Source organism: Triturus cristatus, chromosome 9, assembly GCF_964204655.1.
Source record: "Triturus cristatus chromosome 9, aTriCri1.1, whole genome shotgun sequence".
NCBI classification, from domain to species: domain Eukaryota; kingdom Metazoa; phylum Chordata; class Amphibia; order Caudata; family Salamandridae; genus Triturus; species Triturus cristatus.
This window is the reverse complement of record NC_140592.1, coordinates 999315262-999387350: the sequence shown is the minus strand read 5'-3', so window position 1 is coordinate 999387350 and position 72089 is coordinate 999315262. Positions and strand designations below refer to the sequence as shown.

Below are 72089 nucleotides of genomic sequence, written 5' to 3'. Positions count from 1 at the left end.
CAATACCACCACAAATATCACCACCACCAATACCACCACCACCACCAATATCACCACCGCCAATATAACCATCAAGACCTCCACCACCAATATCACAACCACCAATAACAATACCACCACCACCAATATAAATACTACCACCACCACCAATACCAGCAGTAGTGCCACCACTGCCAGTGCCACCACCAATACTACCACCACCCATACCACCACCACCAATACCTCAACCATCAATACCATAACTTCCACCCCCAATACCACCACCAATACCACCACTACCAACACCACCACCAATACCACCACCACCAATACCACCATCTCCAATACCAATACCCCCACCACCACTAATACCACCAATACCAACAACACCAATACCACCCCAATACCACTACCACCATCACCACCAATACCACCACCAATACCACCACCACCAATACCAATACTTCCATCACCAATACCACTACCAATACCACCACTACCAATACCACCACCATCAACACCACCAATACCACCGCCAATATCACTACCACCACCACCAATACCACCATCACCAATACCACCCCACCATCAATACCTCCACCACCATCACCACCAATACCACAACCTCCAATACCACCCCAACACAACCACCACCAATACAAATACCACCACCACCAATTCCACCACCAACCCCAATAACACCAACATCACCAATACCACCAACAATACGGCCACCAATACCACTACCACTCATTCCACCACCAATACCACCACTAATACCACCACTAATGACACCACCACTAATCTAATACCACCACCAATACCACCACCAATATCACCACCACCAATATCACCACCAATACCACCACCACCACCACAAATACCTCCACGACCACCAATACCACCACCACCACCAATACCCCATCACCAATACCACAACCACCAATACTACCACCAATACCACCACCATCAATACCACCACCTCCACCACCACCAATACCACCTCCACCAACACCAACACCGATGCTACCACCACTAATTCCACCATCACAGCCACCAATACCACCACCATCAATGCCACCAATAATACTACCACCAACACCAATACCATCACCACCACCAGTACCACCACCACCAATGCCACCACCACCACCAACACCAATACCACCACCTCCAATACTAATACCACCACCACCAATATTACCACCACCAATACCACCACCAATGCCAATAACACCACCAATACCACCACCACCAATAATCCCACCACCACCACCAATACCACAACCAATACCACCACCAATACCACAAACAATACCACAAACAATACCACCAATACCACCACCACCAACACCACCACTAATACCACCACCACCAATACCAATACCAATACCACCACCAATGCGAATACCACCACCAATATCACCACCACCACCACCACCAATAATTCAACCACCACCAATACCATAACCAATACCACCACCACCAATACCACCACCAATACCACCACCAATAATACCACCAACAATACCACCAACACTAATACCACCACCACCACTACCACCAATACCACCAATACCATCAACAATATCACCACCACCAATACCACCACCAATACCACCACCACCAATATCACCACCACCACCACCAATACCAATATCACCACTGCCAATACAACCACCAAATACCTCCACCACCAATACCACAACCACCAAAATCAATACCACCAATACCACCAGTAATGCCACCACTGCCAAAGCCACCACCAATACTATCACCACCCATACCACCACCACCAATACTACCATCACCAATACCACCACCAATGCCACCAATACCACCATCGCCACCAATACCACCACTAATACCAACACCAATACCACCACCACCACCAATACCACCACCACGACCAAAATCACCACCACCAATACCACCACCAATACCACCGATACCACCACCACCAATAACACCAATACCATCACCAATACCACCAACAGTACCACCACAAACAATACCACCAATACCACCAATAATACCACCACCAGCAGCAATACCACCACCACCAATACTAATACCACCACCACTAATACCAGTACCACCACCACTAATACCAATACTACCGCCAATACAAATACCACCGCCACCAATACCAGGACCACCACCACTACCACCACTACCAATCCCACCACCAATACCACTACCACCAAACCCTCCCCAAAACCAATACCACCTCCACCAATGCCACCACCACCAATACCACCACCACAATACCAGCACCACCACCACCAATACCAATACCACCACCAATACCAATACCACCACCATCAATACCAATATCATCACCAACACCAGTACCACCACCAATACCAATACCACCACCAATACTAATACCACCACCACCAATACCACCACCACCAATACCAATTCCACCACCAATACCACCACCACCACCACCAATACCACCACCACCACCACCACAAATACCACCAATACCAGCACTGCCACAAATACCACCAATACCAGCACCACCAATACCACCACCACCAATTCCACCACCACCAATACCACCACCAACACCAATGCCACCACCACCAACACCAATGCTTCCACCGCCACAAATACCAGCAATACCAGCACTGCCACAAATACCACCAATACCAATACCACCACGACCAATACCAATTTCACCACCAATACCACCACCGCCACAAATACCACCAATACCAGCACTGCCACAAATACCACCAATACCAGCACCACCAATACCACCACCACCAATACCAGGACCACCACCAATACCACCACTACCAATACCACTACCAATAACACTAATACCACCACCACCAATCCCTCCCCAAAACCAATACCACCTCCACCAATGCCACCACCACCAATACCACCACCACAATACCAGCACCAACACCACCAATACCAATACCACCACCAATACCAATACCACCACCATCAATACCAATACCATCACCAACACCAGTACCACCACCAATACCAATACCACCACCAATACTAATACCACCACCACCAATACCAATACCACCACCACCAATACCAATTCCACCACCAATACCACCACCACCACCAATACCACCACCGCCACAAATACCAACAATACCAGCACTGCCACAAATACCACCAATACCAGCACCACCAATACCACCACCACCAATTCCTCCACCACCAATACCACCACCAACACCAATGCCACCACCACCAACACCAATGCTTCCACCACCACCACAAAAACCACCACCACCAACAATACCCCCAATACCAGCACGACCAACACCAACACCACCACCAATACCACCACCACTAATACCAATACCACCACCACCAATACCAATACCACTACCTCAGCACCTCTCGCTTACTAGTAATAGCAGGGGCATTGTACGAGGCTGGAGCTGCAGCAAGACAATCCCTCCCTTCCTCCAAGCCTGCCATAAAGCACAGTCCGCCCTGCACCAGAAGGTGAAGCCAGGGCCCTACTATAGCTGGTCTGTTTTTCATTAGGCCAAGGATAGCAATGATATTATGCAATACCACACTATACACTAAAATCTTGGAGAGGGCAGGAAATAGCCCCCCTCCCGCTCTCCCCCCTAAGCTGCGACAGTGTAATCACAGAGCGAAAGGTGTTGGAGCGCTTTATTAGTGTTTATAGCTCGGACCATATGTAACTCTCACTTCATACTTTGTGTCTGTGAAATTTACAACACTTAAAAATCTTCCTCACTACACTATTTATCACTACTTTGAAGACGTCGCAGGCCGGTCTCTTCCTCTGATATTTACAATCTAACAAGTGGTCGAGAAGGCCCTTTATTGCAATGTAATAGGTCTCGCATTCCCAAGAGTTTAAGCTATTAGTATTGTAAATACCAACGTCTTTTCTTTATGTTTTAAAACCAAAACATAAATAAAAGGCATTGTCCTTCACAATGCCAATAGTTCAAAATCGCATTAATGCGAGAACTATTGCATTGCAAATGCTTGTTTATGGTTCGGTGAAGGACAGTTGAAGGGGCTGAGCACCTTTTGGTTGCTCACCCACAGTACCCCCGCATTATCCTGCTAAATGTTGTAACACATGAAAAGGCTGCACAGCCTCTGGTAGCTCATCCCCATGCAAGCTTTCAGCATGTCTTGATGGGGTCTCTGACGTGCATTAGTGTCGCCTCCAATCATCACAGTCTCACAACACCTACATCCTGTATAGGACTGTGCAATAATGACTCAGAGCTTAAACGCTCACAAATATTCCTAGTGATGATCCCTTCTGCAATCTGGCAAACTCAGACTCTCCCAACATGGCGGCAAACATTAGAGTGAGACCTCAGTGAAAGGGATGTGGACACACAAATGGAAAACTGTGACCAGCTATGAGCATTACGATCTCGTTATTTGGTGGACGCTATTCCTCAGACCTTTTAAATGGCTTAGAAAAAGGCATTCCTTAATAAAAGATAATTGACAAGAATAAGAGGTCAATTCCTTGGGTTAGGAGATTGCCGATCCCGCTGCCACCAACGGGTGCCCACTCTCCTCCTCACAAGACAACACCCAGTTCCTCCTTTTGAGAGAATTAAAGACTTGTGGGACTTTTTGCAAAGTGCAAACTGAAAACACCATCTCGTATTAGTGATTCGAAAAGGCCTACTTTATAGAGGGGCGTGCAGGCACTTAAAGACAATGGGGCAGATTTACAAGAAAGTGACGCATCTGTACAGATGCGTCACTTTCCCTCGCCACCCTTAGAAACCCTTGCGCCACCATAGATGCGCCGTATTTACAATACGGCGCATTATGGCGCAAGGATTGACAGATGCGTCAGAAATTCTGACGCATCTGTTGGCGGAAAAGTCACGCATTGCTGGAGTTGTGTCGCAAGCACGGCGCAACTCCAGCAATGCGTGTTGAGGCCTATTCCCACTACACTACGTCACGACTTATGTCTGCTTGAAGCAGGCGTAAGGTTTTGACGCAGTGGCGTCCTAAAAGTGGCGCAGTGAAGTCTTGTAGATTTCACAGAGGCACTTTTACGAGACCTTCCTGCGTGGGAACGCCCACCCTGCATACATTATACCTGACGCATGTATAAAGTGAGGCACGGCTTTACAACGTGACGCATCTCCCTAGATGCGTCACTTTGTAAATAGGCCGCATTGTTTGCGCTGCTGTTGCGTCACAAAAATGACGCAACTGCAGCGCAAAAGTCATGCAAGGGGCTTGTAAATCTGCCCCCTTGTATTGATTGATTTGGGGTGCAACGGATACCACGTCGGCATCATTTCTCCCATATGATTTTATGGATATTGCATGAAACAAACACAAGCTTTCTCTGCAAACTGTCTGAAATAGACTTTCACACATCACCTATGTTAAAAATAAATTAAAGGAAAAAGGTATTTAAAACAATCTGGTTAAGAAATAATCAAGGTCATTAGGGCAAGATTCTTTGCAGAACAGAGCTGGCTCTATCCCCCCCCCCCCCCACCCCCTCCTAAAAGGCTGGGGCTCTGGCCCATAGCCCACTTTGCCCATGCCTTAAAACGTCTCTGTCATCGGATGCTCAACCCTATCTAGTGCGGCACCTTTGTTGATTATTGTTTTGGGCCAAAACTACCATGCTTTATATGGCAGACCTCGATCAAGAAAAATAAGAAATGGTCCCCAATGAATTAGGAGAAAACTTTCTGCTGGTCAGGGACATTTCTTTTCATGTTTCTGAGAAATAGACGCATTGGAAAGTGTGTCATAATTACATGGCTGCCCACTTAGCAATTATTCTTATTTTTATTTTTATTTTGCCAAAAGTGAGTTTGCTTTGTCGAAAGGAGCACTTACAGCAAAACTACTCCACCAACCTTGTGATACACTGGAGGCTGCAGCCAGCGTTTGATGAAAGAGGCACAGGAAGCCTTTAAATTCACATATATTTAAATAGGTCAGCAATTGTTTAATGATATGAGTTAGTATTATGAAATTCTCTTTCATTTGTTCCTCATTTTGTAAAGCGTGTAGTTAACATATACAGGTATTACAAAAATGAACCTTTAGGAAAGGAAGATTGAAATTTAATTGTACCACTGGTTATTACGTAGTAAGCCAAATGCAATAAGATTCTGCAATTGATCTAAAAGGAATAAATCTTGTCAAACATTAATTATGATTTTATAAATTTGTTCTGCCCCGTGGTAATTGATTAAACACTGAGGGGTGTATATATAAAAGGAGGCTAACGCTGCGTTTTGACAGTTTCCTAATGCAGGGATGCGCCATATTCACGAGAATTAGCTGTAGCCCTGCGTTTCACCCTGCTTTGGCGCTAATTACAGCTGCCCAGTGCCAACATAGACACCCTTGCACTATAGTGCGAGGGTGCCTGCGTTAGGGGGAATGATTGTTTATGTGCAGGAAGGGACACCTTCCTGCACATAAACAATCATTTATGGAGTTTTGCTGTTTCTACGTATGCTGCACAATGCAACACACATAAAACAGCAAAAACGAGGAGAAATAAAGCATTTCTCCTCATTGTTCCATGTTATGACCAGGTTTTCCCTGGTCTTAGTTTTGCGCTGCCCCATATTTATATCACCCTTGTGAATATGGGACAGAGTCAAAATCAATGGGTGTTGCAGTAGAACGCCCAGCACAACACCCATTACTTACCCATTTCACAAGCATAGTGTGAACGGGGGCCCTATTCACCAAGCAGCGCTAAGCCATGTTAAGTAGCTTAACGCCACCTTGAGAATAAGATAAAGCCCCTATTGCCACAGAGGCGTCAGAAAATGTACCGTACCTGTGGCGATAGGAGCTTGTAAATATGCCTTTCAGTTGCTAGCTATTAGTGCCTGAATAACAATTGTTGGTTTTATTTCAATGGGGTCTGTAGTAAAAGTTACTGCCTGCCCTAGACCTGCAGTAACGACCGTCCGCTGTTACTCCACAGATTTGGTAAATTCACCCCAGAACTTTGGCTTCTGAAAGCAGCCTAATCTTTATGTGACATTGAGAGGAAATTAGGCAAAATCAGACCCTGAATTACGCGTTTCCTGTAATTTGTAATCCCACTTGTAATTCTCGGTAAATCCACACCTGTGAAGTGGCTACAACCTGCTGCATTCGGGGCGCATTTGCTGGGGCAAAATCTGGGACCCAAAGTTATTCACTAAATTGTTTCCCACAGGATAATGATTTAATTCGAATCTTAATCCAAAGTGGAGGCGACCACAGGGTACAGAGGTTGAGCAAGTTAAGAGAGCAGTATTACGCCTTACCTGCGTTTAAGCAGATGTTGATGCTGAAGCATGTGTAGCCGTATCAGGTGAAATATGGGTCTAATATGAGTCGAGTTGCTATAAAAACAAGCAACATACAATAAGCGGCTGTTACAATAAGGAACACAACACATTACATAAATATAGAAGAGAGTCCTCACTCTTGGGCCCTGACTGTCCAAGTGAGCTGGTGGAGAATAGGTAAGCATCTTTCCTTTCTTCAGCTCACCATGGTGAGATATTTCAAGCACGGTGTTTTTAAAGTTACATGTGCTACATTGTTCACGGTGTGCAGCACTGGACAGTGGTGGCTGGTGACATTTGAAAGTGGTAGGATGTAAAGCTTTGTGTGAGTGCCTGGTAGCGAGCGAGCCCGACTGTCATAAGGTGGGTTCAGGGGTTCTCCCCCTGAGAACATGCTGAAAAAATAGTGGGAAAATTGTGTATTTTCAAGCATATTTGAGAAAGCAAGAAGGTAAATAAAGCAATTGTTAAAGTATTTGCATCCAGATACATCATCCAGCAATTGACAAACATCTTAAAACAGACAGGACTTTAGCTTTGTCAATGATTGTTAGCTGTTTGGAATGAAGGAGTAACAATGATTTTATTGAAAATATGATTCAAATCTGAAGTTGTGAGACTGTGAATTAAACATTACTGAGGTCCGTGGAAGCGGTAGTGATCTTCAAAGTGTCTCAATCGTGACTGTCATGCTCATTCCACGTTAGATACATACACCCTTTTCTCTCCATATCTCACCCATATGCATATCTTATCTTCAGCAGCCTCTTTTCACTAACTCCCAAATCCACTTCCTCCTGAATTAAGCCGGATGGAGTGTGTGAGCCAGTATAAGTGGAAGTGAAAGGAACTGCTCCTGAGTGACTATTGGGTGAATGTGTTAAGTTTGAGGATTTTTTAAAGTGTGTGATTGTGTGCAAGTGGGCATGAGTGAAGGGGAGACAAGGTGTGAGGACATTTGAGTTTGTGAGGATGTTTGAGCATTAGCAAATATACACCTTGAGAGCACGTACTAAAGACTAAAAACTGATAGTCTTATTAACACTCATTTTAAGTGGTAGCGATCATCCTCGTCGTAGCACACTGAAGTCGGACAGTGTTAACACAGCCCCAAATCACCACTAACTAAAAGTACGCATTGCCATTCACTTTTAAATCATTTGAAGGGCTAAGCCTAGCTATCCACTTTCTACCACAGACTCTTTATCATATAAAACTTCCTTGGAGGGGTCTGTAAAAAACTAGAGCGTTAACCGTGCAACAGCAGGGAAAGCTTAAGAGCTTGCCACAGAGCTGTTGAAAGAGCACTCCTGTACTCAGTGGGTTTTTCTCAGCTCAAGCCCTCGTAATGGGACCTTCTCTCCAATCTATGGGGCAGATTTACAAGCCCCTTGCACTGCCAGTACTTTACTTTTTGTGATGCACTGGCAGCGCATTTCTCTGCCTCATATTAACAAGGACAGGAAAAGCCACCCTGCGTGTCTTTTCCTGTCCTTGTAAATACGGCCCCTTAACATGCAGCACTTTGCATGAAAGAACCATTCCATGGGTGTTGCGGTGGGTGTTCCCACGAAACTCCCATCGAACCAGACACATTTTCAGATTTATGAGGATTCGTAAACCTAGAAATACGTGGGAATGTTATGGCACCCTAGGGGTGGCGTAGTGAAGCGCAATGAGGAGATATATTTAATTTCTCCTCGTTTTTTTCCTCTTTCAATGCTTGCTGCATTCTACAGCATGCACTGAAAGAGCAAAATGCCTGTAGTGATTGTTTTTGTGCAGGAAGGTGCCTCTACCTGCACAAAAACAATCTCCCCAAGACGCAACATCCTTGCACCGTGTGCTGGCGCATGGCAGCTGTTTGTGCACCAGAGCAGGGGAGAGCACAGGAATGTGACATATCATTGTAAATATGTTGCATTCCTGTGCCTCGACAGTGATGCAGCGTGGCGCAGCCAAAGGGCTTGCGGTGCCACGCTGCGTCACTTTCTTGTAAATCTGACCCTATGTTTGTATCTCTTGGACCGCCATTATTACAGCGTAAATGACATGCGTTATTCCAGCGTTCGAGATGAAGCCTGACTTAGGATGTGTCGATTAATATAAACTGCATTTGCCTAATGACGAAAAATAAGGCATTCCTGTTGTCTGCTTGTTCTCGAGAAGAATGCATGGTGATGGTGGTTTCTTCAAGACCGCGTATGCTGGCGCATTCTCCTTAAGACATGTTTCATATGGCATGTTGTGTACTACACACGATCCGGCTATCCTATTGTTCATTGTCTGTGTAGTTCCTATGTAATATTTACACTGCGTTATGATCCCTCACTTGTTGACACCATGTACTGCTTTTTTATGTACTTGTGATTTGGCCATTAGTTTCAGTGGCGTAACACAGCCAGGTCCCCGCAGCCCTTGCAGTGCAGAGGGGTTGGGGAGGGGCAAGCTGCAGGGGCCCCTTGGCACAGTACTCTGGCCTGAGAGCTCCTGATTAAATCCGAGGCGGCGAGGGAGGGGCCACCATGTACCTTGCAGAGAGGGGCCCTCAACGTTTGTTACGCCACTGATTAGTTGCTGTCGGTTTTACTACAGGACCAAAAATTGTGTTGGCATCTGCTTCACTGCCGGAAACTCCTTTAGGGTCTGGTAAACCGCAACTGGTTTTCATGAATGAAAAGTTATGGCAGCCCATCTGAAATGTTCTCCTGAGTGCATTCCCTGTGGGTTCTGCGGCTTTTAAAAAGCACCTGAATAAGCTTTCTGAACGTGGCCAAGGTTACGTATGTGGCTTGTTTGGCGTGCTTGGACCTGCCGGAGCTTCAACTTGAGGCGCAGCAGAGACGTTGTGGCAGCGTATTTTTTTCTTTCGTACAAACAACTACAAATACCACAAAACATGTAATTTTTGATTGTTGATATGTATCTAACATACGTATCGCCTATCAAAATGTATGTTTTCATGATTTGTGATTGTGGAGGTCTTACACTATCACAGTCTCATACGACCTGCAACAGCAGCATCATCACTATCTTAGGTTAAAATAAAAATCCTTCGAAGTCACGTTTTTGGCCTCAGCCAAGTCATGAGTCATGATACATTTCTGCTGCAACGAGAAGGGCGCAGAGTAGAGTACATACAAATAAATGTGAAAATGAATTAAATAATAAAACCAACCGTGCACACGTCATGACATAAATAAATATATTTAATACGGTCCCTCTCTTACCTCCAGTACAGCTGACAGTACATTGGGCATCACAGTGCTCAAAAGCGCCACCTCTAACCGCAGCTCATTATTGCAGAAGGTAAAACCTAGCACCGTGCTCGGGGCTCCCCTCAGACTTCTCTCGGCAGTTTTGGCAGCTGGCACATGCCCACAAACACATGCTTCACGGTGAGTGAGTTGTATTCACCAGGCCACCGTCTCAAAGACTTCAAAGAAATTCTACTGCAACACACGCAACACAAGAGTGGCCGACTTGTCGTCCACTCGTGACTTTGACTCCACCAAGCGAGGCGTGCATGGAAGTTGCGACCAGCTCAGCTTAGCCTACAGTCCCACCCCCAGAACTCCTGACCAAATGCAGACACTGCTCCCTTGCTGTTAAACAGCATGAGAGAGCACCACAGTAATGGGCTCAGTCAGGTGCCACCACCGCTCCTGAGGGGACTTGGAGGCTGTACATGTATTCCCCGGGCTCTTACATTACACAGGTAGGGGAGGGTTCAAGTGCACATGTTGAGCTGGGCAGAGCAAGGCACCCTCCAAACTGACATGCGCACTTCATCCCAAGTACGCAGCTGAACCTGTCACAAGCTCCTCCTCCCCCACCCACGTCCACCGGTCAGACTGAATAATATTAACAAACTCTGCCGGGCCATGCTGGGCGCACTGCGGCTGATCAAACGTGCGGTAATAAACATTGATCATGAGGCCTGCTCCCAGCAGCAACACAATAGTCAGGGGAGCAATGCCCCCACGGCCCAATAAATAGGGTGACCAGACGTCCCGGTTTTCCCCGGACGGTCCCCGTTTTTTGTGAAATGTCCCCGTGTCCCGACACTTTACTCCAATGGAGTCAAATGTCCCCGTTTTAGAAAAGTGTCCGGGTTGAACAAAGAAATGTCCCGGTTTTTTACTGTCCCAGCTGCGCGCATGCTCTGTTTGCACAGCGCATGACGTCACTGAGGTGAGCGCTGTAGCAGGAAGGGAAATCCTTTGAAGAGAGACATTTTCTCTCGGGATTTCCCTTCTCTTTGTCTACACAGCGCCACCTACGTCATCATGCAGCTGGTTAGAACCACCTGTGACCGGCATGACCCTGATTTTACAGCCTGCAGCAAGATTCTACTGTGACCCTGCTCTGCCTTAAAGCGAGCGAGGGTCGGACAGTCTCAAACTACAGCAGAATCCAGCAGCAGCTTCGTGACGCCTTCGTGACGCCTCCCCAGCCCTACCAGCACCGTCGGGACCCTGCCTTGCATCAGAGCTGCATCATCCAGGAATCCTTGCCCTCCCAGCCTGCAACGTAAGTATTTTAACCCTGAGAGTTTTATATCTTTTATGTTCTAAACTAATACTATGCTAATGTGTGTAAATGTTTCCACATAAACGTGAGCCCCATTGACAATATCGTTTTTAACGTTGCATTTCTGATTCGGATACACCGCATATATTTTTGTACACTATGTAAGTATAAACCCTCGAGCCAGAAGCAAAGCAAACAGCAAAAAATTACGGAAAAGAAATTCTTTATATAGCGCTTTTGTCGTTTGTAGGCGCTGCAACAAATAGTTTTGGTACTTTGTAATGTTGCTCATTTTTTTTTTTGTACCCATGACTATTGATATATGTGAGAAGAAAGGGTGTACTTGCTGAAATACAACTTTTAATATAAGGTATTTACAGAATTGAATTGCTTGCGTTATAGAGTTGCCAGTTCTTTCAACTCATGTTGACTATTTCTTTTTTCACATGGGTGTGTGGTTTGTTACTTTGGGTTATTATGATTTCTTCGTTCATCTCTCATTGTTTAATTGAAACACTGGATTTAATTTTTTGTTTTACGATCTTTGCATTTTCTGTGGGACTCTTATCTTTTCGATAGCGCTGAACGTAGGGGGGGTGCTTTATGGGAAGGAGTATTCTACAAACAGCAGTATCTGATTTTGACGGTGTGTGTGTGTGTGTGTGTGTGTGTGTGTGTGTGTGTGTGTGTGTGTGTGTGTGTGTGTGTGTGTGTGTGTGTGTGTATCAAACTCACCAGCGATGCACTCATTCACTTCCTCGTGGCAAAAACAAGAGCACAAACTCCTCTTCGATTGTTAACTGAACAATAAAGAAAATTGCACAATCACAATATATATACTTATCTAATAAGAAAACAAACTTGGAATTTGGTCTCCAACTAAAGCAAATGTTGAGGCAAAGTCTGTTTAAATGGAATTAATGGTTACTGCCGATAAAAGACCTCTGATTTGTCATCTGTAATGCTTCATCTCGGTCTTGGAGGGAGCTGTCGTAGTCCCTTTTCTATGTTTATCACAGCTGTCAAATAGTCCTACTTTTATGTCGATGGTAACTGCAAACCTTAGTCCTACTTCTATGTCTATGACCTGTCCCTGTTTTTTGTTTTGAGAATCTGGTCACCCTACCAATAAAGGAACCGCCACCGACACTGGATGAAGCTTGGGTGGAGTTTAGCCGCCAAATAATGCCGTGTGACCAGCACTTATTTGTCCTCATCAGATTTTGACCCTCAGCAAGAGAAAAAAAATTGCAAAACGGAAAAAGGAGAAAGAAAAAGAGGTAAAATCAGTGACAAATGGAGAAAGCAGATACGAAACAGAACCTGCAAAAGTGAGATAAAGGGACCGGAAGTGCTTAGTGGTGGATAAAAGAGGCATAAAGTGGAATCAAGACTGGTCGAGTTCGTGTTCACCGCCCTGACATTTGCTAGCAAAGGCCGCATGTGTCGCTTCCTAACAAAACTTTGGGCCCTGAAGAATCATATAATCAGATATAACGTATAGAGTAATCGGTTTACAGCTATATGTATGTTAGACATAGTCACTGTATTGTACCACTCGTGTACTAGGCTAACGAGCCCATTTTTGATGGGACCTGCCCTATTCCACAGTTCCGTTTAAATTATCAATGTCCTCATAAAATATCTTTCTGTCACTATTTGTTATTATTGTTAGCTAATTAATGGCCTATGCCTTCGTTTAGCCAGGTTATGTTATTTTCTACTCATCGTTTTTACAGTGTATATATTACACACAATAGCTGTCAGAGTGCTATTACACCTTATTTACAATTAGCACATTACAAGGATAACGTAATGATTAAGATATAAAGTAACATTTATGGAACATTTGCCTTAAATATTAGATTTCGTGAGTCACTGAAGCTTATTTTATTTTTAGTAATAATCATCTGTTTTGACCATTTTGGGCGAGTTGTAAATAATCAATGTAGATTCAGTCTTGTGTTCTTATAATTCTCATTTGTGCTTTTTGATTTTCAAAGTTTCACACCCTGATCCAGCTGTTGTTACCATTACCATGAAGGAATTGATACTTTTGTAATTTCACAACTGTTTCTTACTTTAATCCTTGGACTTGCTTTACACAACTATTCAGGATTGTGCTAACCATCTTTTTGAGTTGTGAAATATGTTGAGAGTTAAGGAAATGTTGTAATTACACTTCCACTATCATGGCTGCAAACAATCAGGAGAAGGAGGAAAATGCTCAGTGGGACTTCTCTGGCCTGAATAATCACATGCAAAGGCTGGGCGGCTGGTTAAGAATGGCAAAAAGATAAGGGTTCATGACCGCACTTTTTTTGGTGTACACGCAAAACAAAGTTCCAACCATAGGAAAGATTGGAAATGCCTTGAACAGTGGGAAAGGTTGGGATGTTGGGGTCTCCCACAACTTAGGGTGGGGACACAGAAGATGACCTGGGAAGAAACTGTTTGGTGGTGTTCCCATCGTCCTAGGCTGAGATATGGGCAGGAGTGCATTTTAAAAAAGGCCCCTGTTGGACCTGATACGCTTGTGGTAGTGTTTCCCTACATATTTTGCTTTTTCCTCATGGGTTTGGCTAATTCTCTTTTTGTGGCCTTAGGGCTCTGGACACTTTCCCACTGTAAATGCAGTGTGAAAGTGTGAGTGCCTTTCCTACACGTTAGGAACTGGTGCTTGATTGGTGTTTTTTTAAACACATGTCCAAAGCCTGCCATTGCAGGCTGTGCGCAGATGCACTTTTGCTCAGGTTGGCTTTTTGACCTACTGGCCAATCCAGAGGGGACCTTTCAATGCCACTAGGACACCACTGGAGCAGCCGCGGTCCGTAGTAGGAGTAACTGCAGGGCGGTGATGTGGGGAGGGGCAGGGTGGGGGGTAGTAAGCTATGGATTATGGAGGTTTACAGGTAAGTTAACATATAAATTAATAAAACGAATTTCGTTGCGTGCACAGCGTCGCATTTGGGGATGCAATGCACGCAACGAAATTCGTTTTATTAATTTATATGTTAACTTACCTGGAAACCTCCGTAATCCATAGTTTACTACCCCCCACCCTGCCCCTCCCCCTCCCCACGTCACCGCCCTGCAGTTACTCCTACTACGGACCGCGGCTGCACTGGAGTAAGTCTTAGGGGGTGAAGCATGTGGTAGGTGAAAAGTAGGGCAGGTACACATATGTGTTCCCTGCCCAGGTAGTGGAAAATACCTGTGTGCGTTTTCTCTACCTATGAGGATTGCTCTTCCCATAGGTTAACATGGGGAATGGTTGAAATTACTTCAAGCTGCGATAGTGTCTTACAGTACAGGAGCCTCATAATGTTTCCTATTATTGGATTCACAATGACAAACCTTCTCCTGTGGTAAAGAGGGATTTGTCATTATTAGCTTAGAAATGGCATTTCTAGAAAGTGGGCATTTCTTTGCTTTAAAACCCTTTGCATGCATTTTAGTTTGACTCCAGTCTACACTGGAGGATGGAGGAGCACATCTGTGTATTCCCTAGAGACAGCAATAAACATTGGGAATGCAACTGGAATGACAGACCTCTGCCATTTGAGGTTTTGACACTTGATCTCTGGGAGCCAGATCATGGCTAGACTAAAGTTTAAGATCTGTATTCCATGGCCCCACGGCAGACAGGACTGACATTTAGAGGAGACATCTGTGGTTCAAAGGGAAACCTCTTAACCATCCCCAACTTCAAAGGCAAACTACAGTATAACTACTGGTGCCATACTTCAGCAGGGTAGAGATACACTTGTAGGGACGTGGGACCGGAGACCTTGGAACTGAGTGGTGCATACTGACAGAGGAATCTGTTGTGCACAAGGAGGATTACTGCCATTGGAAGGGACCGTACACCCTTACTGCATAGTGGCTGGCCTGGGCTGACTATCTGCTGCTGTGTGGCACCCAGAAGTGTACTCTCCAAGGAATTGTTGGCTTGCCCCCTGTTTTTCAGAAGTTTCAGGGACTTCAAAGCTATCATACGAGGGACCCACACTGTCTACTTGTGACAACTGGAGAGTGGTGCCCTCTTGAGGGCTCACATCATCTGCTGGATTCCCATGCCCGTATATCAGGAGAGTGGCCCCTGCATCATGCGGCCTAGATGCGCATAAGTGTCTTGTTGGTGGTGTTGCAGGGATTCTGCACATACACAGAACTATGCGCAGGAAAACAGAACCTCAGTGAATAGGGGTGTACCAATCTACCACAATAGTACCCAAAATCCCAAAATGACTATCTATAGTGTCTCATTTGTTCTCCTCCAAATATCACGGAGCTACAAATGATTAGACAACCCAGAACACAACACTCCCGACTCTCTCAGGAATTGCGGGAGCAAGACGTACTCTTTCGCTCACTCACTCGTACTTGTCCACAATGAGAATAGGCAGAGTCACTGAAATAGTTCAAAATTTTTATTTTAACTATCATGCTCTACAATACAGTATACGTGCCTCTACTAGTAGCAAAATCCATAAACTCAGCACAGTTAGCATTGTTACAATTCCATAGAATACAAATGGAGCAGTAATTTCATATAAAGACTGTGGAAATAAGGGCCTTTAGACCTGACCACCCTTCCCTTGACTAGAAGAAGTTTATTTTATAAAAATGACGATCTCTGGGCTTTGACAGCAGACCCCATACCTTAAAGCCTGAATGTAAGGTTTACATCATAGGAACAGCGGAGCTCTCCTCCATGGAACTGCTTTTCTCGAAGTGTGGTAAAACAACATGCAACAACGTAATATCAAAGCACAAGTCTTCAGTACTGCAGCTGTTTGTAGCATGTTATGTCTACGTGCTAGGGACTGACCAGAACAGAATAACAAGGGGCATTGTTGATCCACCTTGCACATCGTTTTCAGACTAAACTCCAGGAAAGGCAGAGAACGCGAAAGCAGCCTGTTCTCATGTGAAATGCACAAACAGAGTCTTGCAAAAACAAAGTAATGAAGTAAAGTGCACAAAAGCAGTATCATGGCAGCAAAGCTCATGCTAATTTAACAATGTCGACAACATCCCTAAGAGCCATATAACACCCTAAGAACCATATAACAGTGGTGAGCGAACTCACCAGTTGTGGGACCTCACGTGGCCTGCTTTGTCGATCATGCTGCATCGCTCTCGTGCGACACGCCAACTGAATGCACATTGCATGAGGTGCCTGATTCACAGGTTGCGACCCTCGGAGGTGGGGGTGCAGCCATAGCAGTGCCTCACTCTACCTCGTGTGGCATGGCTGAACTTGTGCCTGTGTGTGTGACTGGAATTGGCTGCTGCGACTCAACTTAATGCGCACCTGACATTGTGCCTTATTTCTAAGGGGGTACGGAATTGGTAACTCTTCGTTGTGTGTGACCAAAATTGTCTGGTGCGACTCAGCTCAACGGGCACCAAATGTTGCACCTCATTTCCAGGAAGGGGCTGAATTTGCGAGTCTGCAATGTGTGTGATCGAAATTGGCTGCTGCGACTCATACCAATGCACATCAGACGTTGTGCCTCATTTCCAGGGAGGCGCAGAGGAGCAGATTCTAGTGCCAGAGTGCTCAGATTGCCTGGGTGCCACTTTAATCAAAGTGTGTCCTATGGGGGGCCTCCTTCTTCCAAGAGGCTCCCCAGCTTCATCCCCCATTTATCGATTGCAGCTTCTTGTGCCCTCAGTGTGGCGGTCCAACTGCCCTCTCCTCACCGCGTCCAAACAACTTCGTGTTGCGAGGTAGTATTGCCCAGAGTGGGCCTGGGTTGTGAGACTAATTGACTGGGCTAAAGAACACTTCCGTGATCGGAATCGCGAAAATGTTTAAAATTATTGCAAACAAGCGGAAATATCGCGAAGATGCGGAATTTTTTTCCCCGCATGTTCACGAGATTTTCTGCATGGTTGCGGGTCGCCAACTTACCCATGTGGTTGCTCGCGGGCGCAGCCATCTTGTTTTGAGTTGTCTCGCGGTGCATGATCGCGAGAAGAAAGACGTGATCGCGCGACACATGACGTCACTGCGGGCGCGAACTGTCGCGAGACAGCGCAAATGGCTAAAAACAATCCAACATCTCATGGAGAACGCGACCGGATCAAGAAAACTTGTCGGCGAACGCAGGGATTCAGGTAAGGCGATTGCGCGCGCGTGAGAATGTATTATTTTACAGCGCGAGCAAGAAACAAATTATCGCCAAGCTGCGGAAAGCGGAAATTTTGACATTTTCGCGCTCTCCGCAGAACGTGAAAATGTCAAATTATCGCAATTTCCGCAAACGGAACGAAATTTTTGCCCAGGCCTAGTCACAAGACGGCGTGCAACCCTGGCCTTCACAGAACTGGGCTAGTGCCTGAAGGCATTGTGTGGAGTCCGTTGATTGAACTTCCTGAGTAGTGGCCAAACATCCATTTGTCGACTGCTGCCTGATCAGCCTGTTACTTACACCCCACCTTGTTCCCTGGGACCCTGACTAAGTGTGATTCCAGCCGTGATCAGCCTAGTGTTAGGGGTTAGGTTTCCTTTATCTGCAGCCCGTGGGTGTAGGGTTGCCGGGTTGGCTGAAGGGTGGAGGAGGACTTGGGCCACGGGGTCTGCGAGTGCATAATCAACTGACCTGCTGGATATCAGTGCACCATATTAGGGTGCTGTCTGTGTGTGTGTGCAAGTGCGTGCCATACAAACCTGCCTGATTTCCGTAGCACTGAGTATCGGTGATGTGTAAGTGTGTGGGAGTGACTGCCTGCGATTATTTCCACCGCACAGCGGTGTTACCTTGCACGTTGATTCCTTGCCAAAAGAATATTGCATTTGACATCGGATTTTACCCGTGCGGCCTTGGCCCATGGGGCTATTTAAAAGTATTGTAATTATCTGCGCGTTCACATTTCTGATACCATTGTGAACTGGGGTGCACCCTATAACAGTGTGGTATTGATGTAGAACAATCACTAGGGTGGGCCTCGTTCTGGCAACGCTTTGCACCGCATAAGGGTGCTGGGGGGTAAAGTAGGATTTTTCCCAAGTGTACATATTACTGATGTCACTTTCAACACAGTTGCGCTTAGTACTGCTAGTGATATTTCCAAATGTGATTTATGCCCAGAAATACATGATGTTCATGATGTGCTAGTTATTGTGTGTGTTGAATACAAACTTTATTTACATACACCACGTGTGAAGTCTCAGTGTATTTATTGTGTGAGAGTGCTGTGCCAATGCTTTACACATTGTCTCTGTGATAAGCCTGACTGCTCAATGCCGAGCTCCCCAAGGATGAGCACAGGTTATACAGTGAGTGTAATCACCCTCCCCTGAAGGGAGTGGTAGGTTCCGCCTGGCTAGGGCCTCGCCTCAGCCAACCAGAACGTGCCAGTTCCAACAGCCCTTCAAAGCATTATGGGGCGATTTTACCTGAAGCAGTGAATAGGTTAATAATAGGCTCACCCTGCACAGCCTGAAGCTTTATCTTTTGGCGTTTTTTGACAGTATCCATTCCTCTTTCATAGGTGCCTGGTCCCACCTGGACACCCCATACTGTCCTCATCTTGAGGGGCAGCCCAGGGAGCCCAGGCCTGGCTGTCCCTGCTGGTTTCCCGCCCATGCAGGACCCTCCTGCTACTGCCGGAGCAGGCAAGGTTCCTCTAATGACTGTGGCAGCCCCCCGCTCCCTCTGGACATGGGCATGGGGAGCGGGGTGGGCTGGCTATGGCTTGGGGAGCACGAAGGCACCCCCCATCGCTTTTCAGCATGCAGGGGTCGGGGATGGGATCCCGGCCTCCTTTGAATGCGAGTGCCTCGGGGATGAGGTCCCCAGGTGTTTAGGAGATTAAAGGGAAGGAAGCCCTCAATGGAGGCAAAATATGAATTATGCTTGCACCATCCCCCGAGCCCTGGCCCATCCCGGGTGAATTCACCAGTTGATGCGGTGGAGCCCCACAAGCTCTGTGCGAGGAAAGGTCGAAGTTTGCCAACCTTTAAAATGCCATAACTTGGGCCCTTTTGGCCCGATTTGGACGATCCTGGACTCATTTTACTCCTGGGGATGAGCTCTATCTTCCCGGTTGTTCTCCTTTGTAGCTTTGTTGGTGGGCACAGAAAAGTCCAGGGCTTCCCCCAACTGGTCCTCAGGGAGAGTAAGGGGGCCAGCCTCATTGGCTATTGGGGAGACCCACTGGTCCTCGGGGAAAACTGGACAGAGTCCTGGGTCCTGAGTGGGGGTCAAGGGGTTCCTCCTTCCTGTTCTCCATGGCAGTCCCAGGATCCAGCAGCACAGTAGTTAGAAAATCCATAGGTAAATGAGAGTCTTTTCATTGTCCAAGAATTAATAATGGGTAGAGGAGGGTTCCAGAAGACAGGCACCCCTAGCCAATCCTGGGGTTTCACTTCAGCTCTTCACCGCTGTCCCGACCCTCCTGCACAGCATGTCGGGACAATCTAAAATGGCGTCATCCTGGAGCCACTGTTCACATCAGCTTTGGGGTCTCATCTTCACTTTTCGCTGACATCACTGCCAGGGACTTACACAGTAGGATTTCAAGGGCAGCCCCCTTCTGGGTTTGCTCCCTTTATCTGGGCACTCTCCTTTGTTCACTGGGCGTTGGCAGGCCCATCCCTGGTTCAGTGTGGCAGCTGGGTGATCGATAAAGATCATTACGTCCCACCTCTTTCCTCCTCACCAGCTGGAAGTAGTCCTGCTAATTCCTCCCTTTGTGTGGGGTTGACCTTTGGGCCTGCTGATGGAGAAAAACTAATTATGTGGCACAGCAGGGTGACAAAAGGCCTGGGCTCTGATCCTGAGCTGACCCAGGAATATATGGCAACTCTGAATGACCCATAACATGTACAGTTATCATTTTGTAAGTTACATATTTGTTTTTCTGGCACAAGTTACACTCTGATTCAAGACGCCATTGGTCTCTGTAGGCCAACGGGAAGGGAAACTTCATTCTAAGGCAATTCCATCCCTATGTGTATAATGAAGTGTTACTATAGTTAAAACAGTAAAGCACACTGACTTTCTCCAACAGTGTACACTGCCTTCATGAGGCCTACTCCAAGTGAATACCTAACCCTGCAGACTCCCCATTGCACCAGGCCACCTGTGTGCTGTTACTCGCCTACGCACAACAGTAGTCTCCCACCTGCAGCCCACACATGTGTGCACATGTGTGTATGTGTAACCAGCCAAGTGCCCCTTACCCTTGCTGCATCACAGCGGCCTTATCTTGAAAGGCGGACACTGGCGGTAAACATGCGCAGCTCATTTACCATGTGATTACCATGAGAAACCAGTAGTGTGGCTCACCCACAGTAAAAAGTCCAAATACCTGGTGATCAGAAAAGCACAAAAAAATGTGGGCGTACTTCTGGGTCAGAACCCAGTCCAACAATCATCATTGGCCCCCCTCTTCACATTGGTGATAGGGACCACTAATGTGGGCTTCTAAAGTGGACTCTGGATCAGAACGCATGAAGGAAGAGACAAGAATTAAAGTCTCCTCTGCTTCGGAATCCAAGAATTGAGGCAGTATCTTATCTTCAACTAGTGTCTATACAGTACTGAAAAATATGATTCAGCATTTGGAGACCTTTGTTGTGTATGTATGCTTACTCTGTATTCCATAATACTCAACAAACACAAGAAGGGGCTTGAATAGAAGAGGCTTGTCCTGAAGAAAGCCTACAACACCTTACACAGGGTACTCTCTAGGGCTGGAGCATGTTGTCCTTTCTGATAATGTTTGCATAATGCCCATATATATTTTAAGCCCTACCACTGGGGACCCTAATAAAAATGATTGATCCATCAGGAGGTCCTTTTATCTATACCCCTCTCTACACAGATCTGTTAGTTCATCCACACCAGTTCTTTGTGGTCCCCAGCCCACCATGCAGGACCAAAATTAATTCCCAAGACATATACTCATTGTCTTTTTAATACAGTGTCATACAAGTTTGCTGCATTAGGAAAGGTTTGGTAAAACAGACTGCTCTACTGGTTCACTAAGTGTGTCATTCCACTTAGGGGTTTTCTCAGGACTGTGGAAAATCAGACACCTGGAGGAGTGAGTAACTGACTGTACACCATGTGCTGTAGTCACTTTTTAAAAAATAATTCTTGGACACTTTAATTTTCTTACGCTTTGTTTTGACATGGTTCTATGATAGACCTATGTAAGGTGTTAATGATTTCCACATGGCTTTCAGCAGATGCTCCTAAGTTACCAACAACTACTATGTGTTTTTAAAGTTTAGACTCAGGATCTGCTGCTGAGCATTGTTAAACAGCAGGATGTTCTGCAGAGCCAGAATTTTCACTTTTATGACTGTGAATTTGAGAAACAGGAGAGACCCCATGCATGTCTGGTGGCTGCACCAGGTTTTGTGACAATCATCATCATCATCATCAAAATACTTTATTCACTTATAGTAAACACAAAAGTTTTCTATAAATAATAATTTAAATATGTTATAAAATATACAAATGTCAAGTTACAAATACCTTGATATAGGATTTGTTCAATCAAAACCGCATAACATATACAGGGAACAGTTTGGCGTCAAACTATTAAAGTCTGTCAGTCCACAGAGAAATTGAGAGGGTTGCCCATGCCATCTCACAGACCCCATCATTGTGTGAAACTATGTTTGACGGATCTCTGATTACAGTTTGCTACCCCCCAGCAAATAAAAGGCAATCAGAGCATCTGAAGATAAAGCTGTGCTGGCCTACATTGTTTGATGTTGGCAAATTCAGAATTGTTTCAGGAGATGTATTCTGAGTGCACTGTAATATTCACAAAAAAATCATAAAGTGCAAGCTGGACAGTGGCGATTTAGAATCACATTTACAGTATGGTAATACAGCCTTGTAAAACCCTAATACATGCTCAGCAGCTAGAAAATGTACTGCATTGAGCCTAAACCTTGTAACAAAAAGAACTTTTTTTGTGAGTTTGTGACCCAGATCAAATAGGTTTGTAAGAAATTGAATTGTTGGTTGACTGAGGTGTAAGCCCTGGTCAAGCAGCAACCACCATCCATGTTAGGGAAAGGCACACGCTGCCCCAAATTAACTTGTGCTTACCTCCTTGGTAGCTTTCCACAGAGTAGGCAGGCTTTGGCAATGAACAAAGTAATTGTGCACCACCTTAAACAGCAACACATTGAAATCACACCACAAAAGGAGCCCACCACAGATTTCAAAAAATAGACCAATTTCTATTAAATAACAAAAGACAAAATTACAAAAATCCAATTAGTAGAACTGGAGATATTCAATTTTAAAGATTTTAGCGGAAATAGTGCCAAAAAGCACAAATTGTCAGCTGTGGATATCTGGTTGTGCCGCACCAGGACAAAGTCTTAAGTTTTAGCTGCAGGGACCCAGTTAGGCCCGCTGAACAAGGAACCAGATGTATGGCCATTTCCTTTTGCGAGCAACGTGTTTTTTTTTAAATGCAGCCTCTTTTCCTTAAAGGAAAATGGGATCGTTTAAAAAAAAAAAAGAAATTAAACATTTCAGCTTAATTTTTTATGAATAGGCAGTGGTCCATGCCCTTAAAAAATGTTTTCTCTGCCAGTCACAAAGGGGAAGGAGTGTGAATGGATTATCACCAACTTCAAGTAGGCTGTAAGCCGCATTTGTTTTGCAACCACATTCAGGTCACAAAACAATCGTCCATATCCCGGCGACTTGATATTAGGAAGGGACGCCCTTGGCACACATCTTCCTAATACAGACTCGCAAACCCTATTTTGCGAGTTGGTAACAGTTTACCAACTCACAAAATAGGGTTGACACATGCTACAACCCTTTTTATCGTTCACAAAAGACCCGAATCTCTGTTAGAGACTGCTAAAAACTGTCTATCTGGCCCAAATTACCTTAAATCATGGGTTGTGAAATGCTACGTGACTCCACATCAAAGATGTGTCATGCTGCTGAAGTGATGCATCGCTTCTGAGATGCGGCGAGGCTGCAGTGCGAGGTCCTGTTGCATCACTGTTGAGGACCTCATCGATAGAGCTTATAATGTGAAGTCCGGCATCAAGGATGTGTTGCACATCTGGTGATGCATCAGTTCCGAAGGGCTGCGAGGCTGCAATTCTGGTTCCATCGTTGCCGTCAAGGCAGCGGTCAACTAGAGATGTTAGAGCCTGCACTGAGATTGCGTCGCGCAGTGGCGATTCCGAAGGGGTTGCTGGCTGAGGTGGAAATGCGAGTCCTTCACGCAGCATCAACAGTTCTGCTAGGAGATAAACCGCTCAGATGAGAAGGTGCGGTTGTTCTGCTCAGGGATCCGCCACTCAGCAGAAAAGATGTGTTGATTCCTCTGGCAAGCACCTTAGGCCCACTTCCAAGAGATTAGGACTGGGGTGGCACCACTTGGCAGGGTAGACTCAGTCCAGGTGCAGGTGCAAGGTTGTTGGAAGCCTTTTATCTCCCTGAGACTTCAGATTAAGGGGCCAGCCAACTAGCCCTTGGAGTTACTGTGGGTTCTGGGTTCAAGAGATGCTGATCCAGTCCTTCTCAACGAGGCAAGCGGGCAGCAGGTCAGCACATCAGTTACTTCAGAGCAGCAGTCCAGCAGAGTGACAGTACTTACAGCAGTCCTTCTTCCTGGCAGATTATCCACAGTTCCAGTAGCATTCTGAAGTGGTGGTTTCTGAGGTCCATCTTTTACTCCCTGGTATCCCAGTTCTGGAAGGTGATAGAAGCTTCTGGACAGTGGCTTTGAGGTGCAAGGAATTCCCAGACTTCCCTGATCCCAGCTTGCTGAAGTGACAATGCAGGGTCATCAGGCCCTTTCTGTGGAGACAGGACACAGCCTATTCAGGATTAAGTGAGTCTGTGTCCAGCCCCTCCCTTCCATCCTGCCAGTGATGGCCTATACAGTCACACCTAAGCTCCTATTGCATGTGGCTTTCTAGGAGAAATACACAAATCCAAACTGCCAATTACACTCAGTCAAGTGTCCAAAAACAGGCTGCAGGCAGCAATTGGCTAAGGCTAGAAAATGCCAACTTTCTTAAAGTGGCATTTGCAGAATTTTAATTTAAAATCCGACTTCGCTATAGGTTAGCATTTTAAATTGTGATTCCAGAGACACCACACATAAACCAGCATTTGGAAATTACACTGATAAAACGTAATAAGGCAACTTCAATGTTATCCTATGAGAGAGATAGGTCCTATGGTAGTGAAAAACGACTGTAAGATTTTTTCTCTACCAGGACATATAGGTGCATGTACAACTTTTTAAATACATTCCATCCTGCCCATGGGCTGTCCAGTGCCTACCCTTGAGATGATTAATATGTATTAAAAAGAAAGGTTTGAGCCTGGCAAAAAGTTAACTTGTCAGGTCGACATGGCAGTTTAAACCTACACAAAAGGATCTGCAATGGCAAGCCGGAGACATGTTTAAAGAGCTACTTAAGTGGGTGGCACAATCATTGCTGCAGGCCAACTAGTAGCATTTAATATACAGTCCCTGGTTACATGTAGTACCACTTTTTTACAGACATATAAGTAAATTAAATATGCCAATTGAGGATATGCCAATATTACCATGTTTTAAGGAAAAATGCAAGCACTTTATCGCTGGTTAGCAGTCATAAAGTGCATGGAGTCCTAAGGCCACCAAAAATGAATTCAGTAAAAATAGGATAAAGAAGACAGAAAGATGAGAGGTGACCCTGCAGAGAGGGCCAGGACCAACAGGGTTCAATTGGTGGAGTGGTCATGATAGGAAAAAGAAGCCATGACAGCACATGCCTCATACAGCACATGCCAGGTAAGCTGGATTTTACAAAAGCCTTGCTAGATTTAGTCATATTGGCAGGGTTACTATAAAAATTCAGTTGGCCAGACTAAAATATTGACTTAATTTAATTTAATCATGGCATTTTAGTAGCGTTTTCCAATTTTAGAAAGTTTTCCAATACCAGCCGATTGAGGTGAGTTTCAGCCTTGGTCTAGATTGTTATATACAAAGACTCAATTTAATGTCATCCGAGATGTGATCTAACCCCAATTCGGCATCAAATATAGATGTCGAGGTGCTGGAGGAAACTGCCAAAAGCCTCCTAAGACATGCAATGTCTGTTCTCTGTATGCCTTATTTGCTAAAATACCCCCAGAGTCCAGCACCATAAGTAACAATCAGGAGACTTTCACAGGGGTATGAGAGGCAATATTCTAGGAAATTATTTACAGTAAATACATCAGTTGGGAGAAATTAAAAAATCCACGTCGTTGTTTAGGTTTCTTTGATTTTTTTTCACACTGTGCTCTTGGTACAAAACAGCCAACGCGTTTTGCCCAGACAAGGGCTTCTTCAGGGCACGGTGAGTAAAGAGGCAGCGCCTCAGGCGGGAGTAACCGTTAATAAAATAGTCTGGTCCAGGTTGTGATTGTAGTAAGTGTAGACGATACCTCTCAGTAGTAAGACTGAGGCGGTCCTGGAGGAATGAGGAGACTGAAATCCATCTCCTGTGGGCTGATCCGCGGTAAGGATTTAGTAATTTGAAAAAGAATGAGGTTCCGTCTGGGTTAGGCCATCAATGCCGCTTCGTCCTTGTAGATAGCCCTTTAAGGACGAAATCAATATTATTTATGGTCATAAGGCAGCTGGCCATCTGAGGCGGGCAATATCTTATTACTTCTTTGTGACTTGTCTAGGCAGTGCAGTCATCTATAACCCAGCTACTTGTTTTCTTTTCCTAAAAAAAATACAATCAGGAGACATTTAGACCTCAGGATGGTAAACATTTTGTTAATGCTTTAGTTCCTAGTTTGGTTGTAAATCTGAAGGCAGATTCAATGTTCCTACATGGCGTGTGTAGTAAAATCCAAAGGTTTCCTAGACAAATGTTCATCGAAGAAAACCCCCAGGTAGGAACAGTTACAAACCTTCCAAATCCTCAAACTAATAATTGAATAGGATATCTTCTTAATATGATAGTGATCATAGGCCAAAAAGAGGGTTTTTCATTGATGGTTGGGCCGAGCCATGCCATTAAAGGACAAAAGAGATCCAGCACTTTCTGTAGGCCGGCAGAGGTCCTTGCCAATAGCACCACATCCTAGACATACAGCAAGGCTGGCGTGCGACGAAATCCAACCTGGGGGAAACAATACTCGACTCCAGCAAAAACAGCTCAAGCCAGTAAATGATTAATGTAAACAAAAATGGGGCAAGCAAACAGCCCTGTTGCTCTCCCATTTGTAGAGGGCCTTGTGGTCTCCCCAACTGTACCATACCTCACAGTTGCAGTAATGTTAGAGTGCAAGTGTCTTAAAAGGTCCATGATTTGCTCATCTGCCCCCAGTAATGATGTCCCAAAGTTTTGATCTCTTAACATGAAAAAATGCTGAATGGACGACCATGAAAGCAAAGGACAGATTTTCAAAATTTGGCAATAGTGAAATTTGCTGTCATAAGATAAAGATTAAGAGATTGATCAATCATAGCTAAACCATTTCGCAAGTAAAACTGGGGATCTGAAAAAATATGATTTTCCTAACCTAAAACCCAATTCGACCCAATAGAATTCTGCCTGCAATTTTTTCAGTTAAGTCAATGAGCGACATGGGGCTTTGGCAAATCATTTCACCTTTGTCACCCTTCTTAAAAAATGGTTCAGTTATAGAGTGGGACAAAGTCTTAAGAGGACCGCAGATTGCAACATTTTCAAGAATATTAGGCAAAAGTGGGCCCCACAGGTCCAAGTTGTCTAGAAGAAAATCGCTTACTACCCCATTGTAAGCCGGTTCCTTTCCAGTTGGACAACTGTTAATTGCTGCAACCACCTCACAAAGTTCAAAATCAAGGCCAGCGACTGTACATCCAGGTAGATTCTCAGTCCCACAGTCGGACTCAATGTTTGAATGAAAACTTGAATACAACTTGGTAAAGTGTTCTATGCATTTATCTTGGGGAATCACTGTGTCTGGGGCAGAGTGAGACATAGCTTTAAAAAAAAAAATATAGATGTCCCATTTTGCACTTACGGTATGGTGCTACCTGTCGAAAAGTGCTTCAACACCTCATCAGGGGTAGCAAGCACTATATAAATGCAAACCCTTCCCTCTTCTATCCCTCCACTATCCTTTTTCAATCCAAATAACAAGCTCACATGTCCACCGGTCTAATCAATTTCATAATTCCCTATACTAATTCACCACAAATCCTTTTTGAGTTCCGGAGTAGTTCGCTACTTGGTGAAAAAGCACTTCAATGCCTCGTCTGGGGTAGTAAGCATTATATAAATGCAATTACAATGTATGACTCCCAAGCATTCTCTCTGAGGGGCATATCAGCAAAGGCCTGCGATAATTATCACTCAGCGCTCTTAGCGCGAGGATAATTATCGCAGGCTAACGCTGGATTCTATCGCGGAGATAGCGGGCTATCAGCAACGCTTATGTCCAAAGTGATAGAAATCCATGCGTTAGCCACAAAACAGTGCGATTAAAATCGCACTGCGACCGGCGATACCTTGCTGATAGGGCATGTAATCCACCTCCCATTGGATTACATGGCTTTAAGTCAGAATAAAAGCAGGCGTAAGGAAAGTAGCGATAACCGCGGTTAGCGCTACTTTTCTTATCGCTCTGCATGTTAGCGTACACCTTGATAATTGGAGAAATGTCGGTTTGCGACATTTCTCCAGTTATTTTGGAGAGGAACACTCACTTTGCATCTCATTAGAGATACAAAGATGGGCGTTCAGAAAACAGGCGCTAAGGCATGGATTCACGCGTTAGCGTGTCCATGCTGATAGGGCGATAGAATTATCGCCGCTTTTCGTCCGAAAACTGATAATTTTATCGCATCGCCTTACTGATATGCCCCTAAATACTCTTTTCCTGTCTTCGAGAGCCTCCTTATAGGCTGCTCTATAATAGCAGATAACCTACGAGTCCATGAGTTGATGATAAGCTTGTGAGCTAGTGAGCAGTTCGAATCCAACCACCTTAATCCTTGTTCCTTGGGAAAGTCCACAGGGGCTATCAACAGATAACAAATCACCCCTGATAGAGCACTCCCATTGGTGCAATCAAAACAGGGCATAATAAAACAAGTTTCACTGAACACGCAGTTTTCTTCATTTAGCCTCATATAATTGCAATCCCTTTATTTCTACTCACCACCAAAGGGACAGAAATGGCTGAAACAGGAGTAACACAGCCCCTCCCCCACCTAAAGTATATCACGAGAAAATGATGATCACTAAAAATATTTTCTTGCTTTGTAAAATCTGAAATCTATAGTACTGTGGCACCCTCCCCCAACAAAAGAGTGGCTGAATTTGGGCACATATCTGAGGAAAATTGCAGATTGTACTTTAATGCTAAAAAATGTAAAACATACCCATAAGAAGAATGGAAACGGTGTGTCAACACCTAGCACGATTGACTAAACAAGCCCGGTGTAGTGAGTGGATGATGAGAGCTTGCATAGCCGAATGTTAAAGTCTCTCGTCCAGACTAAGGGAACATCACAGCAATGTTTTTAATAAACCAATCCAGAGCCTCTGGTAGAGAGAAAGTAAGGTTATTCTTAAAAAATCAAAATTGTTATTAAAAAAATGATTAAGAAAAATGTTTGTTGTTTAACCTCAAACTAAAGTAGTTGGAAATTTGAGGAATCAAGAAAATACCAGTTAGCCTTACCCTGAACTATAATGATACTAAATTAAGTAAATCCCCTTCTTTCTACCACAAGTTGGTGCAATGGTGGCAGTGAAATAGGAGGTATAGTCATTATTTTTGAGCAGGGTGCAAGGCCCAAGTCTCTTGCAAAAAAAAATCAAACCCACAGATAAGATACATTCAATAAAAAATAAAAACCCTAACATTTAAGCTAGCAATATTCCAAGACACAGATTTGTCGCCAATAGGAAGTGCTAGGTCTTACTTTGCGTTTGGTATATTATCAATACTACCCTCATTCGGCAAAAAGAGGCTTCCTGGGATGAGATATCATCGAGTCAATCTACAACCTCCTGGCAGGGCCGGCTTTAGTGCTGGTGGCGCCTCGTTCGACAATCTTTTTGGCTTCCACCAGTAATCTCCTTCTCCACTAATTCCCTCACTACCACCCTTCAACGGTGCCCCTCATCTCTCCATAGCCCCTCTCTCACATACATTTCATTTTTACAGCTGTTTTCATTCTTCACTAACACTCAGTTCTGTGATCTGCATGGTAAACATTCTTTGCAGCGGGTACATCAACCCTTTGACCTACTTTAGGACGAATCAAAATTGCCACTAGACAATACAAGATTTATTTCAGGAAGGAATCTTAATTACCAGTTTAAGCTTGACATTTTTATTGTTGCCTGAAAATCAATGAACACACAAGAAACTCTACAGCCTGTGCTTTTAAAACTAAGGTATTTTTAAACACAGAGCTCCCACCCCCCCAACCAGGTCAGCACCAGGTGCGGCTGCACCGGTCGTACTGCCTTAAAACCGGCCCTGCCTCCTGGTTAGCTAAAAGAACAAAGCTGTTAGCAACATTAGAGTAAAAAGAGTTGGGACACCATTCAACATTAGTCACTGTGAGCAGTATTATTCACAGTAGAGCTGCCTTTTCTTGAAGTATCAGGGGCAGAGGAGGAATTCAGTCCCCCTAAAAGAAAGCTAACAACGTTTGCTCTCTATGCAATTGTTGGCATCTTTCTTTGGTCTATTCCCAATCCAAGGAACCCTGCAGATGCGAACCATTAAAATCTCTTTATGCCAAGGCCTTAGAGTCCCAAGTTGACCATTTATCCGCAGTGGCGCAGTTTAGGGGGCGGGGGGTGTTGGGGTCCTTCAACCCCTAATAAATGTATTATTTAATAACTAGTTGGGTAGAGAAGCTCTCATTTGGGCATGGCAAGGTGTTTGTCAGATTTCACCTGGGGTTTTTAAACACTCACTTCGGCAAACACACACATTCTCGTCTCTGTTTAAAGGTCTTTGTTGGACTTGGCCCTTTTTGCAGAGTTATCCCCAAACTTTTTGCTTCTTCCTCCAATTTTGTCCTGACCTGTTGTTGTTGGTTTTAGGACTCTAGGCACTATACCTCTGCTGATCAGTGCAAAAGTGCATATGCTCTCTGTGTAAATTGTTAATATGATTGGTTCTCCCTGATTGGCATATTTTATTTACTGGTCATTCTCTAGTAAAGTGCACTGAGTGTGCCGGGGCTGGTAAATCAAAAACAACAAGTGGGCCTGCTGCACTGATTGTGCCACCAACATGAGTAGCCCTGAAAAGATGTCTCAGGCCAGCCACTGCAGTGCCTGTGTGCAGTTTGCTAACTGTTATGTCGACTTGGCAAGTGCACCCACTTGCCAGGCCATAACCTTCCCTTTTCTTACATATAGGACACCCCTATGGAAGGCCCAAGGTACCCCCCTGGGCAGGGTGCAGTGTATGTGAAAGGTAGGACATGTACTGATGTGTGTAACATGTCCCGATAGTGAAATACTGCCAATTTCGTTTTTCACTAGTGAAAGGCTATCTTTCCCAATAGGACAGAATGGAGAATGCTTTGAAACATTTTACAAGGGATAAGATAGCAAATAAAGTTTAGGCTCTCTGAACTCAGAATTTAATAACACATCTTTCACTACAGATGGTTTTTTAGAATGTGGGTTTGAAAATGCCACTTTTAGAAAGTATTAACAAACAAGGAGGACCTGACCCCTTCTCAACTTTAAAGCTGTCTATTCAAAGCAAAGATCAAACGAGCTCCTTTCAGTTTGATCTAGTTATTTATTTAACCTTTTAGATTTATAGATATTTGCAATATTTTAAGAGAAATTCATTAGGTGTGTGAAAAGACAACACTTATTCACTCCAGAAACATTATACAATCACACACATTAAATCAAGATGATAACAAACAATAAATCCCACAATTTACAAAAAACACAACACTGAAGATGTGACATCACTACATAAAACAAATAGCAAACATGTTCTTACACCATTTTACATTTAAAAACAAGGCACACCCTTGAGCAATCAATTCATCAAAAATATTTCATCAAAAATATAGGGTATGGCGAAACAAAGGGAACAATTTATGCACAAAAAAGGGGGACAATTTTCATTCCATTTCCCTCAAACAGTACATAAGAACGATTCAAAGTTCCTCTATGTTATTATCTGCCAACGCGTTTCAAGTCCCAGGCAAACAGTCAAGGGGCTTTCTTCAGGGCTTCTTAATTATGAAAACTGGTGTGATCTAAAAAAGTAATGCAAAAACAGATTTCCATCAGGTAACTTCTTCTTTTGTAAATAAAGCCGACAGGAGTACTTATTGTAGTTTTAAATGGAGAATGGGCCAGTCTATAAATTATCCAAAAATCTGTTCTTGCACATCATTGTCAGTTATTAACACCTCCAGGCACCCCTCATGAGCGAACATTTCTCTAAAGAATCTAATAACAGCTTGAGAAGTGGCATGTGCAACAAATTTATCCTCCGGCCATTTAGAATGATAGTCAATAAGAACTAATGCAAATCTGGCATCAGAAGGTAAACCATAAAATGGGCCCGAAATGTCGAAAGCTAACTTTTGCCAAGGGACACTAGGCCACTATACTCGTTTGAGAAGAGCAGAACATGTTTTAATCATCTTATCGCTATTCATACACTCCTTGCATTTTCTCACAATATGATCCACCTTCTTGTCCAAATCTGCCCACCACAAATTTGCGCTAATAAGACGTTTCATTGAGGACATCCCTTGGTGCCCCACATGTGCCAACTTCAAAATGTCTTCTTGCATGGACATAGGTGGAATACCCTTTAAACAAAACTTCTCCCTACAATTCAAGTTCATCAGAAACTTTAGCATAGGGTCTGACCTAAGGCAGTACCTGTTTCTCCCTAGGCCATCCATTTCTCACATTTGAATACCTCATCTTCCCGCATCGCACTCTTCCATTTTTCTTCTGAAATACCTACAAACTCTGCTCCCACACAATCCTTGGGGGTTGCTTCCATTTCCAGTTCTTCCTTATCTTCCTCATTATTACTATCTGGACACGTTAGCCTAGATAGACAATCAGTGGTGACATTACTAATGCCCAGAAAAGTTGCTGTAATACTCACATGAGCCAGCAAAGGATAACAACTTTTCCTTATAATTTGGAGCAGGAGCATTCACTATTGCATCCACAAGAGATTTTTGAGGAACCCCCCCCCATCTCCAGATAAAGTTTGTCCCAGATACTTCACAGTTTCACAGAAGAATTTACGTGGAATATTCTCAAGAATGTGTGATAATCATCGCAAAAGTAGCTTAACGCAACTTTGCATATCGCAGTCTATCGCAGGAAAACAACACCGTGTTAACGTAGTATTCTCAACACGGCAGCACCATGAGATAGTCCCATGATAACGCCTCAAATGACTGCATTAAAATCAATGATACACCGCAAAAATGCGAAACACGAATGCGAAAAAAGTTTTGATGAGGCCATTCGCGATACAAAAATCACAGATAACCAGCAACAGGCCTGCAATTCCCACGTGTCATGCGGGAAAATGCACTATAAAAGCAGAACAAGAAAAACACACCAAAAACAAAATTAACTGCGTAGCAACATGGATGCACCCGGCCCGAGTGCCCAGGTCAACGTGAACCCCACAGGCCCCACAGACCACCAGCAAGGAAACTCGGGCTCGGGGAAGACCAAGGAGAAGAGGAACAGGAAGACACGGTTCAGTCTGCATGACAACCGGATCGTCATCACGGTGGTGACAGAACACCAACAACAACTGTCCGTCACCTCCACCGTGTCAGGCAACACAGACGGAAAAATGGCATTCCATTGTTAATGAAGTCAGAGTGTCGTGGAGGCCACAATGCGCTCGCATGATGTGAAAAGCCAAACCAAGCAAAAATCCGCTGCCAACAGGAAGGCTGCAATGGCGAATGGAGGTGGGAGTCCTGCGCCACAGGAGGAGCTGGAGCAAATGGTGGCCACAGTGAGTGTGGAGACGGTGCAAGGAGTCGGGAGTCCGGACACTGCTCGACATGACCTGGCACAACATCAACAAGGTGAGTAACGAACAGGGACTGGGGGACGGGGGTGACGGGCACAATGGCACACATGCACAACAACGTGTAGCACATGGCACACCCACAATGACCCTGGGTCATGTCCCTGATCCTGTGTCACACTGCAGCACACATACAAACATCAAGTAGGCCCCCGTCCACCATGTGCCCAAAGGGGTCCCACCCCACACATCACCATTTCCTCAACACACACATGCACCTGTGCGAAACACAGCAAACATGCTTATTTGTGAACCACACTGACACTGCAAGTGAAGGTACATGACAAGCAGCATGGCTGAAGTACAATCACCATGACATCATGCATGCCACAACACTGAGGTGGCTGAGTGTGGACCACATCCGTAAAGGAGCAGGTCACACTCTGACACATCCACGTGCACTAACAACCACTGACGTCAACAATACATCTGCAGACAAACAATGCACAAGAGTACAAAAACCGTCCAAGAGCACAAATGACCCAAATCACCAACATCACAGCACCTTAAAAGCACAAAAATTAAAGGCACACTGCCTCCAAGGGATAAGGGGCAGCAGAATCACAGCTGCAGGGGCGACTCTCCCACAATGCAGCACACACACATAGCAATGACAGCACATCACCATGTATGACAATGTGGTACACAATACAACACTTACACTGCAGAACAGAGGACACAACTGGGTCCGCTTGTGCGTAGAAAATGGCCAATCACATCTGACATAGAAGGGAACTGTGAGATGAAAATATACATGTACAACCTCACCTACATCATGTAGTCCAAATGTCCACTGTCCCGCATCAAATAGTCCACCCAAACAGTCACAATCAATGTTCCCTCTAAGTTTTTCATCTGTGTGCGGTAGTGTAAGGTCTCTGTGCACTGCAGCCCAGGCTATGTGCGCCGGGAATCAGACCGCGCGTGTGGGTGCAGCGTCAAATATCACTCCAATTGTTTGCTTAAAAAAGGGAAAGGACGGTGCATTTCCACACCGGTAGCACCACATGAAGGGTCTAAAGGCAGGTGTTCAATTTAGATACACACGCCATGACATGAATTGGTTACACAGGCAAGTACACTTCGGGTTTAGAAAAGCATAGGACTCCTACAGTGGTACCATAATAAGATTTTACTAAAGATCCTCAACTCGAGCACTGTTCATATGGTAGGAAAATGTTGGGAGCCTATACAAAATCACATATATACAATACACATGGATATGGCACTAGATGAATCTGGCTGTGGGCAGCTTGGAGAAGCCTTTAAATACACAAAGTGCAAGCACTGGGTCAAGCCTCACAATGACCCCGGAGCCTTATCTTATTTGCCGGCTCCTGAAACTACTGAGCTTAAACACGGAGTTGCCTAAAACCGTGTTCCAATACTGCCCCGCGCATTGGCTTGCAATGCCAAAGGAGTGTGTAATAATTACAAGGAGACTGACCCAGCATCACTGAGGTGCCTTACACAGTGTTTGGTTTTGGTTAAAGTCTTTCAAGCAATAATATAGTTATTTACCTTTGACACAATTCTGTCCCGTTTGTTTTGCTTAATTCTGATTCTTCTTGAATCTATACATTCGTGAGCGATAAAAGGTTCCCACATTTTAATTGCTGCTAGTACCAGTGATCACTCATGTTCAAGTGTTAGTAGTTGAACAGTGGTTATTGAAGGTAGATGTGAAGACGTCTTTTTCAAAGAAAATCCAGAAACACCTTGTATTGCAAAGGAATTGGTCACTATTCGGTATGCTTGAAGTGTCATGTAGATGCCTTTTTTATTTCAGAACAATTTTATATGTAAAAAGGAAACATCATGAAATGCAATACAAGCTTTGTAAAGTATACAAAGGGAACACACACTAAAATCAGATGTGAAATCACAACTTCTACAGTTTCAGGTGCAGTGCGAATCGGGATTAAAGACTGTGTTAAGTAAATCACTGTTATATAGGTAATGGATCAAAATGTTGTTGGGAAGCAAAATATTTAGACCCATCAGACATAAGAATAGAAATGTCACACAAACTCAAGGAAAATATGAAAATGTCACATAAGGAAAATGAAACTTGCCAGCTATCTTTTGCTGGAAAGAAAGCGTCACTCATAGTTGTTAAAATGTCACTAAAAATTACACTGAAATCATGAAAAGGTCACACAGAGCAATGTGAAACCTTGACAGCTATGCATGTAATTTCTATATACGTTTCACTCCTCTTTATGGCTTGATTTTTCTGGCGAGAAAGTGTTACTCACAGCCCTGCCAGGGACCACGCATCAGGTGTTAGACTAAAGCATTTCAGTGTGGTGGTCCGCACTGAAATGCAAATTCACGCACAATAGGCATAGCACCTGCCTTGGCTGTCAAGCCATAACGCCGCTATGCTGAAACTGGAGTGGCAGCAGGCCTGTGCGAGAACGCTGCTCCCGGTAGGCTTTGCGGGCTGCTGGCTACAATGTATTAGTTAAAATAGGAAGTAATCCTCATGGCTGCGTGCGGCATTACGCAGGACTTGGCAATGCCAGGGCAGTGCTTACACCGTAGCATGGTAATATAAGCATAATCATGAATGATCCCTGCCACCGCCAAGACCCAATCCCACGTACCCGTGGTGGCTTCTGGAGTCTAGAGCACGCACTGTGCAATTGCTGAGTCTGAATGCAGTCTGGGTGGCACGTTTGCCGAGGGAGTCATTCGTTGTGGCCAGGAGGACTCTGGTTTCTATGATTCGAGAGAGGGCAAAGCTCTGGTAAAATAGGCGCGTCGGTGCTTGTTAGTAACTGCGCTCGCTTTTAAAATGCATGCTTTTAATGAATATGCATACTTAAGATCATGGTATTTAGAAAAAAAACATGCCTTGGAGTTGAAAACATTCCCGACTTCGGTCTAATCTATATCTAATCACGAGTGTTTGATTTTTATTGATCCAGCTAGCTGTTTAGTGGGGCAATCAGTACCCCAGTTGTAAGCCGACGGAGCCAGAGGACAGGGCCGCCAGTCACTGACTCTGTGCCTCCTCCCGTGGAGAGCGAACAAAGACTTTAACATGTGAGGGGTGCTCCCTGTGACCTTTTGCAGTAAGATTCCTATACCTGAAGCGGAGACAACATTTAACAGTATTTAACATTATTCCTGCACTGGTGAATATTGTATTGTCTTTCTATATCTCAAATCTTACTCCCCACAGCCCACTTTCTCCACAAGCGCAAGCACAACCCCACAGGCACCCTCACCCTCTCCTCTTATGCTGCAGTCTGGCTGTTTTTGGCTGCCTCCAATGCTGCCTCATTGCAAACACGTCCCCCAGCTGGCAATTACCAGAACCCCTCGGGGTGATCCAGGCAGGCACTTGTGTTATGACCGATCGCCTGGTTTGACCGCTGTGCAGCCGGTTCTCGCCAGGGGCTCTTCAGCCCCCAGGGCACCTCCGCAAAAAGACACCGCCCTCCATTGGGTCAGCCCTTCTTCACGCAGCCTCCACTTCTGAGTCTTCTCCTCAGGGGTCTCCTCACCAGTGCCTTGCTGCAGGCCTCACACAACTTTGTTTCTGCCATTAGCCCCCTCTTTTGGCTCTCTGTCTTAACCCAGGTGGCAGGGACTGCAGGATTCAGCGTTGGATTAAAAATTACAGTTTTGTGTTTAGGAAGAAGCACTTATTGTCGACATCTTGCCGGACATGCCTCCCCATGTGTGGGTATTTCAATGCCAAAATGAATGTTTCTACTCAGGGCCGGCTCTAGGGCGGTGCCATCGGTGCCATCGGTGCCATCGCACCGGGCGCTGACTTGGGGTGAGGGCACCATGTTTATTGTTTAAGAGGCAGCTGGTGCGGTATTCTTAGTTCCAGCAATAAAAATGTCAAGATAACTCATCTGATTAATGTACTTCCTGGAGAGAGACCGGAGCTTTGTCTAAGAAATGTTGGCTTGTAGTGCAGAGGGTTAATATGTCTGCTGCAAATAGCGTGTCCCATTCATATCATAAAATGCATAAAATATAAATTGGTCAATGGGTTACCGCTTTTGTCAGAGAGATCCTGTAGTTACTTGTATAAGTTAAAATCCTAATATATTAATTGTCAGCAAAGAGCTGCATGCACACTGCAAGGAATGTGTTAAGAGCTATGTGTGTTTTTTGCCAGTCTTTTGTTATCCTAATATTGCAAAAAGGGTTAATTTATGTAGAAATCAATTCTTATTATTTAGGAAAACCCCCAACATTGGTGTAACTTTTTAAAATTCTGAATGTGCATTTTTCAAAGCCAAAGACTAAAAATGTACTGCCAACCAGAATGGATGACATTTTACTCCTACACCTTGTAGGCCTTTGTCTAATGTAACATTTCCTATACACTCATTTACACATGTGTGATTGTCTCTGTGCAATGTGTGTGTTCTGACACCTTAAACTGGTACGAGTCGTGCTATAAAACAAAATTAATCTAAGAGACAGTGGTTATTGAGACTTGAGGAGCACTGTCAAATGGTGGTAGTGTGGGAGTCTGTGGCGGAGGTGGTCATTGCGGGGGTGCCACAAAACATTGTCGCACAGGGCGCCACCAGTGCTAAAGCCGGCCCTGTTTCTACTTATGCCTTGTGCATGCGAATGCATGAATGTCGCCTTGCACCTAATTTGTGTTTTGACTCTAAGGGGAAATGAAGGGGAACTTAGTCAAGACCTACGATTTAGTGATTTTGCAAATGTCATGAAAAAGAGTCCACCTCACAGTTTCTACTGGTTGATAGTTTTCACGAACCGTGCAACAACGTACTTGCAATGCTACAGCGCCCTTGCTCACTCCGCTGCTGCGTGGGCCCCTCAGCCTCTCTTGCACCCAAATTAATGTCCCTTAGCTGTTTGCCGTGGCGGTTGTTAAACAGTGAATTTTAGTGTGTTGATTTTGCTTGTGAGAAAATTTCACTCATATTACACTGAAACATATGAAAATGTCACACATAGCAATCTGAAACCCTGGCAGCTATGTACTCATGATCCTTAAAATGTCACTCATATTACACTGATACATATGAAAAAGTCCCACATGGCAATCTGAAACCTTGGCAGCTATGAAGCACACGTCCTGCTTTACATTTGCTACATTCCTTTTGCTAATAGAGGGCAGCTGCGGGGCTGAATGTGGGTGTGCACTGCAATTAACAAGAATACTATCTCAAAGACCCACATTCATCCACTCACTTTTAACAAAAGAAATGCATGGTCAAACACGACATTTGATTCTGAAAGCACACGTTGTGTATGACTCTGCATTCCTTTTACTGATAGTGCGGGGCTGAAGGTGGGCCTTTGAGATAGTATTCTTGTTAATTGCAGTGCACACCGGCGCTGCAATTAACAAGAATACTATCTGAAAGGCCCACATTCAGCCCCGAAGCTGCCCACTATTAGCTAAAGAACTGCAGGGTCAAATACGACGTGTGCTTTCAGACGATTCTGAAAGCACACGTTGTGTATGACTCTGCATTCCTTTTGCTGTCAGAGCGGGGCTGAATGTGGGCCTTTGAGATAGCATTCTTGTTAATTGCAGCGCCCGTGTGCACTGCAATTAGTATGAAAACTATTTCAAAGGCCCACATTCAGCCCCGCAGATGCCAACTATTAGCAAAGGAATGTGGTAATCTAAAGCGCGACGTGTTCTTTCAGAATCAAAAACACGTCGCGCTTTAGATTATAACATTCCTTTTCCTAATAGTGCACGGCAGCGGGGCAGTTTGTGGGTCTTTGTGAACGTATTCATGTTAATTGCAGCGCATGACAGCGCTGCAATTAACAAGAATACTTTCACAAAGGCCCACAAACGGCCCAGCAGGCGTGCACTATTAAGAAAAAAACGCAGCAAGTGTAGGCGTTTTAAAATTGGCGGCGCGAACGGGCTGTATTGTGTGTGCACGCCACAATTGGTACACTGCGCGCTCGGGGAGACTTTAGTGCGTGCGCACACCCGCGCACGTTCTAGGGAACAGTGGTCACAATGTACATTGTCATGCAGTCTGTATGTAAACTTGAACAATGCGTCAACATACATGCCAACACAATGTCAACAAGCATCTCCCCTTCACATTGCAGAGGAACAAACAACACCTCCAGCAGAGCAGACCAGAACAGACAACTGCTGAAGAGGACCTCAATACTTTCAACACCGACGCCCTACAACAGTTCGTGGACATCTTAGGCAATCGACCTCCAGGAGCAGGGCAGCCCAGCTGCATCGAGGATAACCCACCCCCTGCACAGACCACACAGTTGGACGCACACACCACGACGGCTGGCTCCTAGCAGCCCACCGAAGCACACATCGCATTCCAAGGCCAGGTGTCAGACTGCCAGAAGGGGGTGGCTGAATATGTGCGGGTGGAGTTCGCCCTCATGGAAGCTGAACTAGATCACATATGTGGGTGTCGAAGTCCCATCAGGGACCACCTACACTCCCCAACAGAAGCCACACTGCGACAGAGACACATGCCTTTGCACATTTCCAGTACTGAACCACACCCAGAGCCACAGGATAATCAACGTCCACAACCCCACGTTGGACTGGCGTACGCCGGCCCAGTTCACTCCTCTTCCGTATTGAGTGAGGGACGACAAAGCTACATGTGCAAGGTCTCACAAGCTACCTGCGGTGACATGGCTGCCTCCGCTGTACATGGCATAAGGTAATGTTGTAGGGCCCGGGCCCTAATACATACATTATGAGCACACGGACACACTCAGATAGTTCGTTGAACTGGCTACAGGCACGTGCGCGCGACACCTTTATTGCCAGGGTAACATGTACAGTGACCCCTGTGCTGGATGTGTGTGGGGTGAGTGTAAGCCAGCCCTCATGGAGTCGTTGGTGCTGGCAACAACTTGAACAGTGATCACAACTAAAGCGGAAACAGAAAACACCAGCAAAACATAAACAACTGTGAAGCATCATCGAGTTAGGCGGAGAAAGTACAGTGTTCACCCAATATGCAACCAGAATGGTCCATGAGTTGTGGTGCACAGAGTTAATGGCACCTGAAGAGCTGAGCAGGGTATCAAGCTGATGATGGCACCCACGATAGGTGTGAGCAACTTTGATAGTCTGGCAGTAAGACACCTCCGACTCTGGCACCTGTTGTTTGGAGTTGGTCCTGTTGGTGTGTGAGCCCAGGTGAACCGCAATTGAGGCCGGAGGCAGGGGACAGCGCAGAGCCACAGACACACGGCGTTGATGAGCCCCAGGCCATCGACACAGAGGCCATCCAACATTCATTTAGAAAGGGTCCATGACTTGAGCTGCACAGAGTTAGTGGCCCCGGATGCACTGCGGCCACCACAGGCACACTGCCACGGGATGGTTACTTGCGGTGCAGTGAGATAGGGCCACGCGAGCTGAGCGGGTCCTCGTCAAAGGTGGATGTAGCGGAGTGTTGCGGGGGACAGTGGAAGTTGTCCTCCGGGGCATGATGCAGAGGGCAGAAGCCGGCTGCAAGCGGCACATGGAGGAGTGGAATTCTACAGCCTTGTTTTTGCCACAAAGTCAGTATCACCGACATGATGATGAAGACAACCCCCAGTCCATAGACTTAGTCGCCACCAAAGTTCAACCAGAAAGTGTCCATGGATGTCGGGGAACAGACTTAGTGGCACCGGAGCTAAAAGCGGATGCAGTCTGTGATGAGGCCTGTACAATGATATTAAATCTGCCATAAATAAATCAAGAATGAGTTCCCAATGTGTGACCTACTCGACCACAGTGTAGGCCCGAGGCAGCTGTCAGCAGGGGCCCACAGCCACGTGTCATTGGCTCACTATGCACAGAGTTAGTGACACCAGAGTAGTTGTTGGCAGTGTTCGATCACCTCCGTAACGATGATCGTTTTTTCCTCCAGACCCAAATGCTTCTTCCACTTGCACCTCTCCTTGCGTGCAATGATATGAACTCTGCCATACACAAATCAAGACTCAGTTACACATGTGTGACCTACTTGACCGTAGTGTAGTCCGGAGGCAGCGGTAGAGTACGTCAACGAGAAAGGAGTACAGCAGGCCTGTGTCGCGGAGGCCGTGATGGTCTGAAGAGGCTGCCTAGCTCGCGGGCCTCGGGCTTGCAGTTTGCACCGGCACGTGGTGGGCCCTCTTTGACACACGCCGGTGTAGGCAGGTGAGCAGTAAGACCTGGCTGCGCAGGGGTGGGCAAGATGGGTTCGGGGACCAGCGGCCCGGAGTGCAGCAGGGGCACAGGATCGCAGGCAACACCGCTGTCGGCATCGACCTCGTGGCTGGATGGGATGCACTGCCCTGGCAGACACATTGGGCATTCCGGAAGAGAACCACACCCAGAGCTATGTGCTTTTTATTCACACCCCTACGCTTGCCTGGCGTATGCTGGGCCAGCCAACTCGGCACATGCTTACAGGGGGGGACGTCACAAGCTACATTTCTGTGATCTTCCCCACTGGCTGGGGTGACATGGTTGCGTCCACTGTCCACTATACTCCAAACACCAACAGTGCATGTAGACATGGATATATCTGTGGTATGCATACTGCAGTCTGTCCAGCACATCTCCGCCACACTTGGCATTGTGTACATTCTCATTCACGGGCCACTTGCCTCCTTCGCACATGCCTAGGTCCCACCTCTCTCCACATTCCGCTATTGTGTGGCTGAGGTGCCATGCCGTTGAAGGCTCATGTACATGGCTACCCAGGATGCCACAGTAAGTTGTGCTGTCGTGTCTGGTGGGTGGCATGTTGTATGTGATTTTGTAATGTGTGCATTGCCAGAGTTGTGAGTTGTATGATTGTGGAGTTGAGGTGTGTGGTGTGTTCATTTGGTACTTCCCAACGAGCAGTGAATTCCCATGGGTGCCATCCTGGAAGCGCTGGTTGATGATGGGCTGTCGGAAGATGAAGGAATCCTGCACATTGCCTGGCTGGTTGGCAACGACATGGGTGAAGAGTCCCTGGTGGTCCACTATTGCCTGCACATTATTGGAATGCGTGTGCTTTCTGATACAGTAATTGTGTGCAGTGTCGGCAGGGGGCACAAGTAGGACATGTGTGCTGTCAATTGCCCCTAACACGTGTGAGAATTCAGCTATGGCGTATAGTCCTTGCTTGGTCTCCAGCTGTTCCTGCGCATTGTGGGGGACGTATGGGTACTCAGGTACCAAGCTGATGATGGCATCCAGGTAAGGTGTGAGGAACTTGGATAGGGCTGGCTGCGAGACTCATCCAACTCTGGCGGTTGTTGGTTGGGTGGTCCCAGAGGCCATCAGGTGCAGCACAGCCAGCAGCTTTGTCTGAGGTGGGATGTTGGTTGTCCGCTGTGTTGGTACCACTCAGCCTGTGGGCAATGATGGTCAGGATGCGTAGGATAGTTGTCCTTTTGAGCCTGTAGTGGGCAATGACATTGTCTGGTGTTAGGTCTGTGAGGCTGGTGCGTTTCCTGAGGGTCCGCTGTCTTTTTCTGCGTTTCCTCTGTGGTGGTCCGGGGGGGTGCAGGGGGGCCCAGAGGGGCAGTCCTGGGGGTGGTGACGGTGGGTGTTGTGGCCCTGTTGGGGCTCCTAGCTGCATGATCAGTAACTCCATGGCATCTGTTGGTCTTCAGGTGTGGCTGTGGACTGGGCTCCCTTTTCTGGTGCTGGTTGTCGTCCGACTTTGCACCAGGTCAGAGCAGGTGTTAATTTCCTGCTGCTAACTCGGCTTATCGCATGTTTTGAGATCTGGCTGGTCGTTGAGAATGTTGAGGAGTGGTCTTGTCCCTGCTTTTTGCTCGGGAACGCCTACTCTGCATCTCATTAGCGTTAGTTGCCAGGGTCATCTGTGGCAATGTTTTTTGCGGATGCTATCGCAGGTAAACTGGTGAAATTCGGCTGTTTGCATCAGCTTGTGAATGGGACGATACATTTATCGTGACTTTGACTGCGATAAAGTGCTGATAACTCAGCGATAGATCCTTGAGAATATGCCTACATTTTTCAGCTTTCAGAGTAAGTCCATGAACCTCTAACACTTTGCAAACTTCTTTTACATGCTCCATATGTTACACATCATTCTTCGAGAAAATTAAAATGTCATCCTGAAAGCATTTCACATAACCCTCCATTTCCTTAAACGCGTGACACATTGTTCTCTGAAATACAGAGGCTGCTGAGGCCAAACCAAATGGCATCCTCATGAATTGAGGGGCTCAGGTGCATAAGGAGAGGATGCAGAGGGGTCGTCTGGTCTCCTTGATGGCGAGTTCGAGCCACAGTCTAGTTTCACTCAGCCTTTCATCCTTCAGAGGTTGATTAAATGAGTACCAATTTGTTGGGTAATAACTGTTGTGCACCACTCGTCACCATTGTAAAGATCTTTTGTGAGACTTGACAAAGTTAAAAAAAACAAGTGTAATGTCAGCCACACAGTACAAGACATTTACACGACATCTCTAGCGAACGAATCTCCCGTAACATTCTAAACATTGCTATGATAACACTGGAACCATGCATTGCCCCTCAAAGCACTGCCAAAGACAGTACCAATACAGCTACTAACCATTACACTCCTACAAGTGTGAGGATTCAGACTATTCCAGACCCCCAAATCTATAAGAATTGCTTCAGCTGCAGCTATTATTCATTTTTAATGCATATTGAATGCATAAACAACTATTGTTTGCTCATCTCTAAATTAGACAAACCATGCCAAGATGTGGCAGACTGTCATAAGTGCCAGTGTTGATAATTAAGTGCCCGTGCTGAGCACCGGTTTTAGTCCTCTTTATTTCTTTTCATACTTACCACCGCAATGACTTTAATCAAAATTTTGCCTCAAATGTGTAATTGACCTACAACCAGGGATTTAAGTGGGCTCGGTCCTGCCAGTGCTCACAACCGGCAGTTCTTTTAAAAGCGGTACACCCGCCATGGAAAGGCTGGCGGGATGGACTTTGGGGGCCCATAGCGGGCCCCCCATTATCCCGGGCACATCAGTTTTGGGTTTTTGGGGCACCTATGGGGCCCCCTACATTGCCCTGCACCATGTGGTAGGCATGTAGTGCAGGGAAACCTTAAAAGTGCATTTTTTACATTGCAGCAGGTGCTGCAGCTAGCATCACCCACCGAAATGTAAAGTATGGCACTTGCGGCTGCCGTTGTGGCGGCTGCATCGTAATAACACATGTGGGACCGCCACCTTGTAGGCGGGCGGTGCCACTCTCCAAGCCGATAGCAGACAGACTGAAGTCCATCCGCCATCGTAATCACCCCCCTAGTTATAAGTGGTTGTAGGCATCTAACTAACATTGAGGTTGTTGAAGGTAGCACAATTTTACAGGCTACTTACTTTTTAATTTTCAAAAAGATAGAGAGGATTTACATTAGTTTGTTCCCTGTTACACTCTTCTAAGTGACGCCACTAGTCCAGAAGCCATAACAGGATCTAATAAGGCTGCCCTGGTGCCCATGTGGACAAGCGGTTAATTAATTAAAAACATAATGGCTCATTAAAATGCTTCTTCTCTGATAAAAAATATGTAATTTACAAACAATGTCCCACCTAGCTAATTTCAAAATTTCAAGATCTCTTTAAAGTTACATATAGGTTTACACTTCCAGATGAATCGTATCTTGCAACAGAGTGACCTTAAAGTGCTTATCTTCGTTCAGCAAAAGATGTATTGAATTTAAGGCATTTAGAAAGGTCTTGCCAGAGGAGTTTGCCTCCCTAGGCAATGTCCTTGCCCACAACTTCTCCCCATTTTTCTTGAACATGAAATTTCAGACCTGTGGTGCAGTTTTTTACTACTCCATAATGGCGGTTCTCAGCAAGGGATGCTGTATGTAAATATCTACCCGACCTACATAGAGTTAGGCACAACTATCGTTCAATACCAAGCTCACCACTGAGACAATGCACAGGAGAGAGAAATATAATTTCCCTAAATGTGATTTTTAAAATGGCACAGTAACATCAGAGGCTGATAGCCAAAAACGTAATAAAATGGTGCAATTTGTATTGAAGCAATAACCCCAATTACAGATTAGTAACCCAGAATGGTATCAGAGCACACATGGGGGCATTTTTACAACCAAATGTCGGAGAGTTGGGCTATGGCAAATTTGGCAACGCCGTGTTCTGACTTTTTTTTAAATGCAGGGAAGCGTCGTATTCACAAGAATAATGCACACCCCTGTGTTTTCCCTAGCCCTGGTGTTAAAAAAGCTGCCTACCGCCAGCGCAAGCACCCTGCCGCCATATTGCAAGAGTGCCTACGCTTCAGGGGCGATTGTTTATGTGCAGGAAGGGACACCTTCCTGCACATTAAGAATCATTCATGCCGATTTGCTCTTTCTATGTGTGCTGCAGAATGTAGCACACATAGAAAGATCGAAAAACAAGGATAAATTAATAATTTCTCCTTGTATTGCCATGCTAAGACCAGATATTCCATGCCGTTAGTTTTTGGTGCTGACTCAGCTTTGTAAATCTGAGCAATGGGTGTTGGAACCGGCACTGCAACAATCAATGCACGCACCTTTGCTGCAGAGGACTACGGCGGAAGGGGGCATATTTACAAGGTGGCGTTACGCCACATTATGTGGCTTAGTGCCAACTTGTAAATATGGGAAATGGCACTACGCCATCGGAGCGTCAAAAAAAGTGACGCTCCAGTGGCGAATGGGGCCTAAAAATATGCCCCTAAATTTTCCAATGTGTGTACTCTAAAACAGAGGAAGAGAATGGGAGCCAGGGTGGGCCCACATGCAATAAGGAAATTGTCACCCCATAACCTTGTTTGTTAGAATAAATTATGATTTGGTGCACTGTTCGCCGCTCAGACCCCCAAGGTACCTGTGGACAAGTAGGTTCTGCACTATTGATAGTCACACCTCTGCTGTAAATCGATGAAAACGTGCATTCATTTACAGAAACACATAATAACTGAGACAAAAATGTGGACATCAGCTCAATTTATGTCCAAATGAAATTGAAGCAAATGCCAAACGTTTCAAGGTTTACAACCAAAGTCAGACCCTTGTATCATCACTTAAATCAATACAGGTATTTTTGTATGGAAAATTAAACTGGCTCTCAATCCTGGCTGACTCCCGTGTTCTCAGAGCTACTTCAAGATGAGAAAACAAGAAGAGAAAGGAGTAGAGGGTAGGGCTTGGAAAGCGAAGACATATTTGAAGAAGAAATATATTAAATTAAGAGAGCTCCAGGTGACAGCAGGTTGATGTAGCCATGATAAAAAGGAAGTTATATTTTGTTACTTGCTATCTGAAAGCCTTTGTTTGCTTCCTTAAATATAATAGGCCAGCTGCACACTGTGAGCGCTGTGATGCAGCAGGCAAGGAATGGGAGGGCTTGGTGGCTGGCACGGATCAGGGCTTTTAGAAAAAAATATATTAAACATATCTCCTTGCCGCGTCTCTTTTCTCTTGCCTTGCTCTGCTCCAGCCAGAAGCAGGAAGCACCCAGGCTCCCCATAGCCAATCACAACGCTGCAGTTCAGCGTTGTGATTGGTCTGAGCGCTGTGGTTCGGACTCAGCCAGGGTCTGGGAGCCTGGGCATGTTCTCCATCCATTCTGTAATGCAGCCTGCGTGGAGAACATGCAAAGTGCGCATGACGGTTTGGCTGGCCTGAGACGGCCGGTCAAACTGTTATGTGCACTAATAACAGTGCATATCAGTACCTGTGGGTGCCTGTTATTCCCCTGGCCCCACCCCAAGACTCCGGGACACAAAATAAAATGATGATAAACCACAGTTTATTATTGGTTTATATTTCTTTTCTTTGCTGCTGGAAGGGGGGCAACGCTCCCCCGTCATAGCGGAGGAGACGCATTCCAGTGCTGTCCGTTGACACAAGATGGCAACAGTTCATTTTCCCTTGGGACCTGTTGATTTTTGCAAAAGCTCCTATATCAGCTATTTCCAGCAACAGTGCAGATTCGCTGCAGTTGGCTGTCACCCAGACACTCCGTAGGCCAAGCACAGCATCTGAAATACCTCTTCAGCGAACCCTAGAATCCCTTTACTGTGGTTAATCCAAGAAGGTGTAGAGGCCTGGGGTCAGATTTATCAACACTTTGCCCTAGAAAATTACCTAAAAGTAACACAAAGTAGCTCAATGCACTACTTTGCACTACTTTATGTAAGAGGGGTGTCCCATGGGTGGTACATGAGCGTTCCCACACTACCACCCACAGTTGTTGACACAAAGAGCTATCTACTAACATTTATTTATAGAGCTCTGCGCCAGAAAATAAAACTTCCTTAGGGCAGGTTTTAACTTAGAGACATGTTTTTATTTTTCCAACTGCACTGTACAGTACACATACATTTAGGAAGCCAGGATTTCTGGCAGTGGTGCACACCAGCTATCCCATTCCTCTCAATGTGGTCTTCCCCAGTCTGAGGCTAGCACTTTTGAATCTGGATCAAAGTGTGTTTGTTCCACTAGCATGGAATAAGCAGGCCTTTGTAGACATGAGTTGCCACATGGCCCCTCTGGTCTTCCTATGGGCAGGTAGGGAGAAAAATGTATTATCTAGGAACACGCTGCTCAGTCATCATGATCTGATAACCGGAAACTTAAAACTTCAGTTAAGGGTAGTTAACAAGACATCTGCCAAAAAATTGATATCCCACCTCTTCCTTCTCATACCTGATTTAGATGACGTGGAAGACAGAATTTCTGGTGGTGAAGGTGCCTCCTGCTCCTGCTCCATCATCTGAACATTCCTCCTGAAGGACCTGATGCAAATGGAACTGGCATTGGAAGGGTTGCACTTTAGTATCATTTCCACTATCATTGTTTCCTGACAGAAACTGTTTGTCTTCAGGAATCAGAGTCAGACTGGCTTATAGGGTAATCAGGCAGTGAACAATGGGCTAGTATGACAGATCAGTGAATGGGCTGGATTTTTAGCAGTTTGTTGGCTTGTTTTGTGGCTAGGTGGGTCGGTTGTTAGCACAAACATTGCCTGCAGCAAACGCAAACCGATTCAGTCTCCCATTCCTTGCAGAATAACTATACAGTGTGTCTTTATAAGTTCAAAACTGGCCTGATTTGCAAAGGTGGGCCACTTTTTTAGCTATCTGGTTTGCTGAGGGGGCCACTTTTATTTTAGTTCCCAGGCCTATTTATCCAAGTCAGACCCTGTTAGGAATAACATAATTGATGTCATGTCCCTTATGCATGCATAGCATGGTTTCCCCACCACCAAGGATATATTTTTTTCTATATATGCGGATGCTGCTTTGGATAAAAATGTCTTCAATGATAGCCACCAAACTTAAAATAATGCTCTTAATTACTGACTTAGAGTTGAATAGTAGTGGTGAAAAATATTTACATTTCTGGATGGAGAAAGTGTTAACTCCATAGGAGAATACATTGGTGGTATTATCTGCTCTAATGGGACAGCTTGTTGGAGAGAATACCAGCAGTTGATAATCTCTATGCCCCCTGCACCCCGGGCAAAAATAAACACAGAAAGATGACAACCAAGTTAGTTGCACAAATAATATTAAGAACAATTAGCTGGTTGCTTAACGCATCATTGAAAGCGTGACCTCATAACTAGGCACATAATTTCCTTCTAAAAGTAATGAACGATTTCACCTCAACCATCCTTCAGTATTATTGGAAGCCATAGTGCTGAACAGGTGATGTAATGCAATGCTACATTCATCACTAAAACTACGAATGTGTAAGTCAAATCATATCCCTGTTTGCCCATTCCAGGGTCATCATCAGCCTCCTTGGTCCTGCCACTCATGAATGCAAGTTCTGTAACACTTTATTAGGCCAGAGCGGTGAACTCCGCCTCGTTCGCTGAGTTTGCAGAGTTTGCGGAGCTTTTCACACTCCATGCTACACAGAGCTTGCAGAGGTCTGAAAAACTAGACCGCTTCCTAACGAGTTTTCTCAACGCGGGTGGTCGTGGATGATTACAGCTCATGTTCAGAAACATTCTGTTTTTGCTGAGCAAGCTGCCACTTCTACTCAAGCAACAGAAAGAAGCAGCCCCATTTTGCACTGCACATGATGCAGTTCGGGCTGATTTGACAGCGCTGGACAAACACATCGGTACTAAAAATCGAACTGCGAACAGTGCAAGGTAATGCACTCCAGCGCTCACGGAACTTTGCATAGCTTGCCGGAGTTTTTTTGGCACTTCGCTGAGTTTGGCGTAGTGGAACGCCACGAACTCCACTCATGCCTAATCTCTAATAGCACTTTGACCTTCCGTGAACATCAAAAATTCCTTCCTATTCCACATCAGCTATAACATTTTGACTGCACCTGCATTCAAAATTTTGGTGTCAATGACAGAATTGCACCTGTCGATGTACAACTTTTCTGGACCTGTTAACTCTACATAACTTATGGCAAGCCCGTCTGCGCCCATCCGCGACCCGACCGTGACCAGCGTCAGGAACCCTGGATCTCTGCACCGCCAACGCTACGACCCAGCAGCTCTCCACACTCTCAACCCAGGCCGCAACAACAACTGCAAGCTAGCATCACCAGCCGACACCCACGGACCCTTTAGCTATCACTGCTGCCGGCACACCTGCAGCACCGCCAAGACCACGGACCCAGCACAACCCGCCCGCAAGAACACAACCGAACCGAAGACCCTACAATGCATCCTCAACGTCCGATCCCTCCACAAACACGCCACCAAAATCTGGGACCTGCTCGACAGCACCACCCCGGATGTGGCATTCTTCACCGAAACCTGTCCAACACCACCTCCAGACCGGACATCGCCATCGCCATTCCCCAAGGATACAAGCTCTCCAGAAAGGACCTCACCACCTGCCCGGGAGGAGGAATCGCCATCGTCCACAAATCCACCCTCCACCTGAGCACACTCCCTGATGAGCCCACTGACGTGATGGAGCACCTTCACTTCAAGATACTGGCCAGCCCTACCACCACCCTCAGAGTAACCCTCATCTACCGACCCCCTGGACCCCGCTGACTTTTCACCAACTCCATCACGGACATCATCTCCCCGCATGCCATCGCGTCCACCAAGTACACCCTACTGGGAGACCTGAACTTCCACCTCGACAACCAACTGTACCCCAGCACCACATCCCTCCTGGACAACCTCCACAAAATTGGACTCCGCCAGATTGTGACCGAACCCACGCACTCAGCAGGACACACCCGCGACCCCCTCTTCACAACAGGAAACTCCATCACCTTCAGCCACACCACCGAACTCCCATGGACCGACCTTTGATGCGTCCACTTCACCTTCAGAACACCCACCATCCACAGAAACCAGTACCTGCTCCCATGAAGAAACTGGACCAGAATCACCAATGGCCAGCTAACCTCATCACTTAGCAACTCCACCCCAACCATCACGGAAAACGACGACCCAAACTCCTCAGCCCGAACCCTGCACAGATGGATCTTCGACGGCGCCAACACGATAGCCCCCTTCAAGAAAAACAACAACACCCACACTAAGTAAGCTAGATGGTTTACCACCGAACTTCGAGAGTCCAGACGCACTTGCCGCCACCTCAAAAAGGCCTGGGGGAACATCAAATCCACAGAAGCACACAACAACTTCAGAGCCGCCACCAACGTCCACCACCAACTCATCAGAAAAACAAGGAAAAAAGCGATTGAAGACAGAATCTCCAATCATGCACACAACAGCAAAGAACTCTTCAACATCATCAAGGAGTTCGTCCAACCCACCAGCGAGTCCACTGACATCCCTCCCTCACAAGACCTCTGCGACAAACTCAGCACCTTTTTCCACCACAAAATCAAGAGCATCTACGACAACTACGACACACTGAACCCTCACCTACCACCCCTGACACCCTGAAGCCAGCGATCGACAACTGGACAGCCCTCACCACTGAAGACACACTGAAGACGATGAAGTCAATCCACTCCGAGGCCCCCACTGACCCCTACCCCTACCACATTTTTAACAGAGCCGCCGAAACCATCACACCCATGCTCTGCCACACCATCAACTGCTCCCTGGCAACAGCCTCCTTCTCCGACGACTGGAAACACGCCGAGATCAACCCCCTCCTGAAGAAACCCTCGGCGGACCCCACCGACCTCAAAAACTACAAACTCATCTCCCTGCTCCCATTCCCAGCGAAAGCCATCGAGAAAGCCATCAACAGCCAACTTGCCACATTCATCGAAGAGCACAAGATCCTTGACTCCTCCCAATCCGGCTTCAAAAAAACCACAGTGCGAAAACTGCCCTCCTCGCCGCAACCGATGACATCTGCACCCTACTGGACAAAGGAGAAACAGCAGCCCTCATCCTCCTCGACCTCTCAGCGGCGTTCGACACAGTCTCTCACCGCACCCTAATACGCAGACCCCATGACGCAGGGATCCAAGACAAGGCCCTCGACTGGATCCACTCCTTCCTTTCCGGCAAAACGCAGCGGGTCAGACTCCCCCCTTTCCTCTCGGACCCTACACCAACCAACTGCGGAGTCCCCCAGGGTCCTCCCTCAGCCCTACACTCTTCAACGTCTACATGGCTCCGCTCGCCCTTATCGTAAGAACCTACGGACTCAACATTGTGTCAAAAGCAGACGATACCCAACTCATCCTCTCCCTATCCAACGAACCCAACACTGCCAGACACAACATTAAAGAAGGCATGGAAGCCGTCACCAAATGAATGAAAAACAGCTGCCTACAACTAAAAACCAACAAAAAGGAAGTACTCATCATAGGCCTAAACCCGACGCCTGTAACGACACCTAGTGGCCCCCCTGCCCTCGGAAGCTCGCTCACACCCAAGGACCACACACGCAACTTGGGAATCATCCTGGACTCAGAGCTCAAAATGGACCGCCAGATCAACTCTGTCTCGTCCTCCTGCTTCTACACCCTCCACCTCCTACGTAAGGCCTTCAAATGGATCCCCCTCGAACACAGAAAGACCGTAACTCACGCCCTGGTCACCAGCAGACTGGACTACGGCAACGCACTCTATGCCGGAATAAACAAAAACCTTACCCGCAAGCTACAGAACATACAAAATGCCGCCGCAAGACTGGTCCTCAACCTTCCAAGACACTGCCACATCTTCCAGTGTCTGCGTACACTCCACTGGCTCTCCATCGAAGCTATAGTCACCTTCAAGATGCTCACCCATGTAAGGCCCTCCAAGACACCGAACCAGCATACCTGAACAGCCAACTCAAATTCCACGCACCCCAATGGACCCTACGATCTGGCCAGCTCTCCTACATCGTGGTCCCCCGCACCAGAAAGATCAGATCGGGAGGCCGCTCCTTCTCCTTCCTCGCGGCCAGAGCCTGGAACAACCTTCTGCTCCACAGACAGACAACATTGCTCCCCATCTTCGCAAGAAACGTCAAAACCGGGCTCTTCGACAGACCCCCTCTTTGATGGACTGGAACCTGCGAAACCTCCCCCCCCAGCGCCTTGAAACCCTTACAGGTGAGTAGTCGCGCTTAATAAACACCTGATTGATTGATTGATTTGTCAAGAATAATCGATTTTTAATTACGTAATATTGTTTTCAATAATAATGTTGTAAAAAATATTGTTTATTAATGATATATTTATGTGTGTCAGTACATATATTATTTTTGTGTTTTATTATTCGTTGCTATTATGGTTTGTATTGTTGTTACTAATATTTTAAACTATAGTTTGTAATTTTAAGTGATTTATACGTTTTCAATTTGATTGTTAATAGGTATTTATATTACCATAGTGGGTTGCTATCTTTGTTGGGGTGTAGGGTGGGAAGTTAACTAAATACAATCAATTAATAATTAAGGATTAATTTCTTATTAAATCTGTAATTGATTATTGATTATGTAAATTGTGTAATAGTTGTATTTTTTAAGTTATATATTAGGTGTGGGCTGCTTGGTGTGTTGGGGTATAGGGCGGAAAGTTAATTAATTGATAATTTATAATTAATTAATAATGAATTATTAATTAAACGATTTTTAAATATGTAACTTGTGTAATAATTGATTTTTTTTATTTATATATCAGCTGCAGGCTGCTGGATTTGTAGGGGTGTAGGATGGGATGTTCATTAAGTGATTATAATTTACCAATTAATTAATAATATATTAATTAGTTAATTGCTTATTAATTTTGTTAAATTTGCAACAATGCTAGCTTTTAAGTTATATGTTAGGTGTGGGCTGCTGGGTTTGTAGGCGTATAGCGTGAGAAGTTAATTATTGATTAATTCATTGATTATTAAATTATTAATTAATATTTACTTGATTATTAATTAGGTTAATTTTATTACATTTATTTATTTTATGTATATTTTAAGTGTGGGCTGGTAGGCTTGTGGGGGTATAGTGTGGTAATTGAATTAAGCAATAAATACATGCTAGTATTTTAAATTGATAACTAATTATTAATTTGTTTACTAATCATGTTAATTGTTTTTTTCAGTTTATATACTTTTTGTTGGGTTATTAAAGTTCATATTAAGAGTTTTATATGTGTTTTAAATTAATAGGGTTATGTTAAATTTAAGCTATGTGTTTGAAGTGAAGTTCTTTGCATGCTGTTACACATACCGGAGTGAGAGTAGTAGATTTTACCACTCTGGAATCCAACGTTTCCCTGCTGTTGTGCAGATTGGAGAGAGAATAGTACATTTCACCCCTCCGGAGTCCGACACTTTCCCTACTGTTGCACAGACTGGAGTGAGAATAGTACATTTTTCCCCTCAGAAATCTAACGCTTTCTCTACAATTGCACAGACTGGAGTGGAATAGTACATTTCACCCCTCTGGAGTCCAGTGCTTTCCGTACTATTGAACAGACTGGAGTAGGATTAGTACATTTCACCCTCCAGAGTCCTACGCTTTCCCTACTCTTGCAAAGACTGGAGTGGGACTATTAAATGTTACCCCTCCGGAGTCTAATGCTTTCCCTACTGTTCTACAGAATGGAGTGGGAATAGTTAAAAGTTTTTAAGGGAATTTTATGTACTTTTTAATTATGATGTATTGAGCTTTTATGATCTTTCTCTTTTAAGATCGAATAAAGTTTTATGATGATGATGATGAGTGGGAATAGTTACTCCTCCAGAGTCCAACACTTTCCCTACTGTTGTTCAGACTGCAGTGGGATTAGTAAATGTAACCCCTCCGAAGTCCAATCCTTTCCCTACTGTTGCACAGACCAGAGTGGGAATAGGGAATTTAACCCCTCTGAAGTCTAGCCCTTTCCCTGCTGTTGCAAAGAATGGAGTGTGAATAGAAAATATAATTCCTCCGAAGTCCAGTGCTTTCCCTTCTGTTGCACAGACTGGAGTGGGAATAGGAAATCTTACCCCTCTCATGTCCAAAGCTTTCCCTACTGTTGCACAGACTAAGGTGGGAGTAGTACATTTTATCCCTCTGAAGTACAACCATTTTCCTACATTATAAGTATAGGGAAACTATATTTTTGTAATTGCTATTTTTCATTGATATTTATGTACATCAATATTGTTGGAATCAATATCATGTAAGAGATTCAGGAACAGCAAGCCACCATCTCTATGTTTGCAAATAGGAAACTTTCTTTAAAGTAGTCTGCCTTCCTTAAAGGAAGTGATGGTACTTTAAAGAAAAAATCCAATTAAGAACATATTCAGAGAGCTCCTCTGAGGCAACAGGAGTCATAATGGGTGAGGTGTCTCCCATTCTATTTGCTATTCTGAAAGTATTGCAAAAACACTTTTACAAGTCAAATAATTTTACGACTTGTAAAAGGGCTTTGGACACACTAAAAAGTGCTTTTGTGATCATAAACCCTTCAATTTTTCAAACCATAAATGTCCCTAGTGCTGCATGTGCAGATTTGATAATTGCCCAGAAACCCAAGTAGGTTACTAGGAGTTTTACCAACAGTAACAACATACCTTTCAATGGGCTCAATGGGTACCTCAAACTCACATGCTGCTTAACTAACCTGGCTGGATCAAAACACCTGGGTATAATTCCTAGCTCAACCTATCCAAGTTGAATGGTCACCTGCTATCCACATTATACAGGTATCCATAAACACCACATGCCCCTAGAAATATCTAAAATCATATTGACAAAACCACTGCCAATGTCTCCTTTGGCCATGCACCCAAATATATTCCTATCAAAATTATTGAAAAGCTGGGTATGTTTACTATATTTTCTACAACATTTGAAAACACCAATTAAGGCAGGATGCTTCATATGGTTGTTTGGCCATATTACTGACATACACCTTAGGCAAATCAGTAGCATGACCATCACCTTTTATCAGCACTTTCTTAAAGGTTTTTTTTTTCCTGTGTTGGCAATCCATACTAATTGGACTTATCTTCTCAGTGTAGATATTCCAATTTGTCTTTCACTTTTCTCTTGTAGAAATACTTTGCATACTCCAAAGAAAACACCTCCACTCTTGCTTTGCTCAAAGCATCTTCCAAAGCCACATTTCCTCATAGCCATATTCAATCCTGGATCATGCATTCGGATGGAAGGACCATTAGTGCATTATTTGAATTTCCTTCTTGTATTCTTTTAAATTAACACATTCTCAGTCAAGGTTGCAGCTACACAGTAGTAGACAGAATCACAAATACCCAAAGGTCCCAATAATGTAGATCAACCTAACACTTTGTCACCAGTTCTTCTAACGGCTGCATAGTCTATATACTCTATATGGCCTGACCCTCCACTTTATCACTATCATAACAGTTTTATTACATCACTAAGAATTGTTGATAACATCTCTTTTGGCAAATTGATATCCTCAAGCCATACGCCCCCTTGTTTGTGCCTGGTTTGAATTGGCGTAAGGATTTGATGCAAAACAAGGTCATGCTCGTTTAGTTGATCCGTTGCTTTAAATCAAAGGTTTGTTTAACTGGTACATCCTAGACAAGTGCTTCTGCATACACTAACAGGAATTTAGCACAAATTGCTGTCTTCCATTGTACGAAAAGAAAACAAATTGGGGAGTGCGTAGCTTTGAAGAAGGCCACATACTGATGATGTCAACAGTGGCCACATTCCAAAAAGTATTTTTTATGATACTGAGCATTTCCCAGTGGAGCCACAGTAAGACTGTGGCGTCTAGTGAGAGAACTGTACTCAAGGAACACCTTACATTACAACTTCCAATTTTCTGGATCCCACACAAGAGTAAGCCATGGAACTTCACATAAATCAAATAGATTTAATAAGTATACCATAAAATACACTGCTCCGCCCCTTGTTTCTGTCTAGTATGACTTAGGGCGTTTTACGAGTACAGTGGTCCACAGGACCTCCGTACTCATGGTCGCAGTCTGACCACCTCCACACTGAGGGTCCGCCCGCAGTATTATGAGTGTTGTGGACGGACCACCACGAGACCGCCGTCTCCGCCGTGATGAAGGATCCCGCTGGGCCAGTGGTCTGCAGCTGGCCTGAATGTGTATGCGCTGCCTGCACCAGCAAGCATATTACGAGTTGCCTTTTCACTGCCCTTTTCATGGCAGTGAGCCCGCAATGAAAGGTGTGGCAGAGAGGCAACTCAGGGGCCCTAATAGGGACCACAGCCGGATCTGGCCCTGCGGGTGCATGCGCGGGGCCATATGTTGTATCCCCCTGTAATTGCACCATCGTTACTGCACAGTGTGGCACGCCTGCTACACTGTCACAGTGGCGAACTGCATGTTAGGCCCTCCTATGAGCCTAACAGCCCACTGCCATGAGAGCGCTGCAGCACCACGTACCTGCCATGGATTACACTCGTAATCCGGCGGGTGGACGCACTACAGGCTTGACAGTCATCCTGTTGGGGCCGCAGTGGAGGGCCGACCGGAGGTCCGCCAAACTCGTAATAAGACCCTTAGAATAAAACTTTGATGCAAAGCCACGACTGTCTAATTACGTTTATCTGGCTTTGTGTCATATCCAAGGGATGTTTGTGCTGGTCCACTCCAAATAGCTCCCTCTTGCATATCTTAATTGGAGGTTGGCATTTAGTGGAACAATATTGAGTTTGATGATGTGGGAGGCTAAACATTCCTGCTGAAATACTTTAGATCAGCAAAGTTGACTGATGTTTTCTTTTGCAGTACTTTGTACTGCAAAGCGTTGCATATTGTCTGATGAGAACTGTGCAAACAATTAGTAAATCTAGGCCTGACTCTCCCATTAATAAAGGGATCAATTTTACCACTAGGTCACCACTAATCATCTCTGCATGGAATCCAGTACCACGTGTGACGTAAACATCTTAGATCTCTAAAAAATATAGGTCCAAATTGAAACTTCTCATCACAGAATTTAGGGCAATTAATTGCACTTCCCCAATAAAACTCTAATAGCTCTGTTACATGCCCTGGAATTATTGGGGTTATACCCAGTAGATTTCCTGTGCTTGACAGTGAAACTATGACCGCTTCAGACAAAAGGAAAACTGGCAGGTGTCACTTACTGCGCCCATTGGCCAGGCACCCCCAGTGGAAGGGGCGCCATTAATCGTGCCACGGATTAAGTGTGTTACTCCCCCCCCTAATTCTGGAGTGCCATTAATTCTGTAACTCTGAAGGCGCTTTCGTACTATACCCACTGGCGAGTTACTAGGCATAAGCCCCCGAGTTTGTGTTTTCCTGTAAAAGACCAATAGGTAGTCCTTTCATCGAACTCATAAGGATGACAGCCTGTGTGCACCTTCAAGTTTCCCATTGCAGACCTGCAACATGCCTCTGACCCCAAGCAATGCTGCATAATGGCTGCACAGAAGCTTATGTCGAACATTTGTTGCTCTGTGATCAATGCTGTGTGGACAATTATGATTTGTAATGCTGGTGGTGAAGGCTCAAGCCTGTTGTCTGCATGCCTAGGTAACCACCGCTCTCACCCCAGCACTAACTAAGCTTATGCTAGGGTTGGGCTAACTTTTCCCACAATCCACCGTTATGTGGCTTTCTGCATGTTCATACTCTGTTTCGAAAATTACCACAGCCCCTTGAATTAGAGGGGCTTGTGACACCAAGGCACAAGAGCATGGCACAAGAGCATGCCTTTGAGCTATATTGCTCCTGGATGCAAACGTGGAGAAGTTTATTCGACACGCCAGTAGGAAACCCGATGTATAGCATCTGAGGTGGGAGTGCTGCTACTTACTCCCTATACTAAAAAACTGTTCAGCCACCGCCTCCTGCAATAGGGCGGAGGTGTATATCGCAGGAAATGCCTTGGCCGAGGAGTACTTGTAAATTCAAGACAACAGTTTAGTTCTGCAACCCGAACTACTGAGTGCGTGGGATGCGCTTGCCGGCCCCATAGGGACCTGCCTAGTTCTCAGGCAGCTCCTGACCCTGTTTCCTCCACGTGTTCATAGAGCAGCTTGTTCGCGTCACGCGCTATTGAGCGCCCTTGGGCCCCAGGTACTTGGGGGCATATTATCAAGAAACAGCGTTAAAGTTATCGCCGCTTTAGCAGCAGGAAACTGCCGCTAAAACTGCGAAAATGGGCTTGGTAATATGCCCTTGAGAATTCCCATAGAAGCCCATGTTCTGGTGTAAACCATCAGACTGACAGCTGCCCATTATCTATGACAGGCCCAGGGAGTTATCCTAGAATTCATTTATGAAGTAACAGAATCTCACAATATTGCTGCATTTGGAGCTTCATAAAGTATTCCATCAGAAAGCAAATAGGCAGCAAAAGCAAGTTCCATAATTGACATGAAGTTGAAGTTGAAGTTAAAAGTATTTGTAGAGCGCACTGTGACCAAGCGGTTTCCTGGCGCTGAGAGATTACAAGAGGCGGAAAAAAAAGGCATAGGAGATCAGTGGGAGGGGAACGCCTGTGCGAACAAGTGAGTCTAGAGCGCCTTCCGGAAATGTAGATAGGTGGTGATAGATCTAATGATGAATGGGAGACTGTTCCAAAAGCGAGGAGCAAGGGTGGAAAACCTAGTGCCGCCTGCTCTAGACTTACGGAATCGGGGAACAGTGAGGAGAGCCTGGCTAGAGGAACGAAGATTGTGACTGGGAAGATAGTGAGAGACCATTGAGTTAATGAAGAGGGGGGCTGTACGGGCGCGAGCCATAAAAACTATACATCCCATTTTGAAAAGGGTACGATACAAAATAGGATGCCAGTGAAGGGATTTAAGAAGAGGAGAGGTGTGATGAAATTTGGGGAGCCGATGGATAAGGCGAGCAGCCTGATTTTGAATAGTCTGGAGACGCCGCAGCTCATAGGCGGGAACGCCCACATACAGGCAGTTCCCGTAGTCCAGACGGGAAAGAACCATGGCTAAAATGATAATTTTGAGGGCATCCAGGGAAAAGAAGCGGGAGATCTTACGGATGGTCCGGAGAGATAGAAAACAGGATGAGACAACGGAGCTGATCTGAGGGCGCATGGAGAGGTCCTGGCTGATTTTGATGCCGAGGGTTCTGACAGATGCAGAGGGGGCAGAGGGGAACCAAGGCTGGGAGGCCAGAAGGCAGAAGACCAGGGGCTGGAGGAACCACCAGTCAGGATCAGCTCAGTTTTGTCCAGATTTCAGTTTGAGATGGTTTAAACTCATCCAATCAGAAATAAAAATAAGAGTGGTTTGAAATTTAAGATGGGGATATGTGGAAGAGGAAAGACCGAATATAAGCTGAAGGTCATCCGCGTAATTGTAAACGGATACCTCCATTCTGAGCAAGGAAACAATGAGAGGGTAAATGTAAAGGTTGAAAAGAAGGGGGGAAAGGGAGGAACCCTGGGGGACCCCGCAGGACACTGTACGAAACGGGGCAGAGAAACCAGAGAAACCAGAGAGCTGAACAGCCTGCGACCGGCCTTGAAGGAATGACGCGAGCCAAGAGAAAGCGGTGCCCTGGAAGCCTGCTGCCCTGACACGATCTAGGAGGATGGAATGATCGACCGTGTCAAAGGCAGCAGACAAATCAAGAAGCACCAAGGCTTGGGGGCAGTTGGAATCCACCTTACTTTTAAGCTCGTTAAGGACAGAGAGGACTACTGTTTCGGTCGAGTGAACCGGACGGAAGCCCGCTTGATGGGAGGCCAGCAGACGATTGTCCTCGATGTATGTCGACAGGCAGGAAGTAATATGGCTCTCTAGGATCTTGCCTAAGTACGGAAGCAGAGAGATGGGCCTAAAATTAACAGGGAGGGTAGGGTCAGAACCAGATATTTTTAGGATGGGAATGACAATGGCCGATTTGAATTGAGGCGGGACTGTTCCCTGAGAGATGGATGAGTTGAGAAGGGACAAAGGGGGGTCGGGACAGCCAGCGAATAGCTCTCTTAAGATGCGGGCCGGTCCACAGTCGGCTGGGGAGCCAGATTTGACTTTCCTGAGCAGAGCCAGAAAGGATTCTTTTGAGATGGGGGGAAAGTGAGTGAGAGAAGAAAGCAGAGGGGTAAAGAAAAGGGAGAGAGGTGAGAAGATGGTGAGGGAATATTCCGTTTGATATTAGCAATCTTCTCAAAGAAATAATCGTTGAGAGAAAGACAGAGAGCATGAGAAGGAATGGGGTTGAGGTTAACCCTATCAGATAAGGCCAGATTATGAACGATAGAGAAAATCTCCTTAGGTTTATTGGCCGCTGTTAGGATTTTACCAGAGAAATATTCTGATTTTGCCGAGATAATAGCTCTCTTATAGTTGTTTAAGAGAGACCTATATTGATCCTTCAGGGAGGGGCAATAGTTGCGCCTCCATTGACGCTCAGACTGGCGAAGAGCCAGTTTAAGAGTTTTAAGGTCGCTCGAAAACCATTTATTGGCTTCATGGAGACGACAAGCTTTAACTGTCCTGAGTGGAGCAATCCAGTCACAAGAGGTAGATAGCCAGGTGTTAATGGTGTCCACTTGAAGATCAAGGGGAAAGGCCGATAGATCCGGGGAGGTAGTCATCAAAGAGGAGTGGAGAGAGTTGAAATCTACCCGATTCCAGTTCCGCGCAGAGACATTCTTAGGCAGGGGGGACTTGTCTATGATCGCTAAATCAATGGAAAAAGAGATGAGCGAGTGATCCGACCAGGTGCAGGGGAGAATGATGGTTGGAGAAAGGGCCCGATTGGCCGACCAAATCTGGTCAAGAATGTGACCATGGGTATGGGTGCGGTCGATTATCATATGTAATTGGATTTCTGAATCAAAGTACAGGTTCACTGATCAGTTTAGCTGCTGCATTCGGTCAGCAAAGAAAAAAAGATGACACCCAGTGCATTTTGTTAACTCCCCGAGTGGAGGTTAAAAATGCAAGGACAAGTTCAACGCACTGATTTTAAAAATGGTCTTGTTCAAAATACTCACAACCTCAATTACACCTTGATAGCCTTACACTGTTCTATGGAGTTACGCAACTTGTATAAGCCAATTAGATGGCTTGAGGAGAATGCAGAGATCACAGCATTACATATTGTGATATCACAGCATGGATCATCATAGGGAAATGCATAGGTTATTCAGTCCCTCCATATATATTCTTGGGGCATATGCCTGGGGTGCAAAGCTGTAGACAATCAAGCAGGTACCATTCTTCAGGGTTTCAGCCGTATAGACTATCTGACTCTATAATGCCTCACAATTCATGGTATTGAATCATTTATATCAAATAATCACACTGAAGGGGTAGGGTCTGCTCCATTATCGGGGGCTCAGATTAGCTTAGATGACTACATTGTTAGCTTAACTTTCCCATATGATATAACAGGTGGAGCATTTGTCTCATCAACATCAGTCAATTAATTTTCTATGGCCACAGAAACAAACGTCCTGAAAGTTATAATGTCATGGCAAGTCTGACGTAAATCTGTGTAGTGATTTTTCATAGCCTGCATTACAAGGCGGGTCAATCAGTATGAATAAAGGGTCTATTTAGAAGTTCAATCAGTTGAATCGTTTAAGCCAACTTAATGTAATCTCACCCCAGCTATGGGTAGGTGGTAACTGCACAAGGGAAGGCACTTTCTAGTCAGGCCGAAATTATGGTAGAGTTGGAGTAACTCCCCTTGGAGCAACCTCTTTCTCTATTTGGAGCATTGAATATGGTGATCTGTTATAAGAGTAACTAAATAATAAACAGTCACTATTTGAGAGATATTTTGTGCCTTTGTGTCTTTTGAGGATATACTTGTTTGCATTGTAAAGAAAATGGTGGTACAATAATGATACAATGCTAATTCTATATGTACTGGATGCCCTTTGACTAATGAATGATTTTCAATACTGAATTGTAGCTTTAAAGAAGTCTAGGCTGATAGGCACTCAGCACACCGGGATCACAGCATAGTGCCCCATAGTTAAAGATGTCCATTGGCCTGTGGAGGAAATAGGGACCTGGGTAGAATTCAAGTGTGGCCGGTACAGGTAAGAGCGGTGGGGCAGTGGGGCTGGGCTGAGTCGAGGGAGCCGACTGCTGACAGAATAGGGAAAAATAAAAGAAAACAATAAATAAAACCACTTACCTTGCGCTCGCCGCGTCTCTGCGTCACAGAGTCTGCGATGCGGCAAGCACGAGGTAAGTGGTTTCCTTTTTTAAAATTTAATTTTCCCTATTCCGTCATCTCTCAACTGCCCCTGCCCCGTCCCGCCCCACTGCTCTTACCTGCACTGGCCATGACTGGTAGAATTTAGGACACATGTATAGAGTGTGTCCACTGCAGCCAGTTGGCAGACAGTGGGGATCATTTTATTCTTCATTCAGACAGTTGGAGAAAGGCAACATTTCAAAGAATGTAGGGCACCATATGCAGCACTGGTTGTTTTCTGGGTTATCATGATGAGGCTGATTCCAGTGACTGCTTGGAGGCCATCAATCCATTGTATGCTCTGCTGCTGCATCGGCAATCGGTCGGACCACGGGTATTCTGATTGGGTATGCTGTGTCTACCAAGGTGTTTTTCTTTGTTCAACAAGCGGTTGGCTTGTGTGTGCTGTGTGCACATTGGTGGCTTTCCATGAGTAGAGGGAGTCTGGGCATCTTGCTGGCTTTTGCCAGGACATTGTTGGTCCAACAAATACTCATGTGCCGCTGAGGCAGACAGTGAGACCAAGTGTACTTTGGGCTAACCCTGGGCGTAGTTTGCGTAGTCGCGCTACGCGAACCTACGAGAAGATGTTAAAGCTCTATGCAAGCTACGCATAGCTACGTGAGTGGGCGTAGTTGCTTGTCGCTCCTGTTCGCGATGCATTTTTCTTGTTCTGGAACGTGTTTTGCATGTTCACGACGCTGTTTGCATGCTCGGGGGATAGTATCTCGCAAACTTGCCCATGCGGTCACCTATGTGCGTGACCATCTAGTTTTTCAATTGTCCCGCCAATTCGCGATGCCTTATTTCCTGTTCCGGGCCGCGTATAGCGTGTTCGCGATGCGCATTTCATGTTCGGGAACGCTTTTAACTTGTTTGCGACGCTTTTTGCGTGTTCGGGGGAAAATATCGCGCAAACTTACCCACGCGGTCGTGATGGGCGCGGCCATCTTATTTTTCACTCTATGCTATGGTTCTGGGCCTGCTTTTCTATCCTCCCTCAATCTTTGCAATCCTTAGTTTTTTCAGATTTTTTTTATTTATTATCTATCTCTCTCTGTCCCTAAGTCTATATTTTGCATTTTATTTCTACTTTTACTGTGGTTTTTTAACTTTTCTACTGTTTTATATTACTTCCTTCTTTAAGCTCCTATTTCTTCCCCTAACTTTATTTTTTCCTTCTAACTTTTCTTTTCTGCCTCCTACACACCCGAGAACTATGGTGAAGGGTAGCAGTACCGGCTCCAAGGGCAAGGCGCTTGCGCCCAAGAGCCGCCTGCCTTGCGTCAGACCGTGCCCTGCAGGGGTGCAGGCCCGGCAGCTTTTTTGCGAGGCGGAGGTGGCCACTCTTGTTTTTTTTGTGCAGCGCCACCTCCCCTTGACCTTGGCAACAGGCGGCAGGCCAGGCTCCGGGTTCCCTACTCAGGAGCGTCACCACCGGTGGGCGAAGGTGCGCTGGGCAGTGTTTCGCTGCTCAGGGGTCCGGGGCACCCATAACCAGCTGGCCCACCGGTGGTCAGACATCCTGGACCGGGAGCAGGACCTGTTGGACCTGCTAGGTGTAGAGGTTGTGGGGCTTGGTGAGTAGCTAATATATAGTAGTATAAGTATTGTGTATAATTTTTTCCCGAATAACAAGGATACTACTGCTTACATTGCAGGTAAATTACGTTTCAAAATCTTCTGTGATTGTAGGACACAGGCGCTCGGCGCTACTCTTACTTGTTTGCAACTTTGAGCTCACTTGGGCTTATTATGTAAGAGTTTACTTTAGAGAACTTCAGTTACGTAACGCTATTGCTAGAGAGACTCTAGTCCTTCCTTTGTCCTCCTGTCAAATAGTGGTGGATGGATTGATAGGTTTAGTTAGCATTAGTTGATAAGTTTTTTAGCGGTCTGCGTGACGGATCATCTGTCACTGAGTGCTGCTTACCTCAATCCTTAGTAGAACCTTTTGTAGTTTGTTTAGTGAGAGATAGGCTTAGCAGTGTCAGTCACTAGCAGAACATCAGACGCAACCAACCAACAATTTGGTGTATGCACAAATTTATGCATGTGTCCTCCATCTCATCTATGCATTTTTTAGGGCTAAAATAAATGGAAATGCAGACTTAGTGAACAATTGGCCCGTCTGGAATAGGTGGGCTAGGTCAGGTGGTACTTAGGCTTAGTTAGTATTCTGGAATCAAAATGGAACACTGGATTAGTGTTCATAAATAAGTAGACGGTCTGTGAATCCTGCAAGTCAATAATACTACTAGTCGATCTGATTAGATAGGTCAATTTTATTGCAATTGTTGTTTCCTAAAATGTTTTTTGAGCGTTTAAAAAAAATATTTTATTTATTTCACAGCAATCATTAATGTTTGTCTCTTACTTTATTATGTCTTACATGATCAGCAGCACCCAGGGGCAAGAAGACGGGGTCTGAGTCGGCAGGACAACCAGAGGACCGCTCCTCTACTGAGGGCTCTGCTGCTGGCCCCAGTAAGTCCTCCAGTGGTTAATATTAACAGTTATATTTCCCTAACTTTTACTGCACCTTATTTTTTCCAAACTATTAATTCTGGTTCCACTTCCTAATTCTATTTTTAACAAAATCTTCTTTGATATTTTCTATCTGTTTCTAAATTCTGGTTATCCCTGCCTCTAAGTTCTAACTGCCTCTGCAATGGCTCTCTGTACTACTACTATTAGTCTGTCTGTAGCTAAGCTTGCCCAGTTGGCCACTCTTTATTTAAGGTTTTGAATAAAACTCAGATTGACCAATAGCTCTAGCCACTGAGTTCAGTCCTTTGGGTTGTCCTCTTCTAGTCTTCTTAATCTTGAGGCTTTGACAATTCCCACCAACAAAATGCCCAACCAGATATTTGACTATTTTTGATAGGATATAGTACATACTACTACTTTTGTGGGGATTCTGCACAGCCACATACAGAACTATGGCCAAGAAGATAGGATGTTGGTGATGGGAGGTTGGACCTTCCTCACACCTCAGTCAGAACCCACAATCCCTTGACCGACTAGCTATAGTGTCTCATTAGGTCCCCGAACCCCCACCCGAAGATACCCAATGATTACACAACCCATAACATAACACCCTTTCGCTCACTCACTTGTGTAAGGCCACCACCACACCAAATACCACAGAGTCTATGTGTAAGTTCAAAAGGGTTATTTTCAACTAACAAGCTCTAACGTTTTTCTATAATTTAGTATATTACAGCCAGCTCCAACAGCAAAATGCATAAGATTAAAACAATAAACATTGTTACAAGTGCATAGAAGACAAAAGATCTATGCGAATTCTGAGAGACCCCTTACCGTAGAACGTAGAAGTACTGGTTACATCCATCATAAGCTCTGCAAATCTCTTGTTCGTAGAAGGGAATCTTCCACCTGTTATGAGAAAAATGGTACACGTTAGATAGTATAATGCAAGCATTTCCCAGTCATGCCAAAAAGTGTAACATGTTATGGCTAAGCAATACGGACTAATCGAACTCCATAACAAAGTGGCTTGTTTTTCGACCTCTTGTACGCAACGCTCAGACAGTAGCTGTATGAGCATATGTGGGCTCAAAGGCGTCTTACTGCACAACAAGCTGGTACCATGCGCAAAAGACATGAAGCTAAAATGGTTGCATGGCTCAGGCTAACTTTGCAAAGAGTAGAGTAGACTATAATGACCCTAGGGACCATAACACTACTAGTGTCTACTGACTCTACCCTAGTACCCGATTTGGACTAGTGATGTATGTTGTATATGTATTTATTAACTTTTTTTTCAATCTTCCTAGTGAAAACAAATAAATAGGGGGAGGTGTACAGACATCTAAAAATGTGTAATGTTTTTTCTAGGCGTACTATCGAGCACCAGTGCCGGCGGGGCCAGCGGCAATGGCGATGCGGCCATTCCGGAAGGGCAGGAGATGCGGCACCTGCAGGAGCTACAAGGGGTGAGCTAGCAGCAGTGGCGGGCGGTGGTAAATTATATTCCTTGCTTAATGAAATTACACTAGCTGGAAGGGTGTTCACTTCACTCACTGTACTGTTGAGACTTAGTAAGTATGAAGTTGTAGTGAACATTACACAACGGTTGAAGAAGACACCCTTTACTTAGCATTAGCATTAGCAATAGCATTATCTGCATGAGTTGAGTAACCAATGGCCTCTTCTATCTGACTCCAACTTAGCTGTGAAAGTTTTATGGAGAAGACTAAAAGTCAGATCAGATGACCTTGATGGATGCATTGAACAAAAAGGGAAAGAAGGGTGGGAGGAGAAAGGACGGGTGAGATGTAATATGACTGGCAGAGAAGTATACTTTGGAAGCATGCATAGGTGGCTGATAGGAATCAGATGCATGGGTTGTTGAAGAATGGGTGGAAGGTGAAAGAAGATGCCTGCCTGGGTGGGCGACACAGTATGGGTGGATACTGGATAGCAAGAATCATCAGGGGTGTTTGGGTAAAACTCAAAGCCAAGGCAAGCAAGGAAGGAGTGGACCCATGGGTGGTTGTTGGTGAAACAAACTAAGGTTTGTTGAGAGATTAAGAAGAATGATAGACATTTACTTTGAATGATGGATGCCTGGATGCATTCATCATAGACAGCATAGGTGGAGACTGTCACTGGATGCAGAGTCTTAGTTTGAAGAGAATGTAAAAGAAACCGTGCCAGATTAGCAAAGCCGAGGGGAATATAAGTTGTATTTTCAGAATACAGTTGACTCACAGTAGTTTGCAAGCACATCATATATATATATATTTTGTATAGTTATCAAGCTCCTTCCTCCGACTCCGAGGACCACTCCCTACCTGTAATAATTTATTTTCGACTGTGTCAGCCAGCCAACAAAGGGTGGCCTATCTGTTGGTTACACAATCATTCAAAACAAAGTACCTAATGTAGTAGCGGTCGGTGGTGGGAGTGCTGCCAGGCGGTGACGTGGGGAGGGGGAGGGTTAGGGTGGGGGGTTGTAAACTATGGATTGCGGCCAAATACAGGTAAGTAAACAGAAAAATAAATAAAACAAATTTCGTTGAGTGCACTGCATCTCCAAATGCGATGCAGTGCGCGCAACAAAATTAGCTTTATTTATTTATATGTTTACTTACCTGTAATCGGCCGTAATCCATAGTTTACTATCCCCCACCCTGTCCCTCTCCACATCACCGCCCGGCAGCACTCCCACCAGCGACCGTTACTGACCTTATGTCCACGTCCCATATTTAAGCAATGATCATTGGGTCAGATATATAATCTGCCTTTTTGTAGTAGCCAGGGCAGGGTGAAAGTGAAATTGAGCAATTGCCCTTCATGTAACAGAGAGAGTATGGCCAGTGCCACCCGTAATAGAAAAATAGGAGCTTCCCCACCAGCAGACAGTAGTAAATAAAACTAACGTGAGTCTGAGTCATGACTCGTATGTTTGCCTTGGGTGCAAGCTTAGCTGACTGAGCTGGCATGCCGGCTACAACAAGGTTATGTAATTTCGCTAAACTAGAGATAAGAAGAAGACTGATGTACTGTGTACTGGAGTCCATAGTGTTAGTATAATGCCTGAAACTCCCACAAATGTTAGAGGCCAAGGAAGTGGGAGGATAGATACTTACCACAAATGTTATGTACTGTGCTTGCAAGTGCAACTGTGCCACTATGTGTTGAATTAATTTAGTGTTACTGTTTTGCTAAGAGTATTGGTCACAATATTCTTTTTCTTTCTTGATATAGATCCTCCTTCCCAAGAAAAACCTACAAGGAAGGAGCCACGGTCCGGCGCCGGAAACTGGAGGCCATCTGCCAAGAGTACCGGCGGCTGGTACCTCAGGTGGAGGAGGAGGAGGTGGCAGCAGCTGCAGCCTCCTCCAATGCCTCGGGCCCAGGCCAGGCCTCGCCTCCAGTGGTGTGGTGCCGCGGCCAGGCAGCCGCCCGCCACCGCACTTTAACATCCATCACTGCTGCCCTCACCCTGGATGCAACTGCAGGGCATTTCGCCGCCAGATGCACGCCTAGAGGAGCACATAGAGGAGCAGGTCAAGATCCTCGTCGACAAACACCTAAAAGCCCACCGAATCTAAGAACTATCTATGACCCCCTTGGATTGCCGCTTTCTTATTCCTTTTGTTGGTGGGTGGGAATTGGGCGTTGGGGTTTATCATTATGGACTTTGTTTGGACTTTTTCGTTTTGGACATTGGTTGGTTGGGGTTAGGGAGAGGGGTGGGTCAGGTGTGGGATAGTTAATTTTTGTTAGAGTAATACATTATATTTATACTTAAACATACGATGTTAATGTTTTGTGGGGGGTTACTGTTTTACGAATTTACGTCACATGGTTTCCTTGCTGCTGCAGGGCCGCAGCTAGTGTTTGATTTAAATAATTTGCAGATTTTGTAACGTACAAACAGATCGATGCGGTACCCCTCACTGAGTTATTTGTCCTACTAGTACTGTCAGTCTCTCCTCCTAGTCCATTATACCTCTCACCAAACTTATCTTACCTGTGATTGATGATGATTAAGTTAGGCACAGCGATGGCTGCATGGTTTCCCAAGAGAATGGAAAAGATGCCATGGCTGTGGTGGTAGTAGTAGACACTGGCAGTAGCATTTGCAACAAAAAAAAAAATTAGACAGTCACTCGCCTGAGAGAGACTGTGGGAGGAGTAGTAGAATGAAGTAAAGTACAGTACACAAGAAGACTGCCAAACAAACAATATTGCAACTGCTAAAGTAAAATAGAACATAATGGCGGCGGGGAAAGCCTAGTACAAGAAGTTACAAACTGTAGTTGTGTCGAGTCACTTAACAGAATCGTAATTCGTAACCTTTACTGCTGTGTGGTAGGATGTTGATGATGAATCCAATCAATGCCGGCAATTAATTATGATGTATTAGGTCCCTTTGGAAAAAATGTTTGCTTGTACATAGAATGAACATGGGTGGGCAAGCAGAAGAAGATCCTTCCCCTGCCTTGAAATTGAATTAGTGTTGCTTTCACTACATGTGCCCCAGCAAGCATGTGATCGATTGTTGGTGTACATTTAATGTAGTCACACCTCAATATAAATCACACAGCCCAGGGTAAGAGGGTTAGGGTTTGATGAATGGATGGGAAGGGGGGTTTGGGGAAAGGTTTGACAAAGATAAACAGTACGCATGGACACAACAAAAGCAAAACACAATCTTGGCAGACGACCATGATCTTATACAATAAATTTATAAAGGGAGAAAAAGGAAATGCATGCATGATGAAGATAACTTGATGGTTAATGAGTAGTACTTACTAACTACTACTAGACAACTAGACAGTACAGGGCAGCAGTATATTAATATGCGATTTGCCTTGCCTGTCTGCCCTCAGAGAGACCCAAATTACATGTTGTACCGGGCTTACTTTTAAAGATAGCAAAGAAAATAAAAAATTAGTTGTAGGGATCAATTAGCAAACTAACAACAACAACACACAGTCGTAATGATTGAAGAGAAAAAAGGAATCAAATTAATTAAAAGACGAATGATGAATGATACTAAAGTTACTGTATTATCCTGGTCAAATTGTGGTGTTGCATCTCGTCATTCCTCTTGGTCCTCCCTTCCACGGATGCCCCGTAGATCAATCTTGGGTGTCACTGCCTGCCTGATGCGGATTGGTAAGGTAAGTGTGAGTTGTTTCTCCCAGTATAGCACAGGGTAAAGGCCGGCCTGTAAGTGTAAATGGAAAAACAAAAGGGGTATTGAAAAATCAATTAATAAAAAAAAGCATCAATTAAGGTGGAGTGCAAGAAGAGAAGAGAGAACACTTTCAGACTGAGGCGGCTTGGATACATCTTGTCTACTCTGTTTACAGCATTAAGCTACAACAACAACAGGACAGAAAAGGCCCACGGCACCGGGCCGTGACCCAACCTCCATTTAGCTTAAATTTTGACAGAGCCTGACAAAGACATATACAGCAACCTAGCGTTTTCAAAATTTAGTGACTAAATCAATGCACCGCTGTCAGTCATACCACTACACTCGACTCCACCACTACACGGACATGTAGGTCTGCTGTGGTTCTTGTTGAATTGTTGTGTTTACCTTTTATGCCACTTCATGAAACCCAGTTATTCCATCAATCATCTCCGATCCTACTGACTGACTGCGAAGAGTATAGTATGTGGTCATCATGATCATGGTGTCCAACTCAGTCTGTAGTGTACCGAGTGAGTCCAGAATCCATATTCAAATATCCAATGGATCGCACTGCAGTAGAAGTACAACTTTGTTACTAAACAACTAGTCTGTTTCCAGCATTAAGCTGAAACAGGGCATATATACAGCAACATAGCATTTTCCAAATTAAGTAACTAAATCAACACACGGCTGTCAGTCATACCTCCTCTACTACACTTGTGACTAGTACTACTCCACTCCACCACTACACAGACATGTAGGTCTGCTGTGGTTGTTGACTTATTTACCTTTTATGCCACTTGATTTGAAAGTAAACACTTCAAGTTATTCCATCAATCATCTCCGTTCCAACTGACTGACTGCGTGCAAAGATAGTATGGTCATCATCATGGTGTGGTACATGTTGTACAACTCCAACTCAGTCTGTAGTGACTCCGATTAAGTCCATATT

General features: G+C 45.2%; 1 protein-coding gene across 1 annotated transcript; it reads left to right on the top strand.

Annotated features, from left to right (window-relative positions):
* The first annotated feature begins 13076 nt into the window (after positions 1 to 13076).
* LOC146799185 (uncharacterized) lies at positions 13077 to 70908 on the top strand. The gene is made up of 4 exons (XM_085628056.1): positions 13077 to 13120; positions 65857 to 65943; positions 67318 to 67415; positions 69193 to 70908. Exons 3-4 carry the CDS (start codon positions 67357 to 67359, stop codon positions 69698 to 69700), a joined length of 567 nt encoding a protein of 188 aa, XP_085484182.1. The 5' UTR covers positions 13077 to 13120; positions 65857 to 65943; positions 67318 to 67356; the 3' UTR covers positions 69701 to 70908.
* Positions 70909 to 72089: the final 1181 nt, after the last annotated feature.

What these genes read in the sequence shown, in the direction of transcription:
- LOC146799185 (XM_085628056.1), top strand. Translation starts at nt 67,357, where the DNA reads ATGGCGATGCGGCCATTCCGGAAGGGCAGGAGATGCGGCACCTGCAGG. An exon ending in ACCTGCAGGAGCTACAAGGG is followed by an intron (nt 67,416 to 69,192) that starts GTGAGCTAGCAG and finishes TTCTTGATATAG; the next exon opens with ATCCTCCTTCCCAAGAAAAA.